Source organism: Pongo pygmaeus, chromosome 4 (assembly GCF_028885625.2).
Source record: "Pongo pygmaeus isolate AG05252 chromosome 4, NHGRI_mPonPyg2-v2.0_pri, whole genome shotgun sequence".
Classification (NCBI taxonomy): Eukaryota; Metazoa; Chordata; class Mammalia; order Primates; family Hominidae; genus Pongo; species Pongo pygmaeus.
This window is the reverse complement of record NC_072377.2, coordinates 62,376,012-62,444,186: the sequence shown is the minus strand read 5'-3', so window position 1 is coordinate 62,444,186 and position 68,175 is coordinate 62,376,012. Positions and strand designations below refer to the sequence as shown.

General features: G+C 42.5%; 1 pseudogene; it reads right to left on the bottom strand.

Annotated features, from left to right (window-relative positions):
* Nucleotides 1-7,791: 7,791 nt before the first annotated feature.
* LOC134739548 (RNA ligase 1-like) lies at nucleotides 7,792-52,479 on the bottom strand (annotated as a pseudogene).
* Between the last annotated feature and the right edge of the window lie 15,696 nt (nucleotides 52,480-68,175).

Sequence of the window (68,175 nt, the reverse complement as noted above, 5' to 3'; positions counted from 1 at the left end):
CACTTTGAGAGGCCGAGGTGGGCAGATCACCTGAGGTCGGGAGTTCGAGACCAGCCTGACTAACATGGAGAAACCCCATCTCTACTAAAAATACAAAATTAGCCAGGCTTGATGGCGCATGTCTGTAATCCCAGTTACTCAGGAGGCTGAGGCAGGAGAATCACTTGACCCCAGGAGGCGGAGGTTGCAGTGAGCCAAGATCACACCATTGCACTCTAGCCTGGGCAACGAGAGTGAAACTCCATCTCAAAAATAAAATAAAATAAGAACAATACTAATAACTATAGCTGGGCATGGTGGCTCACGCCTGTAATCCCAGCATTTTTTGGTAGGTTGAGGCAGGCAGATCGCTTGAGCCCAGGAGTTCAAGACCAGCCTGGGCAACATGGAGTAACCCCATCTCTACAAAAAATACAAAAATTAGCTAGATGTGGTGGTGTGCACCTGTAGTCCCAGCTACTTAGGAGGTTTAGGCAGGAGGATAGCTTGAGCCCGGGAGGCAGAGGTTGCAGTGAGCTGAGATTGCACCAGTGTACTCTAGCCTGGGTGACAGAGTGATACCCTCTCTCAAAAGAAAATTAATAATAATAACGACAACTTTTCAAGAAATAGTACAATAAGATATTAATGGGAACAACAAAATGTTAAAAAGCATAGAGATGAAGTAAATATGTAGAATTTTTTTTAGTTTTCTTTTTGCTTGTTTGTTTGTGTATGCAGGCAGAGTTAAGTTGTTATCAGCTGAAAATAATGGGTGATAAGATAGTATTTGAAAGCCTCATGGTAACTTCTAATAAGAAAACATACAATGGACACACAAAAAATAAAAAGCAAAAAATTATGCCACCCGAGAAAAATCCCCTTTACTAAAAGGAAGACAGGAAGGAGGGAAAGAATTGAAGACCACAAAACAACCAGAAAACAAATAACAAAATGAATGGCAGGAGTAGGTCCTTATTAATAATAACATTGAATGTAAATTGAGTAAACTCTCCAATCAAAAGACACAGAGTGGCTGAATTGATTTAAAAACAAAAAGACCCAATGATCTCTTGCCTATGAAAAATACACTGCACTTATAAAGACACATACAGAATAAAAATAAAGAGATAAAAATATAGTCCAAGCCAATGGAAACCAAAAAAGAGCAAGAGTAGCTATAGTTAGACAAAATAAATTTCAAGACAAAGGCTTTAAGTAGCAACAAAGAAGGTCATTATATAATGATAAAGGGGTCAATTAAGCAAAAGGATAACCATTGTAAATATATATCCACCGAGTACTGGAGCACCAAGATACATAAAGCAAATATTAAATCTAAAGAGAGAGATAGACCCCAATATAATGAAAGCTGGAGACTTTGACACTCCAGTTTCAGCATCGAACAGATCTTCCAGGTAGAAAGCTAACAAAGAAACATTGGACTGAATCTGCACTATTGATCAAATGGATCTACTAGTTATTTACAGAATATTTCATCCGGCGGCTGCAGAACATACTTTCTTTTCCTAAGCACATGGATTATTCTCAAGGATAGGCCATATATTGGGTGACAAAACAAGTCTTAAAACATCCAAGAAAATCAAAATTATATCAAGAATTTTCTTGGACCACAATGGAATAAAACTAGAAATTAATAACAAAGAATTTTGGAAACTGTAAAAACACATGAAAATTAAACGATATGCTCCTAATGATCAGTGGATCAATAAAGAAATTAAGAAGGAAATTGGAAAATTTCTTGAAACAAATGGCAATGGAACCACAACATACCCAAACCTATGGGACATAGTGAAAGCAGTACTAAGAGGGTAGTTTATAGCTTTAAGTGCCTACATCAAAAAAGTAGAAAAATTTCGAGGCTGGGCACAGTGGCTCATGCCTGTAATCCCAGTACTTTGGAAGGCTGAGGTGGGTAGATCACCTGAGGTCAAGGGTTCGAGCCTGGCCAAAATGGCAAAAACCCATCTTTACTGAAAATACAAAAATTATCCGGGTGTGGTGGTGCATGCCTGTAATCCCAGCTACTACTTGGGAGGCTGAGGCAGGAGAATCACTTGAACCTGGGAGGCAGAGGTTGCAGTGAGCCAAGATCGTGCTACTGCACTCCAGCCTGGGCGACAGAGCAAGTGCAGTGGCACAAGACAGATCGTCTCAAAAACAAAGAAAAGGAAAAAGAAAACAAAAAAAAGTAGAAAAACTTCAAATAAACAACTAACAACTTAATGATGCATCTTAAAGAACTAGAAAAGCAAGAGCAAACCAAACCCCAAATCAGTAGAAAAAAGTAATAATAAAGATCAGAGCATAAACAAATAAAATCGAAATGAAGAAAACAACACAAAAGATTAACAAAACAAAAAGTTAGTTTTTTTGGTTGGGACAGAGTTTAGCTCTTGTTGCCCAGGCTGGAGTGCAAAGGCACGATGTTGGCTCACTGCAACCTCTGCCTCCAAGGTTCAAGCGATTCTCCTTCCTCAGCCTCCCGAGTAGCTGGGATTACAGGTGCCTGCCACCATGCTTGGCTAATTTTTTGTATTTTTGGTAGAGACAGGGTTTCACCGTGTTGGCCAGGTTGGTCTCGAACTCCTGGCCTCAGGTAATCCCCCTGCCTCGGCCTCCCAAAGTGCTGGGATTACAGGCATGAGCTACCGTGCCCAGCCAAAAAGTTAGTTTTTAAAAAGGTAAACAAAATTGACAAATATTTAGCCAGACTAAGGAAAAAAGAGAGGGCTGGGTGCGGTGGCTCACGCCGGTAATCCCAACACTTTGGGAGGCTGTGGCGGGTGGATCACGAGGTCAGGAGTTCAAGATCAGCCTAGCCAAGATGGTGAAACCCTGTCTCTACTGAAAATACAAAAAGTAGCCAGGCCTGGTGGCAGGTTCCTGTAATCCCAGCTACTCAGGAGGCTGAGGCAGGAGAATCGCTTGAACCTGGGCAACAGAGGTTGCAGTGAGCCAAGATTGTGTCACTTCACTACAGCCTGGGTGACAGAGTGAGACTCTGTCTCAAAAAAAAAAAAAAAAAAAAAGAAAGAAAGAAAAAAGGAGAGAAAATCTAAATAAAATCAGAGATGAAAAAGGAGACATTCCAACCAATACTGCAGAAATTCAAAGGATCTTTAGAAGCTACTGTGAGCGGCTATATGCTCATGAACTGGAAAACTCAGAAGAAATGGATAAATTCCTAGACACATGCAACCTACTAAGGTTGAACCATAAAGAAATCCAAAACTGGAACAGACCAATAATAACTAATGGGATCAAAGCTGTAATAAAAAGTTTCCCGGGGGGGTAAAAAAAATAAAAAAGCCTGGGACCCAGTGGCTTCACTGCTGAATTTTCCCAAACATTTAAAAAATAACTAATACCAATCCTACTCAAACTATTCCAAAAAATAAAGGAGGAGGGAACACTTTAGAACATACTCTATAAGACCAGTATTACCCTGATAGCTAAAGCAGACAAAGACACATTAAAAAAAAAACTACAGGCCATATTACTGATTAATACTGATGCAGAAATCCTCTACAAAATGCTAGCAAACTGATTTCAACAACACATTAGAAAGATCATTCATCATGACCAAGTGGGATTTATCTTGGGAATGCAAGGGTGGTTCAACATAAGTGGATAAATCAGTGTGATACATCATATCAAAAGAATAAAGGACAAAAACCATATGATCATTTCAATTGGTGCTGAATAAGCATTTGATACATTTCGATATCCCTTAATAACAAAAACCCTGAAAAAACCTGGGTTCAGAAGGAATATACTTCAACATAGTAAAGCCGTAAACAACAGTTCCATAGCTAGTATCATACTGAATTGTGAGGAATTGAAAACCTTTCCTCTGAGATCTGGAACATGACAAGTATTCCCACTTTCAGCACTTTATTACACATAGTACTGGAAGTGTCAGCTGGAGCAATGAGACAGGAGGAAGAAATAAAGGGCATCCAAATTGGAAAGCACTGGGTGCAGTGGCTCACATCTGAAATCTCAGCACTTTGGGAGGCCGAGGTGGGCAGATTACTTGAGTACAGGAGTTCAAGACCAGTCTAAGCAACATTGTGAAACTCCATCTCTACAAAACACACACACACACACACACACACACAATTGGCTGGGTATGCAGGTGCGCCCCTGTAGTCCCAGCTACTCAGGAGGCTGAGATGGGAGGATCACCTGAGCTTGGGAGGTAGAGGCTGCAGTGAGCCATGACCATGTCACTGCAGTGCAGCCTGGGAGACACAGTGAGACACTGTCTCAAAAACAAGGAAACAAAAACAAAAAACAAATTGGAAAGCAAAGAATCAAATTATCCTTGTTTGCAGATATGATCTCATATTTGGAAAAACCTCAAGACTCCACAAAAAATAAAAACGATTAGAACTGATAAACAAATTCACTAAAGTGTAGGATACAAAATCTACATACAAAAATCAGTAGCATTTCTATATGCCAATAGCAAACAATAAAAAAAGAAATCAAGAAAGTAATCCCATTTACAATAGCTACAAATAACATTGAATACATAGGAGTTAATCAGCCAGGCCCGGTGGCTTACACCTGTAATCCCAGCACTTTGGGAGGCTGAGGCAGGCAGATCACCTGAGGTCAGGAGTTGGAGACCAGCCTGGCCAACATGGTGAAACCCCCTCTCTGTTAAAATACAAAAAAATTTACCCAGGCATGTTGGTGTGTGCCTGTGGTCCCAGCTACTCGGGAGGCTGAGGCAGGAGAACTGCTTGAACCCAGGAGGTGGAGGTTGCAGTCAGCCAAGATCAAACCACTGCACTCCAACCTGGGTGACAGAGCGAGACTTTCTCAAAAATAAATAAATAAATAAATAAAAGGAATTAACCAAAACCAAAGAAGTGAAAAATCTCTGCAATGAAAACTATAAAACATTGATGCAAGAAATTGAAGAGGACACACAAAAAAGGAAAGATATTCCATGTTCATGGATTGAAAGTACCAATATTATTATTCCAATATTCTATGTTCATGGATTGGAAGAATCAATATTGTTGCAATCTACAGATTCAATGTAATTCCTATCAAAATACCAGTGACATCCTTCACAGAAATAGAAAAAAAAAACCCTAAAATTTATATGGAACCACATAAAGCCCCAGAATAGCCAAATATACCTTGAGCAAAAAGAACAAAATTGGAAAATCACATTATTGGATGTCAAATCATACTACAGAGCTGTAGTAACCAAAACAGCATGATACTGGCAGAAAAACAAACACATAGATCAGAGGAACAGAATAGAGAATACAGAAATAAATCCATACATCTACAATGAACTTACTTTTGACAAACGTGCCAAGAATACACATTGCAGAAAAATCTTCAATAAATGGTGCTGGGAAAACTGGATATCATATGCAGAAGAATGAAACCTGATCAATGTTTCTCACTTTATACAAAAATGAAGTCAGGCCAGGCGAGGTGGTTCACGCCTGTAATCCCAGCACTTTGGGAGGCCAAGGCAGGTGGATTACCTGAGGTCAGGAGTTCAAGTTCAGGACAAAATGGTGGTGAAACTCCATCTCTACTAAAAATACAAAAAATTAGCTGAGCATGGTGGCGGGCAACTGTAATCCCAGCTACTAGGGAGGCTGAGGCAGGAGAATCGCTTGAACCTGGGAGGCAGAGGTTGTAGTGAGCCGAGATCGCATCATTGCACTCCAGCCTGGGCAACAAGGGCAAAACTCTGTCTCAAAAATAAATAAATAAAAATACAAAAACTAGCCAGGCGTGGTGGCGCATGCCTGTAATCCCAGCTAATGGGAGGCTGAGGCACGAGAATTGCTTGACCCAAGAGGCAGAGGTTGCAGTGACCTGAGATCGTGCCACTGCACTCCAGCCTGGGCAACAGAGCAAGACTCTGTCTCAAAAACAAAAAAAAGTAATAATAATATATAGATATGTAGATTTTTTCTGAGACAGGGTCTCCCTCTGTCACCCAGGGTGAGTGCAGTAGCAAGATCAGGCCTCACTGCAGTCTCGACCTCCCAGACTCAAGTGATCCTCCCACCTCAGCCTCTCAAGTAGCTGGGACTACAGGCATGTGTAACCACACCTGGCTAATTTTTTTTATTTTTAAATTTTTTATAGAGACAGGGTCTTGCTATGTTGCTCAGGCTGGTCTTGAACTCCTGGACTCAAGCAATCCTCCTGCCTCAGCCTTCCGAAGTGCTGGGATTACAGGTCTGAGCCACTGCACCTGGCCAGAAAAAAAAAATTTTTTTTAATTATAAAAGATAAAAATTAGCCATCTCAGAATGATGTGAGCAATTATTATTTTTTTAAAAACACTTTGAGGTATTTATTAGTGGTTATGGCATACAATCTACATGTGACATTTTTAGATAAGATAATTTAATAGACAGTGCCAGATAATGTTATCGGTTTTTATTGAATCTGCCTAAGGTTTTATTATCTGAGAGGCCTCAGGGTTTCTTTTTTCCCCCCAAGAAAATCTTCCTTGTTGGTAAAATAGCTAAAACATTTAAAAGACAAAAATATATATGCTGGCTGAGCAGGGTGGCTCATACTTGTAATCCCAGCACTTTGGGAAGCTGAGGCGGGAGAATCGCTTGAGACCAGGAGTTCAAGACCAGCCTGGGTTAACATAGTGGAACCCATCTCTACAAAAAAAAAAAAAAAAAAAAAAAAAGAAGAAAAGAAAAAAATTAGCTGGGTACATTGGCACATGCCAATAGTCCCAGCTACTTCGGAGGCTGAGGCAGGAAGATAGCTTGAGCCCAAGAGGTTGTATTTATAGGTAAAATAGCACTGCTCAGATCCTATGGCAGCAGTAGGAGAAGAAAGTCAAGCTGTACAGCTGTGGTGGTCCCACCAGTCCTAGCTCACAGGCAAGATGGGACCTAAAAGGGTTGCTCGTCAACAGGAATGGGTGGCTTGGAGACCTGATCCCAGAAGAGGGCAGCCAAGAGCTGCCTTAATCATTGAGGAAAGAATCAGAGGAGCCCTTCAAGGGTGACTTTAAAAGGGGTTCTGGGCCGTGCCGGTGGTTCAAGCCTGTAATCTCAGCACTTTTGGGATCTGCCTCGGGCGGATCACGAGGTCGATAGATCGAGACCATCCTGGCCAATATGGTGAAACCTCGCCTCTACTAAAAATACAAAAATAGCGGGGCCGGGTGGCGCGCCTGTAGTCCCAGCTACTCGCGAGGAGAATCGCTTGAACCGGGGAGGCGGAAGTTGCAGTGAGCCGAGTGCCACTGCACTCCAGCCTGGGTGACACAGTGAGACTCCATCACAAAAAAAAAAAGAAAGAAAGAAAAAAAAGTGTGTGTTTGTATATATAATCAAGGTCCACAAAAGGAACTTTTGCCTATTTAAATATACACAATAGTTATGATACACTTGAAAATACAATAAAGGTATGCTCTAATGATGAGTTTGAGGGCACTTTCAGGACTAGAAGCTGGAAGGAAGCTGTGATATAACATTGTACTATGGCTTAAACCTCCCTTGGAGCATTCTTGGAAGTAAGAGCTAAAGCTTAAATGCTACCCAGGTGTTATCTGAAGTCTCCTACGTATGAGATCTAGACAAGATTGGCTTGAATGCTAGTTACTTACTATGGGAAGTCCAAAGCTCTCCCTAAGATTTCTGTGACTCTCTGGGAGGGAGGAGGTAGATGTTGGGGAAGGTATGACGTTCTCATGGTCACCTTTATATGTATAAACAAAGCATTTAGAACAAATCCTGGCATGTCTTGTAAGTATTAGCTATTTTCACCTCTTCATTCTTCTTCCTCCTCCTCCTTCTCCTTGTGTTTCTCTGCTTCTGGCTTCCACTAAGCAGGGTCAGTTAATAGATTGTCACCTTATTTCTTACACAGGTGTTCCATTCTACACCGTGCGGATCCATTGGTTAATTTCATTACCTGTTTCAATTGATACATACTTATAATACCACTACTCACTCCACTGCTCACCTCCCACCCCACACCCACCTCCACAGATGTTATTATCTGTTAACATGAAGTTTTTTTTTTTTTTTTTAGACGGAGTCTTGCTCTGTCGCTCAGGCTAGAAGTGCAAATAGCACAATCTCTGCTCATTGCAACCTCTGCCTCCCAGATTCAAGCAATTCTTCTGTCTCAGCCTCCTGAGTAGCTGGGACCACAGGTGCACATCACCACAAATTTTTGTATTTTTAGTAGAGACGGGGTTTCACCATATTGATCAGGCTGGTCTCAAACTCCTGACCTCATGTGATCCAACCGCCTCAGCCTCCCAAAGTGCTGAGATTACAGGCATGAGCCACTTTGCCCAGCCAACGTGAGGTATTTTTGCTTTTGTTTTTTGAGACAGGTTCTTGCTCTGTTGCCCAGGCTGGAGTGCAGTGGCAAGATCATGGCTCACTGCAGCCTCAACTTCTTAGGCTCAAGTGATCCTCCCACCTCAGCCTCCCAAGTAGCTGCTACCACAGACACATGCCATCATGCTCAGCTAATGTTTTAACATTTTTTTTTTCTAGAGACAAGATCCCATCATGTTGCCCAAGCTGGTCTTCAACTCCTGGCCTCAAGTGATCCTCCCACCTCAGCCTCCCAAAGTTTGGGGATTTAACAGGTGTGAGCCACTGCACCCAGTACATTTTTGTTTTTTATCAGATTTTGATGAAAATTTGGGGAGTGAAAATGAATGAGGTATGGGTATTCACAGTTCAACAACATGAACCCTTCCACTTGAATACTAGATACTTCTTTTTTTTTTGAGACAGAGTCTTGTCCTGTCACCCAGGCTGGAATGCAGTGGTGCGATCTCAGCTCACTGCAACTTCTGCCTCCCGACTTCAAGCGATTCTCCTGCCTCAGCTTCCCGAGTAGCTGCGACTACAGGTGTGTGCCACCATGCCCAGTTAATTTTTGTATTTTTATTATATAGGGTTTCGCCATGTTGGCCAGGCTGGTCTTGAACTCCTGATCTCAGGTGATCTGCCTGCCTCGGCCTCCCAAAGTTCTGGGATTACAGGCATGAGCCACCGCTCCCAGCCAAATACTAGATACTTCTTAAAAGTTCTTTTCCAAGGAATTTTTCTTTTTCTTTTCTTTTTTTTTGAGACAGAGTCTCGCTCTGTCACCCAGGCTGGAGTGCAGTGGCGCGATCTCACAGGTTCACGCCATTCTCATGCCTCAGCCTCCCGAGTAGTTGGGACTACAGGCACCTGCCACCTCGCCCGGCTAATTTTTTGTATTTTTTAGTAGAGACGGGGTTTCACCGTGTTAGCCAGGATGGTCTCCATCTCCTGACCTCGTGATCCGCCCGCCTCGGCCTCCCAAAGTGCTGGGACTACAGGCGTGAGCCACCGTACCCGGCCCCAAGGAATTTTTCTATTGGCTTCTGACTCATATAGGTATTTAGTAACACCCTGGCTAGATTGTTTCTCTTCTCTCCTGGGTCTTGTATCATTTCAGCACCCTCTCCTTCCTGAACTGCAGCCCCCAAATGCAAATTCATATTCTTTATACAGAACACAGCAGTTCTCGCTGCTGTCTACTTCCAAGCTAAGATGTGGACCCAGTTTTGCATATCCAAACACATCCAAATGTTCAGTAGAACAAAAAGGCTTTTATTTACCAGGCTCTACCCTCCTTTGGTGGACATTATGGTTGAAAATTTCATTTTTATCTCATCTTTGCACAGGCAGACAGAGTGAGAGAAATTTAACAGGGACCTCAGAGAGAAGACAAACTGGGAGGGATGTGGAGCTTCCTAGGGAGGGGATTAACATTTGGAGAGCAAGTATCAGCAGTAACAGCAGTTTTAGGCTGGAGACCAAAAACCTGAAATAATCCAGTTCATGGAAAATGAGGCACACTAAGAATTCAGATCAAGGGAATGGAAGAGTAGACACAAGTTCCTGCAAAATGAGGCTTGTCAACCGACTCCATACAATAACTAGGGTACCTGATAAAGGTCCCCCATATTCTGGGCACTTGTATTGTGCGGTCTGAAGAATGGGCAAGGAAGAAACCCCCAAGCCTGAAAAATCCATGTGAAAAGGGCCGGACGTGGCGGCTGACGCCTGTAATCCCAGCACTTTGGGAGGCTGAGACCGGCAGATCACCTGAGGTCAGGAGTTCGAGACCAGCTTGGCCAACATGGCCAAACCCTGTCTCTACTAAAAATACAAAAATTAGCTGGGCATGGTGGCGCGCGCCTGCAATTCAGCTACTCTCGAGGCTGAGGCAGGAGAATCGCTTGAACCCGGGAGGCAGAGGTTGCAGTGAGCCAAGATCTCACCATTGTGCTCCAGCCTGAGGGACAAGAGTGAAACTCTGTCTCGAAAATAAATAAATAAATAAATAAATAAATAAATAAATAATCCATGTGTAAAGGACTTAAGTAGGCAAGCATTCTAGGGGCTTGATACAGATCTGAAGACATTCTGACACTCATGATATGATTAATAATTGTTTTATTCCTGCGAGAAACAAATGTGATTAAATTAAAACATTTGTTTTGGTTGTTTGGTTGGTTGGTTGTTTCTAGAGACAGGGGTCCTGCTATTTTGCCCAGTCTGGTCTTGAACTCCTGGCCTCCAGTGATCCTCCTGCCTCAGCCTCCCAAAGTGTTGGGATTACAGGAGCGAGCCTTGATATTTGGTAAAGGTAGCATCACAAAACAATAATAAAAGGATGGATTGTTTCTTAGGTGGCATGATAAATCTGGCTTACAGTTTTACAGAGAAAAATCAAGCCTGAGCTCTCTGTTTTTACCATGTGTAAAGGGGACTCAAAATGGATTCTACTATCTACTAAAATAATATTAATAGAAAATGCAGGGGACTATGTTTGTGAATCAGGAGGAAAACTTGAGCAGGATCCAAAATACCAACATGAGATTAAAAAAAAAAAAAAATGAGGGCTGGGCGAGGTGGCTTGTGCCTGTAATCTCAGCACTTTGGGAACTCGAGGTGGGCAGATCACCTGAGGTGAGGAGTTTGAGACCAGTCTGACCAACATGGTGAAACCTGTCTCTACTAAAAATACAAAATTAACCGGGCATGGTGGCGCATGCCTGTAACCCCATCTACTCAGGAGGCTGAGGCAGAAGAATTGCTTGAACCTGGGAAGCAGAGGTTGCAGTGAGCTGAAACTGTGCACTGCACCCCAGCCAGGGTGACAAGAGTAAAACTCTGTCTCAAATAAATAAATAAATAGAAAAAGAAAAAGAAAAAAAAATTGAATGTGACTGCATAAAATTTAAAGATTTGTGTTCAATGAAGTACAAACTTAGGAGACAGGTGACTGAGTTGGAAAAGATAATAGCAATGGCTAAAACCTTCAGGGCATCAAAACTAGAATATAAATAACTCCAGCAAATCAGCAAGAAAATATTGGAAACTCAGTAGAAAAACAGGAAAAAGATATGATTAGGCCATCTGAAGCAAGAGAAGTCCAAAGGGCTAACAAATAATGAAGACATAATCAGCCTCACTAGAAAGCAAATAAAAATTAAAGCAAAGATATTATACCATTTGACACTCATCAGACTGGCAAAAATGATAAAGAATGCTACATCTCAGTTTGGCAAGTATATGGGAAAGTAGGGTAAACTGATTCAGGTATTCTAGAAAGCATTCTGACAGAATTCGGTGAAAAAAGTTAGTATATACTTCTGACTCAATTATCTCTGGATATATTGTGCATATGCCAGGGAAATTCTTGCACAGGTCTGAAGGACAGTCATACAAGGATATTCTTTCCAGTAGTCCCAGCTACTGGAGAGGCTGAGGTGGGAGGGTCCCTTGAACCCAGGAGGTTGAAGCTGCAGTGAGCTGTGATCATGCCACTGCATTCTAGCCTGAGCGTCAGAGCAACAATCTGTCTCAAAAACAAAAACATAATGCTGAAGAGTAAAGAAGTAAGAAATAGAACAAACAAACCCGGGCAACCTAGGGAGACCCCATCTCTATGAAAAACTAAAAAAAATTAGCTGGATGTGGTGGTGCACGCCTGTGGTTCCATCTATTCCAGAGGTTGAGGCAAGAGGATTGCTTGAGCCTGGGAGGTCCAGCCTGAGTGACAGAGACTCTCTCTCAAAAAAAAAGAAAAGACAAAACAAAGCAAACAAAAAAAATACCATATCTCATTTATGTAAATTAAAACACATAGAAATGTGTTTACAACCTATATAAAACCATTAGGCTGGGTGCGGTGGCTCACACCTATAATCCCAGCACTTTGGGAGGCTGAGGCAGGAGGATTGCTTGAGCTCCGATGTTCAAGAACAGCCTGGGCAGCATAGCAAGACCTCATCTCTACAAAAGAAAAAAACACACACACACATTAGAAGCTGGGCATAGTGTCTCACTCCTATAATCCCAGCACTTTGGGAGGCCAAGGCAGGCGGATCACTTGTGCCCAGGAGTTCGAGACTAGTCTGGGCAACATCTCGAAACTTCATTTCTTTTCTAAAAACAAACAACAACAACAGCAAAAGAACATCAGTGTGAGGAGAAAAAAATGGGATTCAGGATTGGGGCATTCTTTATGCAGAACACAGCAATTCTCACTGGTGTCTACATTGAAGGAAACAAAAATAAATTTTAAAAATGAACCAGGCTGGGTACGGTGGCTCACGCCTGTAATCCCAACACTTTGGGAGGCCGAGGTGGGTGGATCACCTGAGGTTAGGAGTTCAAGACCAGCCTTACCAACATGGTAAAACCCCGTCTCTACTAAAAACACAAAATTAGCCAGGTGTGGTGGCACGTGCCTCTAATCCAAGCTACTTGGGAGGCTGAGGCAGGAGAATTGCTTGAACCCCGGAGGTGGAGGTTGCCATGAGCTGAGATTGTACCATTGCACTCCAGCCTGGGCAACAAGAGCAAAACTCTGTCTCAAAAACAAAACAAACAAACAAACCCAGTAGTAGGCATTATGTAGCTGACTTTGTATTAAGCAATGAATTGAGAGATATGATTAACTGAATGCTCTACAACTGACTTTTTTTTTTTTTTTTTTTTTTTGAGACTGAGTCGTGCTCTTGTCCCCCAGGCTGGAATATAGTGGCATGATCTTGGCTCACTGCAACCTCCGCCTCCCGGGTTCAAACAATTCTCCTGCTTCAGCCTCCTAACTAGCTGGGATTACAGGTGTGTGTCATCACACCCAGCTAATTTTTTGTATTTTTTAGTAGAGACAAGGTTTCACCATGATGGCCAGGCTGGTCTCGAACTACTGACCTCAGATGATCTGCTCGTCTTAGCCTCCCGAAGTGTTGGGATTACAGGCGTGAGCCACTGCACCTGGCCCTCTACAACTGACATTTAATATAAAAGGAAAAAAGAGTAAATAAATGATAAAATGTATGCTTATCCACCAGCACTAACCACCTTGAAAATATTATGATAAAAGAAACAGATAGTTGCCACTAAAAGGGCAAAAAAACCTTGAGAATATACTTAAAGTGCCAAGACAGGCATACTAAAAAACAAAACAAAACAAAACAAAAACAAAGAAACAACCCACAAACAAACAAACAAAAAAAAACCCAGAATATACTTAAGGGAAGATTGTATTACTGAGGCCAGGCACAGTGGCGCACACCTGTAGTCTTAGCACTTTGAGAGGCCAAGGCGGGTGGATCACTTGAGGCCAGGAGTTTGAGACCAGCCTAACCAACATGGTCAAACCCTGTCTCTACTAAAAAACACAAAAATTAGCTGGCATGGTGGTACACGCCTGTAGTCCCGGCTACTTGGGAGACTGAGGCACAAGAATCACTTAAACCCGGGAGGCAGAGGTTGCAGTGAGCCTAGATCACGCTGCTGCACTCTAGCATGGGTGACAGAGTGAGACTCCATCTCAAAAAAAAAAAAAGAAAAAAAGAACAGGATTGTATTACTGGAAATTTAAAGATGACATGAGCTAAAGGGTTCTGGAAGGAGAAAAAAGGAAAATAATATATTTTCACATCAAGTTTTAACTAAAACATCATTCCAATGAAAATACTAATATGATTTTTATTTTTTTTTTTTAGGAGTTTGAACAGCATGCTAAACCAATAAGATTTTTCTTAGAAGTAGATGAAACTGATAAAAGTTCACTGGTCACAACTATGAGTGAGAAAAAACAAAAAGTTCACTAGGCTGGGCGTGGTGGCTCACACCTATAACCCTAGCAATTTGGGAAGCTGAGGTGGGAGGATCACTTAAAGCCCAGGAGGTGGAGACCAGCCTGGGTAACATAGTGAGACCTTGTCTCTACAAAAAAACAATTTTAAAAAATTAGCCAGGTGTAGTAGTGCATGCCTTTAGTCCTAGCTCCTCAGGAGCCTGAGGCAGGAGGATCACTTGAGCCTGGGAGATTGAGGCTGCGGTGAGTTAAGATTGTACCACTGCACTCCAGTCTGGGTGACAGAGTGAGAGTTTGTCTTAAAAAATAAAAAAAGTTCACTAAACAGGTTAAGGTATCAAAGAATAGCTTTAAAAACGAGAGTAAAGAGGAGACAGTCGCTGTCAAGATGGTAAATGACATTATGATGCAACAATAATTTAAATAATGGAACAAATAAATAGATTCATGGGACTGAAATAGGAACCTCAGAAATAGAACCTTATTACAAATGATCATTTAATATATAACACAAAGACACTACTAAATAGAAGAAAGGATTGTTTTATGAATGTTGAGACAACTAGTTGACAGTCTGGAGAAAACTACCTAGAACCATACCTTATATATGTACCACAATAAGTCTGAAGAACAGTTTCTTTCTTTTTTTTTTTTAGACAGAGTCTCCTCTGTCGTCCAGGCTGGAGTGCAGTGGCACGATCTCGGCTCACTGCAACCTCCGTCTCCTGGGTTCAAGCAATTCTTCTGCTTCAGTGTCCTGAGTAGCTGGGATTACAGGCGTGTGCCACCATGCCTGGCTAATTTTTGTATTTTTAGTAGAGACGGGGTTTCACCATGTTGGCCAGGCTGGTCTCGAACTCTTGACCTCAGATAATCCACCTGCCTCAGCCTTCCAAAGTGTTAGGATTACAGGCGTGAGCCACTGCGCCCAGCTGAAAAATTTCTTTTTCTTTTTTTTTCAGACAGAGTTTTGCTCTTATTGCCCAGGCTGGAGTGTGGTGATGCAATCTCGGCTCACCACAACCTCCACCTCCTGGGTTCAAGCTATTCTCCTGCCTCAGCCTCCCGAGTAGCTGGGATTATAGCCATTCACTACCACGCCTGGCTGATTTTGTATTTTTAGTAGAGATTTTTGTATTTTTTGTATTCTCCATGTTGGTCAGGCAGGTCTCGAACACCCGACCTCAGGTGATCCACCCGCCTGGGCCTCCCAAAGTGCTGGGATTACAGGCTTGAGCCACCGTGCCTAGCCGCAAAAAATTTCTTTTTTAAATCAGCTTTTCTATGCTTTTTACATGTAATATTTCATTTTATTTTTTATTTTTTCAGACGGAGTCTTGCTCTGTCACCCAGGCTCTGTCACCCAGGCTGGAGTACAGTGGCTTGATCTCGGCTCACTGAAACTTATGCCTCCCAGGTACAAGCAATTCTCCTGCTTCAGCTTCCCAAGTAGCTAGGATTACAGAAGTGCACCAACATGCCCAGCTAATTTTTATATTTTTAGAAGAGATGGAGTTTCGCCATGTTGGTCAGGCTGGTATTGAACTCCTGGCCTCAAGGGATCTGCCCGCCTTGGCCTCCCAAAGTGTTAGGATTACATGCGTGAGCCACCACCCCCGGCCTACATGTAATATTTCATTTAACCTTTATAATAATTCTGAGGTAGATATACTTACTACTGCTATTTTGTAGATGAAATATTGAAGCAGCTGGGCGCAGTAGCTCACGCGTGTAATCCCAGCACTTTGGGAGGCCAAGGTGGGTGGATCACCTGAGGTCAGGAGTTCGAGACCAGCCTGGCCAACATGGCGAACCACATCGCTACTAAAAATTACAAAAATCAGCAGTGCATGCTGGCACGCACCTGTAATCCCAGCTACTTGGGAGGTTAAGGCAAGAGAACTGCTTGAACTCTGGAGGCAGAGGTTGCAGTGAGTCAAGATCGTGCCACTGCACTCCAGCCTGCGCGACAGAGTGAGACTCCGTCTCAAAAAAAAAAAAAAAAAGACCGGGCCCGGTGGCTCATGCCTGTAATCCCAGCACTTTGGGAGGCCAAAGTGGGTGGATCACCTGAGGGCTGGAGTTCAAGACCAGCCTGTCCAACACAGTGAAACCCCGTCTTTACTAAAAATACAAAAAGAAAAAAAAATTAGCTGGGCATGGTGGTGGACGCTTGGAATCCCAGCTACTTGGGAGGCTGAGGCAGGAGAATCGCTTGAACCCGGGAGGCAGAGGTTACAGTGAGCCGAGATCGTGCCATTGCACTCCAGTCTGGGCAACAAGAGTGAAACTCCGTCTCAAAGAAAAAAAAAAAGAGGTGGAGTCTATTTACCCTTCCCTTGAATTGCTCTCAAAAAAAAAAAGGAAAAATAAAGAAATTATTGGTTTGAATGACTAAGTTTTGGAATAATTTGTTACACAGCCATAGATAATGAAAATTCTACTTATTATCCTGTGAGTTAGGAATCATTTTTGTTCCAAGTTTCTAGAGGAGGAACCAAGTTCAGACTGGTTAAGTAACATGCCCAAGGTCATATGACCAGTCAGTAACTGAGCTGGGATTTGAAACCAGGTGTTCTGACTTCAGAATGCCTGCTGTCAATCTCATGCCATTCTGTCTCTGAAAAGGGAACTTAACTCACACCCAAGTGATTCTGCTTCCCACTCAGAACTTATTAGTTTGTAGAGAAGAATTCCAGGCCTCTAAATTCCATACTGCTAGGAGGGTCAAGTTCCCAAATTAAACTTCAGGAACATATAGAAATCTGGAGATTTAATAATGGTCAACAGAATCTAAAAAAGGAGGTATATGGGGGTTGAAGAAGTATTTCAATCTCAGATATAGTTCTACTTTTTAAATATATACAGCTCCTCAACTGGAAAGGACAACTCAGGCATCTCCAGTGTAGAAATATGTCCCTTGTAGAATGATGGGCAAGGCTTTGGTTTATTTTCTGTATTTTCTTCTTTTTTTATAGAGACAAGGTCTCACTATGTTCCCCAGGCTGGAACTCCTGGCCTCAAAAGGGCATCCTGTCTCTGCCTCTCAAAGCATTGGAATTACAGGCATGAGCCACTACACCCAGCTGGTTTATTTTCTGCTGGGGAGTATCACTAGCCAGCCTAAAACATTCCAAAGCATCTTTGTCCCTTTGGTTGGTTGAAATTAAAGCCACTCTGTCCCAGAAGTTTTCTTCCTTCTGTGCCCACCTTGTTCAAGGAATTGGTTTCTGCTTTAAGTCAGGACACTAATAATGACTTTATGGATTGACCTGAGGGGGAATTTCCTGAGGGAGAATTGACCTAGGTAAGATTCTTAGGGCCTCCAAGACCTTCATTTGAATCCACCCTCGAATGCAAGTGATATGATGATATGTTGAGCATTTCCTAGGGCTTTTTCCAAGGGAAAACAGGACCACTTGAGGTCCTCCCAGAAATGGAATTTAGTCCTGAAGACTGATTTTGGCAACCAAAGAAATTTGTATGCCTTTGTTATAACAATTAAAAAGTAACAACTCTGTGGTCTCTCATGAGATCCAAAAGCAATGCTCTTTTAATTTTGTTGCTTTATTCTATTGTTCTTAGGCTTCTGTTGTGCTTAAAATCGTTATCTCTTTGTCTAGGTGCTATGTGGGTTGTATTTATCTGTGCCTTGCACAGAATAGATACCACAGAAATATTTTTTCAAAGGAAAAAGGACAATCAAAAGCACATCACACGCAGTGGCTCACACCTGTAATCCCAGCACTTCAGGAGGCCGAGGCAGGCAGATCACAAGGTCAGGCGATCGAGACCATCCTGGCCAACACAGGGAAACCCCATCTCTACTAAAATATTAAAAAATTAGCTAGGAATGCTGGCACACGCCTGTAGTCTCGGCTACTTGGGAGGCTAAGGCAGGGAAATCCCTTGAACCCGGAAGGCGGAGGTTGCAGTGAGCAGAGATCGCGCTACTACCCTCCAGCCTGGTGACAGAGCAAGACTCCATCTCGAAAAACAAACAAACAAACAAAAAACACAAAAATACATCACAGCTCTATTAGCTCATGGCCTTTATTTCCCATTGTGGCATTTAACTTTGCATCCAGAAGAAGTAACTGTGTGTATAGTTTTAAAATATAGAAAAGTAATAAGTTTAGCCAAGTAGGTATCACTGAAATTGTAAAACTTGAGTATGGCTTTGAAAATTTTCTCTCTTTCTTTAAGGATAGGAAAATCAAAGTGAAAGCATGTGGTTAAAAACTAAACTAAAATAAAAAGAACTGATAAGATTAGTGAAGGGAAAATCACATGTGCTTGAGGATCACAGTAAGGTATTCCCCAAATTAAAGCTAAGGAGAAATGAAATTAGTTACATTCAAAATGTAATGAATGAGGCTGGTCGTGGTGGCTCATGCCTGTAATCCCAGCACTTTGGGAGGCCCAGGCGGGTGGATCGCCTGAGGTCAGGAGTTCGAGGCCAGCCTGGCCAACATGTTGAAACCCCATCTCTACTAAAAATACAAAAATTAGCTGGGCGTGGTGGTAGATGCCTGTGATCCCAGCTACTCGGGAGGCTGAGGCAGGAGAATCGCTTGAACCTGGGAGGTGAGGTTGCAGTGAGCCAAGATCGCACCATTGCACTCCAGCTTGGGTAACAGAGTGAGACTCTGTTTCAAAACAATAAAAGCAGCAACAATAACAAGCAGGCTCACACCTGTAATTTCAGCACTTTGGGTGACTGAGGCAGGTGCATTGCTTGAGTGACGTTGTTTGAGAACAGCCCAGGCAATCTGTGAAATCTTGTCTCTACAAAAAATTACGAAAATCAGCCAGGTGTGGTGGCGTGAGCCTGTAGTCCCAGCTACTCGGGAAGATGAGGTGGGAAGATTGCTTGAGCCCTAGAAGCAGAGGTTGCAGTGCCACTGAACTCCAGCCTGGGCAACAGAGTGAGACTCAGTCTCAAACCAACAGACAAACAATAACAGTAATATCTGCTGGGGCAGTGGCTCACACCTGTAATCCTGGCACTTTAGGAGGTGGAGGCAGGAAGATGGCTTGAGCTCAGGAGTTTGAGACCAGCCTGGGAAACATGGTGAGACCTCTTCTCTACAAAAACAAAAACAAACAAACAAAAAAATTAAAAATAGCCAAGTGTGGTGGCTAAAAAAAAAAGTTTATTTAACAATAGTGTCTGTCACTAGACTTTGGTACAGGAGAGACAATAGGGAGGTCAGTAATATGGTAATCAGATATATGCATTAGCCCATCTAGCTAGTGTCAGAAGGTTCTTAGGTATAGCTAATTGTTGCTGTGTGGAAATGTGGGTCCAGTGCTGTCAAATGCTCTGAAATTTTTTTATATGAAATTTCTTTAAAATTCCTTACACTTAATTATTGATAACTAATATAAATATTTAAAATATCCTGTATAGCAGGTGCAGTGGCTCACACCTGTGATCCCAGCACTTTGGGAGGCCAAGGTGGGCCGATCACCTGAGGTTAGGAGTTTGAGACCAGCCTGACCAACATGGAGAAACCCCATCTCTACTAAAAATACAAAATTAGGCCAGGCGCAGTGGCTCATGCCTGTAATCCCAGCACTTTGGGAGGCTGAGGCAAAGTGATTGAGGTCAAGAGATTGAGACCATCCTGGCCAACATGGTGGCCAACATGGTGAAACCCTATCTCTACTAAAAATACAAAAATGAGCTGGGCGTGGTGGTGCACACCTGTAGTCCCAGCTACTCGGGAGGCTGAGGCAGGAGAATCGCTTGAACTAGGAGGCGGAGGTTGCAGTGAGTCAAGATCACGCCACTGCCCTCCAGCCTGATGACAGAGTGAGATTCTGTCTCAAAAAAAAAAAAAAAAAATTAGCCAGTTGCCTGTAATTCCAGCTACTAGTTGGGAGGCTGAGGCAAGAGAATTGTTTGAACCTGGGGGGCAGAGGTTGCAGAGAGCTGAGATCACGCCATTGCACTCCAGCCTGGGCAAAAAAGAGTGAAACTCCATCTCAAAAAAAAAAAAAAAAAATCCTGTGCAAAGATCAGTAAAATGTTGATAATTATAGAAGTTGGGTGATGGGCACATGGTGGTTCATTTTGTACCCTCCCTCCTTTTCTGTATGTTTGAAATTGTCATAATAAAAAGTTTTTTTTCTTAAATCCAACCTATGCTGGCCAAATTAAATTATAATTTCTGTCTTACTTGCTAAGTGCTAAGAATGCACTTACGCCTGTAATCCCAGCACTTTGGGAGGCTGAGGCAGGCAGATCACAAGATCAAGAAATCGAGACCATCCTGGCCAACATGGTGAAATCTTGTCTCTACTAAAAATACAAAAATTAACTGAGCATGGTGGCGCACACCTGTAGTCCCAGCTACTCAGGAGGCTGAGGCAGGAGAATTGCTTGAACCTGGGAGGTGGGGGTTGCAGTGAGCCGAGATCATGCCACTACACTCTAGCCTGGTGACAAGCAAGACCCCATCTCAAAAAAAAAAAAAAAAGAAAGAAAAGAAAAAAAGAACACAAGCTCTATGAGGGAAGAGATCTCTCCCTAGTGCCTTGAATGGTGCTGGGAACGTAGTAGGCATGCAATTAGTATTTGTGGAAATAATAAATACAGGAAGGAAAATGCATCTTTTTTGAGCACTTAGGCATTGTGTTAGGCACTTAATGCTATTGCTGCATAATTGTGCTGTATATTTTTCTGAAGAAAACTTTAACATATTGATATGGTTGGGCTGTGTCCCCACCCAAATCTCATCTTGAACTCCCATGTGTTGTGGGAGGGACAGGGTGGAGAGCTAATTGAATCATGGGGCAGGTCTTTCCCATACTGTTCTTGTGGTAGTGAGTAAGTCTCACCAGATCTGATGATTATTGTAAGGGGGAGTTTTCCCACAGCTCTCTTTGCCTGCTGCCACCCATGTAAGACGTGACTTGCAATGCCATACTATTCCTTCAATTTTACCCTCTTTGCAAACTTCAAAGCAGGACAAGAGACCATTGTATTTCCAAATGGGTAGATTTCTTTCTTTTCTTTCTTTCTCTCTTTCTTTTTTTTTTTTTTTTTTGAGACAGAGTTTCACTCTGTTACCCAGGCTGGAGTGCAGTGGCACAATCTCAGCTCACTGCAGCCTCTGCCTTCCAGGTTCAAGTGATTCTCCTGCCTCAGCCTCTCAAGTAGCTGGGACTACAGGTGCCCACCACCACGCCAGGCTAATTTTTGTATTTTTAGTAGGGAAGGTGTTTCACCATGTTGGCCAGTCTGGTCTCGAACTCCTGACCTCGTGATCCACCCTCCTCAGCCTCCCAAAGTGCAGGGATTACAGGTGTGAGCCACCACGCCTGGCCCCAAATGGGTAGATTTCTTTTGTTTTTGTTTTTGTTTTTTTTGAGATGAAATCTCGCTCTGTTGCCCAGGCTGGAGTGCAGTGGCACGATCTCGGCTCACTGCAAGCTCCGCCTCCGGGGTTCACGCCATTCTCCTGCCTCAGCCTCCCGAGTAGCTGGGACTACAGGCGCCCACCACCACGCCCGGCTAATTTTTGTATTTTTAGTAGAGACGGGGTTTCACCGTGTTAACCAGGATGGTCTCGATCTCCTGACCTCATGATCCGCCTGCCTCGGCCTCCCAAAGTGCTGGGATTACAGGCTTGAACCACCGCGCCCAGCCACGGGTAGATTTCTTATTTGGAATGCTCCATGTGGTATAAGAAGATGTAATGGATGCTTCTTGCTTCCTAACCCACATGGGTTTCCGTTGATATCTGTTCCTATAAGCTCCAGTGTTTGTTCTAAAATTAGTGGCACTACACTAATTTCCAAAAGCCCAGGTTCATCAGGATGATGCTTTAGTACCAGGGCAATTTCAAATTCATAATGAAATACAGAGGAATGCCAGCAGTACTGTTTGTTGTTTTTTTCTACTGGTACTCAACCAAGAATGTGTCCATTTTCATCAGGTGCTGGATTCCCATTTAATTGTTCTATTTCCTTTGCTGGTATCCAGCACTCTGGAGCCTGTTTGAAGTCCTCCTCAAGGTTCCCAAAAAATCCGTTTGTGTTTTCTTTTGAATGTAGAAAAATTTAAAATCTTTTTTGGCTTGTTTGTTGGGTTTTCTATTTAGTTGAGCCCACAGGTATGGCTAATCTGCTGCTCCCTTTTGGCAGAAGGCTCCTTTTTCACCTCCATCACAAACACACATGGTATTTTTTGCTGCATGGAGCCCAGGCACTTCTTGATGAGCCCAATAAGCAGGGTGAGTGTAGGGTGCACTTTTTTTTTTTTTTTTTTTTTTGAGACAGAGTCTTGCTCTCTCGCCCAGGCTGGAGTGCAGTGGTGTGATCTCGGCTCACTGCAACCTCCACCTCCTGGGCTCAAGTGATTCTCCTGTCTCAGCCTCCCAAGTAGCTGGGATTACAGGTGCATGCCACCATGCCCAGCTAATTTTTGTATTTTTAGTAGAAACGGGGTTTTGCCATGTTGGCCAGGCTGGTCTCAAACTCCTGACCTCAGGTGATCTGCCTGCCTTGGCCTCCCAAAGCATTGGGATTACAGGCATAAGCCATTGCACCCAGCCAAGGGTGCGCTTTTAAATGGCACCTGGTCCAGGCAGGGTGAAAGCCCTGCAGCAGTAACTATGAGCCTCCATCCCCTTTCTGTTTTTTTTTTTTTTTTTTTTTTTTTTTGATCTCACTCTGTCACCCAGGCTGGAGAGTTCAGTGGCACAATTTCCATATGAACTCCCTTTGATCACACCTGAGTTTACGCTACTGAGGTGAGTTGATGTGGGGCCTAGATGGGGGCTGGTCACCAAAAAAAACAAGTGTTTAGAGGGTTGGAAGTTTCAGCCCTATTCACCAACCTTCTGGGAGGGAAAAGGGGATTGAGGATTGAGCTTTATATAAACTCTTGAACAAAAAGATTCAAAGAGCTTCCAAGTTGATGAACACATTGACTTACTGGGAGGGTCATACTCCTGGAGAGGGTTTGGAAGCTCCATACCAACCCCTGCCCAATACCGTGCCCTATGCACCTCTTCCATCTGACTCTTCCTGAGTTGTGTGCTTTATAATAAACCAGTAAAAGTAGGAAAAGTTTTTCTGAGTTCCGTGAGCCATTCTAGCAAATTATTAATATCAGACCTAAAGAAGGGGTCATGGGAACCCCTGAGTTATATCAGCCAGAACTATGGATATGGCATCAGACTTGCAAGTGCAGTCTGAAGTGGGGACAGTCTTGTGGGACTGAACCCTTAAGTCTGAAGCAAGCTAACTCTAGGTAATTTGTGTCTGAATTAATTGAAATGTTTGACATCCAGCTGATGCTGGAGAATTGCTTGGTGTAAAAAAACACCCCAGACACAGAACCTAACATATTCATAGGTTTTGGGGATTAGGATGTGGACATCTTTGCTTCCCTAAATACTAAAGCAGGGGCCAGGCACAGTGGCTCACACCTGTAATCCCAGCACCTTGGGAAGCTTGATTGCTCCCACCTTGATTGCTCTTTAAAAATGTTTTTTGAAATAGTTTAATTTTTAATTAAAAAAAAATTAGCCAGGAGTAGTGATGTGTGCCTGTAGTCCTAGCGACTTGGGAGGCTGATGTGGGAGGATGGCTTGAGTCCGGGAGTTTGAGGTTGCAGTGAGCCATGATCATGATGCTACACTCCAGCCTTGGTGACAGAGACCCAGTCTCAAAAGAAAGAAAGAAAGACAGACAGACAAAGAAAGAAAGAAAGAAAGAAAGAAAGAGAGAAAGAAAGAAAGAAAGAAAGAAAGAAAGAAAGAAAGAAAGAAAGAAGGAAGGAAGGAAGGAAGGAAGGAAGGAAGGAAGGAAGGAAGGAAGGAAGGAAAGAAAGAAAGAAAGAAAGAAAGAAAGAAAGAAAGAAAGAGAAGAAAAAGAAAACAAACCAAGTTGGTACCATGATGACTCCATATCTGAGCAGTACACTAACTACAGAAAGGATCTGTACAGTGCAGATAGGCATGCCTGCCTTTCATAGATGAGTGTATCCTTCTTTAATAGCTAGGTACACTGTCTTTTTATAACTTGATGACAATAGATATTAAAACCATTGAGGGAGCTCTATGAACCTGTCCTGGTTCTGAGGGCTGCCTAATTTAATAAAAAACAAATTAAAAAATAATAAAACCATCTAATTTTGTTTGTTCTAATTCCACATTTAGTTAACTTCTGATTTTACCCAAGTACATATTTTTTCAAGATACAGAATACTCTAACTAGACAATATTAATGACTTCTCCATTTGGCAGTTACATTTCTTTCTTTTTTTAAATTTTTTTATTTTTTGAGATGGAGTCTCATTCTGTCGCCCAGGCTGGAGTGCAGTGGTGCAATCTTGGCTCACTGCAACCTCCTTCTCCTGGGTTCAAGCGATTCTCCTGCCTCAGCCTCCTGAGTAGCTGGGACTACAGGTGCCTGCCACCACACCCAGATAATTTCTGTATTTTCAGTAGAGACAGGGTTTCACCATGTTGGCCAGGCTGGTCTCAAACTCTTGACCTCAGGTGATCTGCCTGCCTTGGCCTCCCAAAGTGCTGGGATTACAGGTGTGATTCACCATGCTCTGCCTATTTGGCAGTTATATTTCTCATTGTAAATTAACACCTTGGATACTGGTTTTAATATCTATTGTTATCAAGTTATAAAAAGACAGTACACCTATCTATGAAAGAAAGATACAATCATCTGTGAAAGACAGGCGTGCCTATCTGCACTGTACAGATCCTTTCTGTGGCTAGTGTACATTTCATGGACACTTTTGTACATTTCATGGACAATGAAGAAAGGTGGAGTTTTTGGACCTAAAGACTCAACTCTGGATTGTGGTGAATATAGCAAAGTTCTGCAATTTTGTGTGTCCTTTCCTCAGGTAGCATCTCTCTGTCTCACTGCACATTTCTTTTTGTTTTGTTTTTTGAGACAGGGTCTTGCTCTGTTGCCCAGGCAGGAGTGCAGTGGCATGATCATAGCTCACTGCAGCCTCTAACGCCTGGGCTCAAGGGATCCTCCCACCTCGGCCTCCTGAGTAGCTGGGACTACAGGCACACATCAACACCCAGCTAATTAAAAAAAAAAATTTTTTTTAGAGACAGGGTCTCACTATGTCAGTCTCAAACTCCTGGCCTCATGCAATTCTCCCTCCTCAGCCTCCCAAAGTGTTAGGATTACAGCGTCAGACTGCACCCAGTCCCACTGAAAATTTCTTATAAACGTGGCAAAGATCTTTCATGCATCATAAATGTGAGTTAAATGAGTTAAGACCTTTATACAAAGATGACGTCAAAGGCAAAGAGGAGCCTCCTGCCCATCACAATATCAGGGCAAGAACAAAGGCTTTGAAGGCCAAGAAAGCCACACTACAAGGCAGCCACAGCCTCCTGAGGAAGGCCCATGAGTCACCCTCCAGGGGAGTAGCACACTGAGACTCCAAAGGGCCCTAGAAAATGTGTTTTCAGGAGGAACAAGTGAAACCACAGTGCCATCATTAAGTTCCCCTTGACCTCAAAGAAGGTGGAGAAAACAACACACTGGTTTTTACTATAGATGCCAAGGCCAACAAGCCTCAGATCAGGCAGTCTTTGAGAAAAACTCTATGATATTGACATGGTGCGTACCCTGATAAAGCCTAATGGAGGCAAGAAGGCATATACTGGACTGGCCCCTGAGTACTGGGACTCGTTACTGCCAACAAAATTGGGACCATCTAAAACTGAATTCAGGCCAGGCGCGGTGGCTCACGTCTGTAATCCCAACACTTCGTGGGGCCAAAGCGGGTAGATTGCTTGAGTCCAAGAGTTCAAGACCGGCCTGAGCAACATGGTGAAACTCCATCTCTACAAAAAATGCAATAATTATCTGGACATGGTGGCATGCACCTGTAGTCAGGAGGCTGAGGCAGGAGGTTCCCATGAGCCCAGGAGGCAGAGGTTGCAGTGAGCCGATTTTGCATCACTACACTCCAGCCTGAATGATAGAGTGAGACCTCATCACAAAAACAAACAAACAGGAAAAAAAAAAACCCAAAAAATCTTGGTAGCCTGAGTGTGACATGACTGTACAGCGCCACGAGACTGGAAGGAGCTATACAGACAGGAACAAGGGCTGACTCCACTGTAGCCTGTGTGCAGAGATGGTCAATGACCAGAGGACCCTACCCCATCCCTTCTCCTCTGACTCTGTGAGTTTCCTTTGATGGCACATCCCTAGGTGGGGCCTAAACAATGACTGAGGTTCTTTTTTTTTGGAGACTTTTTTTTTTTTTCTGTTGCCCAGGCTGGAGTGCAATGGCACGATCTCGGCTCACTGCAACCTCTGCCTCCTGGGTTCAAGCAATTCTTGTGCTTCAGCCTCCCAAGTAGCTGGGACTACTATAGGCATGCATCACCAAAGCCTGGCTACTAATTTTTGTATTTTTAGTAGAGACGGGGTTTCGCCATGTTAGCCAGGCTGGTCTCAAACACCTGGCCTCAGGTGATCCACCTGCCTTGGCCTCCCAAAGTGCTGGGATTACAAGGCATAAGCCACTGCACCCAGCCTGAGGTTCATTTTCTATCAATGCAGGAGGATAGGACTTGAAGAAGAAATTAAATTTATTTATAGGAAATCATAGATTGTGACATATCTTTAGGCGCGACTTTATGGACTGTTACACAAAGGCATCTAACACCTCCATTATCAGGCCTGTGTCCTACCTTACACCTTCTCCACTACAGTCCACCCACAGCCCAACTGGACTTAGTCACTCTGCATTCTTTCATGACAGAGCTCCCAGGGGCAGAACGTAATCTATTCCTGTCCATACCCTCGCATTCCTCTCAGGGCTTGCTTCCTCTTCCCTCCTTGGGAATGCCCTTCTGCACTCTCATTTCTGCCAGTCAAAATTGAATCACCTTTTTTAGAAACCCAATTCAAAGCCCCTTCTGTGGGCTGAATTGTATTCCCTTCAACACAATTCATGTGTTGAAGTTCTAAACCCCAGTACCTCAGAATGCGACTCTATGTGGAGATAGATAGGAAATTGAAAGTGGTAATTATGTTAAAATGAGGTCATGAGGGTGGGTCCTAATCCAATATGACTGGTGTCTTTAGAAGAAGAGGAGATCTGGACACAGACAGGTACAGAAAGAAGACCATGGAAAGACCCCGGGAGAAGATGGCCATCTACAGTCCAGGAGAGAGGCCTCAGAAGAAACAGATCCTGCCAACATCTTGATCTCAGGCATGGCCTCAAGAATTCTGTTGTTTAAATGGCCCAGTCTATGGTACTTTGTTGTGGGGACCCTAGCAGTTAGGACCTTCTTCACTTCTGTTCTTCAGACGCACTTTGCCTTGCCTGTTCTGTTGCTCTTTGTGCAGTGGCCTTGCACGACACTTAGTTGTAAACACAGTCATCCCTTTGGATCTGTGGGCAATTGGTTCTCGAAACCCCCATTGATACCCAAACCCTCAGCTGGCCCTTGGTATCCTTGGGTTCTGATCTGTGGACAGGAGCACCCACTGCTAGCTTCCTTTCAGCTTAGGGATGAGCCTCATCTATGACCTTTGCTTCTGCCATAGTCTCAGGATAATTCAAGATCGGCTGAGAAAATGACTGATACCTTGACTGAAATGATGAAACGTGCTGCGGCTTAGGAGATGCAGTGGTATAACTTTTCTTAGAGTTTGGAAACAAAATGAGTTACAATTAACTTGTTTCTGTGGTGGACTGTGTCACGCACCACCTAGATCCCCTAGTAGGAATGAAAGACTTATTCCCCTACCTCCCAGGAATGCTGCAGGAAGACAGCAGTCAGCTGTCTTTGGTGATCCCCTGGACTTGAAGAACATTGTCTGATTGATCTAAGATCACCTGTCCTTTCAGGGCTGGCCTGTGGGAGTATAAAGGCTTGGCATTGTATCCCCAACTCTGAGCAATTCTGAAGAGCCATCAACCTGAAGGACAACCCTTTGGGGTCCTGAAGTCTTTGCTGGGTCAGCATGGGAGCTGGACTTCCTAGTCCTGCTTCCTCCCCTCCTTCCTCATGTGTTGATCCTAAGAGCACTGCCTAATAAAGGCCTTGTGTGTTAACTTCTGTCAGAGCCCATTTCTGGGAAACCCAACCCAGAAAGGGTTTCATGTCAATTAATTAGTATTTTCTTGTAAATTTATGGCTGTTCATACAGACAACAGAAGGTATGTGTCATATCCATGTTAATTATGTTTATTTTGTAATATAAATTCCATGAAGGAATAAAGGGAAGAAAAAATGATTGCGCAGGGTGGTAAAATAGGTAGTAATTACTGAATTGTAAAAGAACATAAATTAATGTTATTAATTTAAAATGAAGTTTATTACTATTTCAGCTACATTAAATAACCTGGTGAGCTAGGCGTGGTGGCACACGCCTATAGTTCCAGCTACTCGGGAGGCTGAGGTGGGAGGATCACTTAAGCCCAGAAGGTTGAGGCCAGTATGGGCAACATAGCAAGACCCTGTCTCAGTAAGTAAGTAAGTAAGTAAGTAAATAAATAAATACATACATACATAATTTGGTGTGCTAGCCATTATTTCAATAAATTTACTTTGTGCCAGCAAAGATTTGAAGACTGGTCTCGCTTTCGTGCTGTTTGCTCTCACCTCAATTTTCTTTCTTTTTTTAATTTTTTTTTGAGGCGGAGTCTCACCCTGTCACCCAGGCTGGAGTGCAATGGCATGATCTTGGCTTACTGCAACCTCCTCCTCCCGGGTTCAAGAGATTCTCCTGCTTCAGCCTCCCGAGTAGCTATGATTACAGGTGTACGCCACCATGCCCGGCTAATTTGTTGTATCTTTAGTAGAGATGGAGTTTCACCATGTTGGCCAAGCTGGTCTTGAACTCCTGACCTCGTGATCTGCCTACCTTGGCCTCCCGAAAATGCTGGGACTACAGGCATGAGCCACCGTGCCTGGCCCTCACCTCAGTTTTCTTCAGCAGCTCTTTGCCATGAAGGTTTGGGTTTCTGTTTGTTACTAGAAGCATCCAGACCAAACATCTTCCATGAAGGAGAAACAAAAAAGCTGAAGCGAACCCCTAAATGTGCTCGATAAAAATAAGAGAGTGAGGCACATCTGTGTCAAGCAGGTGGACAACCAAGATACTGGCTGACACTTTCATTTTGTTTGCTTTTGACTGTGAGCAGTAACATTCAAGAGAACTGGAAGGTGGCCCCTTAGGCTGCCAGCAAGCAGGGAAGTTTTGCAGGTCAGGACGGGAGGCTGCAGAGGTACAGAAGAGGAGTGGAGAGGACAAGAAAGGTAAGTGTGGTTCATTGAAAAGTCAAGAGCACAGATCCTGGATCAGATGCTTGGGTTCAAAATCCTTGCTTGATTTCTAGCTGTGTGTCCTTGAAAAAGTTCACTTAACTATTCTGAACTTCAGTTTTCTCAAGCATAAAATACGATTAATGATAATTCTTACCCCATAGATTTGTCATGGTGATATTACATGTTAAGCATCTGGAACAATGCCTAACAAAACAATTGCTTAATAAATGTTAGGCCTGATCCTCTACACTAGGAATTGAAGGTTGGGCTTTGTGCCCACAAACCACCCCTACCCTCAATGCCAGGAATGGCCACAGTGCATTGGAAGCAGCATTAGCAAGAGCAAAGAAGATAGTCTATCTTTTATTATATTATTTAAGTCAATGGACATTAGTTAGCATCCAGTAAAAAGGTATCTTATAGGGACACAAAGATGATTCAGAGATCTACGCCCCAGGAGCCTATTGTCAGATACAGACTACATGGTCATCTGGCTCCTGTTGAATGGAGACCCACCTTTTGGGAGTCACAGTGAAGTGTCAGGGTGACACTTCAGTGGCCAATGGTCACCTTTGCAGAAAGCCCTCACTGCCTGCAGCCTCTGGCACAGGGCAAAGAGCACAAGTTTTAGAGTAAGATCGGCCTGACTTTGAATCCTGGTCTGCTCTGGACAAGTCACTGAGTCCTGCTGAGCCTCTACTACCCTCATCTCTAAAACAGAATGATACTTACCTTATAAGGTTGCTGTAACAATTGAGATGAGGCGGACTAAAATGCTTAGCACAAAGACTCAGCGTTAATTCACTGGACAAATGTTTATTGGCTACCCACTATGTTTCAGGTACTGTGCCAGGTGGTAGGAAAAACCTGGTTTCTAGTGTCCCTGGAAAGAAAAAATGTTCAGAAATATGGAACTATATAAGATCTAGTAAGGTGGGTCAGTAGGGTGACTACTTTACAATAATTTATTGTACATTTCAAAATAGCTGGGAGAGAAAAAGTAAAATGGTTCTAGCCTAGGCAGAATGTGGTGGCACATGACTGTAGTTCTAGCTACTCAGGAGGCTGAGGCAGGAGGATTGTTTGAGCCCAGGTTACAGTGAGCTATGACTGCACCACTGCATTCTAGTCTGAGTGACAGAGCAAGATCCTGTCTCCAAATAAATAAGTAAATAAAATGGTTCCAGCATAAAGACAAATATTTAAGGTAACGGATGTTCCAAGTACACTGCTTTGATATTTACAAACTATATGACTGTATGAAATTATCACATGTACTTTGAAACTATGTATTTGTATTATGCATCAATTAAAAAAAGAAAATAAAGTAGGAAAAAACAAAAAGAGGAAACTATGTCCAGAAAGTCTTCTTCATAATATTTTTGAGTGCTAGCTGTTGTAAAACACTTGACATATCAGGTTGAATGCTTTATACAGGTTAACTCATTTCATCCTCGTGTGATGGTTTAGACACTATTATCCTCTATGCCTCCACTTTACAGGGGGAGTAGGCAGACAGGAACTGAGATGGGTAGGCAGTGTTAAGATCACAAGGAACCTCATAACACAGGTCATGCAAAAACCGTGAAGCCTGTCCTGGATAGCTTGTGTTTGCCCCTCCCAGTCCACTCTCCACCCTGCTCTGCCCTGCTCAAGGCCCCAGGAGGCAGGCCTGTAAGGACTATATCAAAGGCTGCTGCGCCTTGCCTTCCACTGAGGTTCACCCACTGATTATCTCTGCAGAGGTAAGAGGGAGGAACATGAGGTCAGGGTATTGATTCCCCTGACTCCCTCTCTGTCAGGTTCCCTGGAGCTGGCTGTGTCCCAACTGAAAGCCACTTCCCTTCTACAGGAGGCCAAGTCCACATGACTCTTCCCTCTGGGTTTTAGTTAATTCTCCCTCCCTTCAAATCTTTACACTTGGGGGAGCTAAAAGCCAGGCTGCTACCAGCAGTGGATCACTGTAGCATCCCTGTGGGATCCCTACAGCTACAACATTAAATAGTACCTTTGTGAAAAAACCCATACACTTTTTCTTTTTATTTATTTATTTTATTATTATTGTTTTAAAGATGAGGATCTCCCTATGTTGCCCAGAGTCATCTCAAACTCCTGGACTCAAGTAATCGACCTGCCTCAGCCTCCCAAAGTGCTGGCACTACAGGTATGAGCCACCACGCATGGCCTCTAAACACATACACTTTTTAATCCATTTCCACCGCCATTTCTCCCGCCCAAGCTGTCCTTGGACTAGATGACGGGATAACATTCCAATTTGTTTTTCTGCATCCACTTTTTTTGAGGGGGAAGAGGGTGGATGGAAGGACATAACATTAAAATGGTTTTATTCTTCTCTAATTATTGCTTTGTTGTTGTCGGTTGTGGGTGATGGCGGTGGGGGTGAAACTTGCTTTTTTTTCCCTCAATATCTTGGGTAGATTTCACAGCTCTACCTTCAGTAATTAAAATTCAGTTAGCATTAATCCCAAATTTTATTTATCTGTTTTAACAATTTATTTAAAATTCTTTTTATAATGAAAAAATTCAAATATACACATGCCAAAGTAGAAACACAATAATATAATAACTTTCTCCCTACACCTAATTACCCTGCTTTGATAATTGTTAAAGTTTTTGTTTTTTTTTTTTTTTTTGAGATGGAGTCTCCTCTGTTGCCCCAGCTGGAGTGCAATGGCATGATCTTGGCTCACTGCAACCTCTGCCTCCCAGGTTCAAGCAATTCTCCTGTCTCAGCCTCCCCAGTAGCTGGAACTACAGGCACACACCACCATGCCTGGCTAATTTTTGTATTTTTAGTAGAGATGGGGTTTCACCACACTGGTCAGGCTTGTCTTTAACTCCTGGCCTCAGGTGATCCACCCACCTTGGCCACCTAAAGTGCTGGTATTACAGGCATGAGCCACCACACCCTGCCAATTGCTAACTTTTTTTTTTTTTTCAGACAGGGTCTTGCTCTGTTGCCAAGGCTGGAATGCAGTGGCATGATCACAGCTCACTGCAGCCTTGAGCTGCTGGGCTCAAGCAATCTTCCCACCTTGGCCTCCTAAAGTACTAGGTTTACAGGCATGAACCACTGCACCCAGACAGTTGTTGACATTTTGCCAGCTATTCTACCTTTTTCCTTTTCTCTAAATTATTTTAAACCAAATCTCAAATGTCATGTCATTTTACCTGTAAATTCTTCAGTGTGTATATAACTAACATATAAAGTCAGTGTTTTTTTTAAAAAAACAAATTCCAGTGCCATTACCACACCTAAGAGAACAATTATTATTATTATTATTGTTATTTTTGAGACAGAGTCTCGTTCTGTCACCCAGGCTGGAGTGTAGTGGTGCAATCTCGGCTCACTGCAACCTCCGCCTCCCAGGTTCAAGCAATTCTCCTGCCTCAGCCTCCTGAGTAGCTGGGATTACAGGTGTCTGCCACTGTGCCCAGCTAATTTTTGTACTTTTAGTAGAGACAGGGTTTCACCATGTTGGTCAGGCTGGTCTCAAACTCCTAACCTCAGGTGATCCATCTGCCTCGGCCTCCCAAAGTGCTGGGATTACAGGCGTGAGTCACCACACCTGGCCCAATTATTTCTTTTCTTTTTTTCTTTCTTTTTTTTTTTTTTTAATTTGAGACAGAATCTCCCTCTGTCGCCAGGCTAAAGTGCAGTGGTGCGATCGTGGCTCACTGCAACCTCCACCTCCTGGGTTCAAGCGATTCTCCTGCCTCAGCCTCCCGAGTAGCTGGGATTACAGGCACGTGCCACCATGCCCGGCTAATTTTTTCTTTCCAGGGACACTAGAAACCAGGTTTTTCCTACCATCTGGCACAGTATCTGAAACATAGTGGCTAGTCAAAAAATATTTGTCCAGTGAATTAATGCTGAGTCTTTGTGCTAAGCATTTTAGTCTGCCTCATCTCAATTGTTATTATTATTGTTTTTGAGATGGAGTCTCGTTCTGTCACCAAGGCTGGAGTGTAGTGGCACAATCTCTGCTCACTGCAACCTCCGCCTCCTGGGTTCAAGTGATTCTCCTGTCTCAGCCTCCTGAGTAGCTGGGATTACGGGTGCCCACCACTGCGCCCAGCTAATTTTTGTGCTTTTAGTAGAAACAGGGTTTCACCATGTTGGCCAGGCTGGTCTTGAACTCCTGACCTCAGCTGATCCACCTGTCTCAGCCTTTCAAAGTGCTGGGATTACAGGCGTGAGACACCGCACCAGCCCGTTATTTCTTTTTCTTTCTTTTCTTTTCTTTTTTTTCTTTTTTCTTTCTTTTTTTTTTTTTTTTTTTTTTTGAGATGGAATCTCTTTCTGTCGCCAGGCATGAGCCACTGCTCCCAGCCCCAATTCTTTTTCTTTCTTTCTTTCTTTCTTTCTTTCTTTCTTTCTTTCTTTCTTTCTTTCTCTCTCTCTCTCTTTCCTTCCTTCCTTCCTTCCCTCCTTCCTTCTCTCTCTCTCTCTGTCTCTCTCTTTTTCTTTTTTTTTTTGACAGAGTCTTGCTCTGTTGCCCAGGCTGGAGTGCAATGGCGTGATCTCGGCTCACCACAACCTCTGCCTCCTGGGTTCAAGTGATTCTCCTGTCTCAGCCTCTCGAGTAGCTGGGATTACAGGCATGCGCCACCACGCCCGGCTAATTTTGTATTTTTAGTAGAGACTGGGTTTCTCCATGTTGATCAGGCTGGTCTCGAACTCCTGATCTCAGGTGACCCACCCGTCTTGGCCTCCCAAAGTGCTGGGATTACAGGTATGAGCCACCACGCTTGGCCCCCAATTATTTCTTAATATCACCTTATACCCAACAGATGTTCACATTTGCCTGATTGTGTCAAAATGTCTTTTGCAGTTTGTTTACATCAGGATCCAAATAATGTCCAATCCCTTCCTTTTTAAACATTCTTCTTCTGGCTAGGTGCAGTGGCATATTCCTGTAATCCCAGCACTTTGGGAAGGCAAAGCTAGAGGATCACTTGAAGCCAAGAATTTGAGACTAGCCCAGATGACATAGCAAGACCCCATCTCTTACAAAAAAATTATTTTTATTCTCCACCCACCAAACTGGATAGATCTTAGCTATGTTGTGCAGGATGGTCTCGAACTTCTGGGCTCAAACCTCCAGCCTCAGCCTCCCAAGTAGAAGGGACTACAAGTGCATGCTAGAGTGCCCCGCTCTAAAATTCTTCTTCTTCTTTTTTTTTTTTTTTTTTTGAGATGGAGTCTTGCTCTGTCACCCAGGCTGAAGTGCAGTGGTGCGATCTTGGCTCCCTGCAACCTCTGCCTCCCAGGTTCAAGCAATTCTTCTGCCTCAGCCTCCTGAGTAGCTGGGATTACAGGTGCCCGCCACCACACCCAGCTAATTTTTGTATTTTTAGTGGAGATGGGATTTCACCATATTGGCCAGGCTGGTCTCAAACTTCTGACCTTGTGATCCACCTGCCTCAGCCTCCCAAAGTAATCCCAGCCTGGGATTACAGGCGTGGGCCACTGCACCTGGCCTAAAATTCTTAATCTCAGTTAGTTTTTGCAGAAACCAGTTCATTCATCCCATTTAATATCTTGTATTCTGGATTTGGCTGATTGTATCCTTGCGGCATTGTTTAACATGTTCGTCTGGCTCCCATATTTCCTATAAACTGGTAGTTAGATTTATTATCTTGATTAGATTCAAGATGCATCTTTTGGCATAGACGGGGCTATATACTTCCTCTCTTTTATCCACTCTTGATAACCTTCAATCTATTCCTATAACAGCCTGCTAATTAAAAAAAAAAAAATCCCTGTATGTAGATGCTGGGCACAGTGGAGTGCACCTGTAGTCTCAGCTATTAGGGAGGCTGAGACCAGATGATCTTTGAGGTCAGGAGTTCAAGGCTAGAGTGCACTGTGATTATGCCTCTGGATAGCCACTGCACTCTAGCCTGAGTAACATTGTGAGACCCTGTCTCATTAAAGGAAAAGCAACCTGTATACAAGTCTGGTAGTATCACCACTACTTTATCCATCATACTTAAAAGCCCTTAAATGTGTCCTGTGGCTCTCAATCTAAAGATCAAAATCCTTAGCACAGTTTACTATGCTAAAGACAGGAAGCTGTCTTTCCATTTTCATCTTGTACTACATCAGCCCTGTCCACTCACACTGGCCTTCTCTCCATCCCTCTCACTCAGCATGCTCCTTCTTCATACAAAGCTCTAGCACTTGCTAGTCTCTTTGATTGGAACACTCCTCCTTCCTCTCTTTGCCAAATTAACTGCTACTTATCTTGCAGAATTCAGATCACCTTAGTTCTTCACGGAAGCCTTCCCTGACTGTGCAGGTAAATCTCCCAGTCAGGCCGGGCATGGTGGCTCACGCCTGTAATCCCAGCACTTTGGGAAACCAAGGCGGGTGGATCACCTGAGGTCAGGAGTTTGAGACCAGCCTGGCCAACATGGTAAAATCCCATCTCTATAAAAATACAAAATTAGCCAGGCGTGGTGGCACGTGCCTGTAGTTCCAGCTACTCAGGAGGCTAAGGCACGAGAATCGCTTGAATCGGGGAGGCAGAGGTTGCAGTGAGCCGAGACTGTGCCACTGCACTCTAGCCTGGGCAACAAGAGCAAAACTCTACCTCAAAAAAATAATAATAAAAGATAAATAAAAAATAAATCTTTCAGTCAGGATGCTTTTCTCTTTCAACTGCAAGTGACAATAAAATAAATAAATAAATAAACAAACAAACAAACCAATCAATCAGCCAAAGTGGCTTAAGCAGAAAGAGGGGAATTAACTGGTTCATATAACCAAAATGTTTATTGGTTGCTGATATGAACCTGGGTGCATGTATTTAGTTAATATCTGCAGGGATCTGTATTTCTTGCCTCTCTTCCTCTCTGTTAGCTTCATCCTCAGGTATACTCTCCTTGTCATGGCCACCAGCAGCTCCAAGTGCATTCTATTAGCTTAGCTGCTCAATTGAAGAAGAACGTCTCATTCTTAATGGTTCCAGGAAAATCTCTGCATCTTTCTCATTGGCCTGGCTTGAGTCACATGAAACTTTCTTGAACCAATCACTATGGTCCTAGGGAAGTAGTACTTTCATTACCCAGGACTAAGTCATGTGACCCTCAATGAAGTCAGTGGGGAGAGGCTGTGATTAGTGAATGGGGCAATGTTAGCTCTACCTGAACTGCATTGTCAGAGATGGGGAAGGGGTGGTTCCCAAAGGAAAACTGAAGTTTCGTTTTTGAGACAGAGTCTTGCTTTGTTGCCCGGGCTGGAGTGCAGTGGTGCAATCTTGGCTCCTGCGACCTTGAACTCTTGGGCTCAAGCAGTCCTCCCACCTCAGCCTCCCGAGTAGCTAGGACCACAGGTGCATGCTACCATACCTGGCTAGTTTATAATTTTTTTTTTTTTTTAGAGGTGGGGACTCACTATGTTTCTCAGGCTGGTCTTGAACTCCTGGGCTCAAGCAATCCTCCCACCTTGGCCTCCCAAAGTGTTGGAATTACAGATATGAGCCACCATACCTGGCCAGAAGTGAAGTTTTTAGAAGAAGAAATGTTGGATAGGTATATTCTTTTTCTCCTCCTCCTCCTTCTTCTTTCTTCTTCTTTTTTTTTGTTAAGAGACAGGTCCTTATTCTTTCCCCCAGGCTGGAGTGAGATGTTGCAATCGTATCTCACTATGCCTTGCACTCCTAGGCTCCAGTGATTCTCCCACCTCAGCATCCCAAGTAACTAGAATTACTGGAGACAGGGTCCCACTGTATTGCCCAGGCTGTTTTCAAATTCCTGACCTCAAGAGATCCTCCCACCTTGGCCTCCTAAAGTGCTGGGTTTATAGGTGTAAGCCACTGTACCTGGCCCCATACTAATACACTCTTATAGCACTATGTACTTTTCCTTCAGGGTACAAGTCACAGCTGCAATATTACACTTATTTGCTTGATGATTTGATTGATGCTTATCTCTTCCATGAGGCTGTAAGCTCCACGAGGAGAGGCATGTTTTTGTTTTACCTTATTATTGTATTCCCAGTGGATGCTTGCCTCCAGTGGGTGCACAATAAACATCTGTTAGCTAAATGAATTAACTGTGTTTTGGATATCTTGCAGGTGTTACGCCATGATGATTTTGGAATTAGACACATTTGAATTTCAATATTGACTCAGTGTTGGTTCTGTCACTAATTTGCTGTTAGACCAGTTAATAACTTGGTCCAAGAGCTACTTTCCATATTTGTGAAGTTGGAAGAATACATAGTTCATTGGACTGTTTTGAGGATTTGAGTAGATAATGAATGCAAAACATCTGGCATATTATAAGAATTCAATAACCAACTGAGATTACTCTTTTACTCTACCTATTACCAGGAAAACTGGTTATCCGTCTTCCCATGACAGAATTGCTTTATAATTTACACCCCCACCCAGACACTCCTTCAACTGTAACTAGGGCATATATCCATATTTTCCATTCTATAGGGCTCCACCCTCTTACCTGTTCCCGGGGAAAACTCAGGCTGGACAATACACCTCATGGATCACCTTTCAGGTGACTCTGTGTGTGTGTGTGTGTGTGTGAGAGAGAGAGAGAGAGAGAGAAAAAAAAAAAAACAAGGCAAACCCAATAAGTAACATGGAACAGGTGGGGCCAGGTGTGGCTCTTGCCTCTTCCCAGTCACTCATTGTTTTGTATCTTCTCAGCAGTCAAGCTAATTAACACAATGGCCTTCCACTCCAATCTCCACTTCTATTTGCATCCCTGCCCTTGTTTCTTCACGGCCTCATCCAACTGAGGGGCTTCCTTCCATACCCAAACTATCCGTTCTACCATCATAAGTAGGGAAATGGATGTGTTCCAGACTAACCTGGGCTGTAAGCACCACAGATACATCATACAATAGCCAGTGAATGGAAAGAAACAACAGGCTGAGTGATCCAGAAAGGAAGTGCACCTCCACTGATGCCCTGGCTACCTGTCAGCATTCTACTGCAAGGTTATGGAGTCAGACCTGTCGTCGCTCCAAGTGTTTAGGGATCAGTAATTAAAAGAGTACACACCTGAATAGGAAGGGAACAAATTCCATGAAAAAGTTGGATGTGGGTGTTGAAATTGAACAGGAGAAGACACTTTGCAGGGCTGGTATTGTATAAGGAGAAACCTGTGCTGACAGGAAAGGAATTGAAATAGTGGACCACAGGAAAGAAAAACAATTGCTAAGACTCAGTTTTGGCTTTGAAGGAGTTTACATCTAATCAAAAGGACAGACATGAAAACTAATCAAAAATAAAAAGGAAAATAATACAAATTATAATAAAAGTCTGTATAAGGTCTTAATGTGGGAGAACAACCTCTGCTTGGAGGAGTTAGAAAAAAAAGAGTTGGGCCGGGCGCGGTGGCTCACACCTGTAATCCCAGCACTTTGCGAGGCCGAGGCGGGCAGATCACAAGGTCAGGAGATCGAGACCATCCTGGCTAACACGGTGAAACCCCGTCTCTACTAAAAAATATAAAAAATTAGCCGGGCGTGGTAGCAGGCGCCTGTAGTCCCAGCTACTCTGGAGGCTGAGGCAGGAGAACGGCGTGAACCCGGGAGGCGGAGCTTGCAGTGAGCCGAAATTGCGCCACTGCACTCCAGCCTGGGTGACAGAGGAAGACTCCGACTCAAAAAAAAGAGTTTATTAAAGGTTTGAAAGGTAAAAAGAAATTTGGGATAAACTTGACGCAAGATGATGTTTCTTGCATGCTTGGGGGGTAAGGGTGATCCGAGTAGAAACAAAACATAAGTAAATATATGGAGGCATAAAGAAGCATTATGGGTTAAGTGAGGGGTAGGTACTTTAGATATAGCTAAAAATTAAGCTACGTTTGAAGGAATAGTATGCATGTAGGTTGGATAAGGGACAAAAGTACAGGACCAGGTTGTATGGGGCATTGATGTGGCAGCAGGACATTGAGGCTAGGAATTTGGGCTTTGGAGAAATACCACCCTGGCTTTGAAACTTAGATGCAGTGTCAGTACAACACATTGTCACTCCTTTCCCACATCTCAGGAGGTGACTCTTTGTAGAGGAAGCTGTTGGAGACCTGAAATTCACAAAACAGGTGTTTTTTCCCTAGACAAACCTCGTATACCCGCCTGTTACTTGGTCTCCAATCACCAGTTCAAAGACTCAAAGCCAGTGAGGTCAGCTCTGATATGGTGTCTTTAAGATGTAAAGCCAGTAGCCAGGCATGGTGGCTCATACCTGTAATGCCAGCACTTTGGCAGGCTGAGGTCGGCTGATTGCTTGAGCCCAGGAGTCTGAGATTAGCCTGGGAAATACAATGAAACTCTATTTCTACAAAAAATACAAAACTTGGCCTAGAGTAGTGGCATGTGCCTGTAGTCCCAGCTACTCTGGAGGCTGAGGTGGAAGGATCGCTTGGGCCCAGAAGGTCAAGGTTACAGTGAACTGTGATCACAACACTGTACACCAGCCTAGGTAACAGAGCCAGATGGTATCTCAAAAAAAAAAAAAGAAAAAAGAAAAAAGAAAAAAAAAGACATAAAGCCAGTTGACCCTGCATTATAGATTTACCTTTTCAAGACTTCATTTCTTAATGTCAGAGATACAAAAAATTTAGAAATTAGAGGGCTGGGTTGCAATAAAAAGTGGAAAGCAGGGTTGGGACAGACCATCCAGTGCTTTTGTCTTTATTAGAGTCCCTCTAAGCTTTACTTTGATAAACACTTGCTTTGCAAATCCCTTTGTTCTTCCACAAAACTTTGGCTCATAGAACCGCTTAAATTCTGCATTTAGTGGAGAAAGGCGCTTCTGGAATGCTTTTAACTTTACAACTCATGTTGACCTGACACTAGACCTCAGATCTTCATTGCATTTTCCTTGAACAGGACCTTTGAACACACTGCCTGAAACAGACATTTGGGCACTGAGTAGTCAGTGATTAGTTAATGTTTCACCAAAATTGCCAAATACTTACACATACCTAAGATACCTGTTTCATTTTTCATTTTACTTCTTTCTTATTCTTGTTTTTAAAACAACTTTTCTTCGTGAAAACATGAAAGTAAGTGGCTGAGATTATGGCCCATCATCTCTATAGCAAATAATCTTAAGAACAAGGACGTTAGGATAATAACTACAGAGTGATAATCTAACTCAATAAATTTAATGCTGATAAAATACTATTGCCTGGGCCAGGTGTGGTGGCTCATGCCTGTAATTCCAACACTTTGAGAGGCCAACGTGGGAGGAATGCTTGAGCCCAACAGTTTGAGACCAGCCTGGGCAACATAGCAAGACTGCTTCATTTTATTTAATTTTTTAATTTTTTATTTTCATAGCTTACTGGGGGAACAGGTGGTGTTTGGTTACATGAGTAAGATCTTTAGTGATTTGTGAGATTTTGGAGCACCCATCACCTGAGCAGTATACACTGCACCCTATTTGTAGTCTTTCATCCTTCACCCCCTTCCCACCCTTTCCCTCTGAGTCCCGAAAGTCCATTGTGTCATTGTTATGTCTTTGTATCCTCGTAGCTTAGCTCCTGCTTATGAAAACATAACAACGTTTGGTTTTCAGTTCCTGAGTTACTTCACTTAGAATAATAGTCTCCAGTCTCATCCAGGTCACTGTGAATGACATTAATTCATTCCTTTTTGTGGCCAAGTAGTATTCCATCATATATATATATATCACAGTTTCTTCTCTTTTCTTTCCTTTTCCTTTTTTTTTTTTTTTTTTGAGACGGAGTCTCATTCATTTGATTGTGGCCATTCTTGTAAGAGTAAGGTGGTATCGCATTGTGGTTTCAATTTGCATTTCCCTGATCATACATTTTTTCATGTTTTTTGGCCACTTGTATATCTTTTGAGAATTGTCTACTCATGTCCTTAGACCACTTTTTGATGGTTTGTTATTGTTGTTGTTGTTGTTTTTGAGACGGAGTTTAGCTCTTGTTGCCCAGGCTGGAGTGCAATGGTATGATCTTGGCTCACCGCAACCTCTGCCTTCCAGGTTCAAGGGATTCTCCTGCCTCAGCCTCCCGAGTAGCTGGGATTACAGGCACCCACCACCATGCCTGGCTAATTTTGTATTTTTAGTAGAGATGGGTTTTCTCCATGTTGGTCAGGCTGGTCTCAAACTCCCGACCTCAGGTGATCCGTCTGCATTGGCCTCCCAAAGTGCTGGGATTACAGGTGTGAGCCACCACACCCAGCCAAGATAGTTTGTTTTTTTCTTGTTGATTTGTTTGAGTTCATTGTAGATTCTAGATATTAGTCCTTTGTCAGATGTATAGATTGTAAAGATATTTTCCTACTCTGTAGGCTGTCTGTTTACTCTGCTGATTGTTCCTTTTGCCATGCAAAAGCTCTTTAGTTTAATTAAGTCTCAGCAATTTATCTTTGCTTTTATTTTATTTGCTTTTGTGTTGTTGGTCATGAAATCCTTGCCTAAGACAATGTCTAGAAGGGTTTTTCCAACATTATGTTCTAGAATTTTGATAGTTTCAGGTCTTAGATTTAAGTTCTTAATCCATCTTGAGTTGATTTTTGTGTAAGGTGAGAGATGAGGATCCAGTTTCATTCTCCTACATGTAGCTAGCCAATTATTCCAGCACCATTTGTTGAAAAGGGTGTCGTTTCCCCACTCTATGTTTTTTGGCTTTGTCAAGGATCAGTTGGCTGTAAGTATTTGGGTTTACTTCTGGGTTCTCTGTTATGTTCCATCGATCTATGTGCCTATTTTTATACCAGTAACATGCTGTTTTGGTGACTATGGCCTTATAGTATAGTTTGAAATTAGGCAACGTGATGCTTCCAGATTTGTTCTTTTTGCTTAGTGTTGCTTTGGCTATGTGGGCTTTTTTTTGGTTCCATATGATTTTTAGAATTGTTTTTTCTAATTCTGTGAAGAACGATGATGGTATTTTGATGGGATTGCATTGAATTTGTAGATTGCTTTTGGCAGTATGGTCATTTTCACAATATTGATTCTACCCATCCATGAGCATGGGATGTGTTTCCATTTGTTTGTGTCATCTATGATTTCTTTCAGCAGTGTTTTGTAGTTTTCCTTGTAGAGGTCTTTCACCTTCTTGATTAGGTATATTCCTAAGTATTTTATTTTATTTTTGCAGCTATTTTAAAAGGGGTTGAGTTTTTGATTTGATTCTCAGCTTGGTCGCTGTTGATGTATAGAAGAGCTACTGATTAGTGTACATTAATTTTGTATCCAGAAACTTCGCTGAATTCTTTTTTTTTTTTTTTTATTGAGATGGAATCTCTCTTTGTCACTAGGCTGGAGTGCAGTGGCACGATATCCTCTGACTGCAACCTCTGCCTCCTGAGTTCAAGCGATTCTCCTGCCTCGGCCTCCTGAGTAGCTGGGATTACAGGCATGTGCCACCATGCCCAGCTAATTTTTGTATTTTTAGTAGAGATGGGGTTTTGCCATGTTGGCCAGGATGGTCTCCATCTCTTGATCTCGTGATCCACCCACCTCAGCCTCCCAAAGTGCTGGGATTACAGGAGTGAGCCACCGCTCCCAGTCTGCTGAATTCTTTTATCAGTTCTAGGAGCTTTCTGGAGGAGTCTTTAGGGTTTTCTAGGTAAACAATCATATCATCAGTAAACAGTAACGGTTTGACTTCCTCTTTACCAATTTGGATGCCCTTTATTTCTTTCTCTTGTCTGATTGCTCTGGTTAGGACTTCCAGTACTATACTGAAGAGGAATAGTGAGAATGGGCATTCTTGTCTTGTTACAGTTCTCAGAGGGAATGCTTTCAACTTTTCCCCATGAGGTATTATGTTAGCTGTGGGTTTGCCATAGATGGCTTTTATTATATTGAGGTATGTCCCTTGTATGCTGATTTTACTGAAAGTTTTAATCATAAAGGGATGCTGGATTTTGTCAAATGCTTTTTCTGCATCCATTGAGATGATCATGTGAATTTGGCTTTTAATTCTGTTTATGTGATGTATCACATTTATTGACTTGCATATGTTAAACCATCCCTGCATCCCTCATATAAAACCCACTTGATCATGGTGAATTATCCTTTTGATATGTTGTTGGATTCGGTTAGCTAGTATTTTGTTAAGGATTTTACCATCTGTGTTCATCAGGGATATTGGTCCGTAGTTTTCTTTTTGGGTTATGTCCTTTCCTGGTTTTGGTATTAGGGTGATACTGGCTTCATAGAATGATTCAGGGAAGGTTCCCTTTTTTTTTTTTTTTTTAATCTTGTGGAATAGCGTCAATAGGATTGGTACCAATTCTTCTTTGAAAGTCTCATAGAATTCTGCTGTAAATCCATCTGATCCCGGACTTTTTCGTGTTGGTAATTTTTTTTTTCTTTTTTTTTGAGAGGGAGTCTCTCTCTGTCGCCCTGGCTGGAGTGCAGTGACATTATCTCAGCTCACTGCAGCCTCTGCCTCCTGGGTTCAAGCAATTCTTCCACCTCAGCACGTGCCTCCATGCCTGGCTAATTTTTGTATTTTTAGTAGAGACACCATGTTGGCTAGGATGGTCTTGAACTCCTGACCTCGGGTGATCCACCTGCCTCAGCCTCCCAAAATGCTGGGATTATAGACATGAGCCATCATGCCTGGCCTGTTGGTGACTTTTTTTTTTTTTTTGAGTCGGAGTCTTGCTCTTGTTGCCCTGGCTGGAGTGCAATGGTGTGATCTCAGCTCCCCACAACCTCTGCCTCCCGGGTTCAAGTGATTCTTTTGCCTCAGCCTCCCAAGTAGCTGGGATTACAGGCATGCACCACGACGCCTGGCTAATTTTGTATTTTTAGTAGAGATGAGTTTTCTCCATGTTGGTCAGGCTGGTCTCGAACTCCTGACCTCAGGTGATCTGCCCGCCTTGGCCTCCCAAAGTGCTGGGATTACAGGCACGAACCATTGCGCTGGGCTGGTAATTTTTAAATTACCATTTCAACCTCGCTGCTTATTATTGGTCTGTTCAGGGTATCTAATTCTTCCTGATTTAAGCTAGGAGGGTTGTATCTTTCCAAGAATTCATTCATCTCTTCTAGGTTTTCTAGTTTATGTGCATAAAGATGTTCACAGTAGCCTTGAATTATCTTTTGTATTTCTGTGGTGTCAATTTTAATATCTCCTGTTTCTTTTCTTATTGAGCTTATTTGGATTTTCTCTCTTTTTTTCTTGGTTGATCTTGCTAATGATCTATCAATTTTATTTACCTTTTCAAAGAACCAGCTTTTTGCTTTATTTATCTTTTGTATTTATTGTTGTTGTTTCAATTTCATTTAGTTCTGCTCTGATTTTGGTTATTTCCTTTCTTCTGCTGGGTTTGGGTTTGGTTTGTTCTTGTTTCTCTAGGTCTTTGAGGTGTGACCTTAGATTGTCTGTTTGTGTTCTTTCAGACTTTTTGATGTAGGCATTTAGGGCTATGAACTTTCTTCTTAGCACTGCCTTTGCTGTGTTCCAGAGGTTTTGATAGGTTGTGTCACTATTGTTGTTCAGTTCGAAGAATTTTTAAATTTTCATCTTTATTTCATTTTTGACCCAACGATCATTCAGGAGCAGGTTATTTAATTTCCATGTATTTGCATGGTTTTGGAGGTTCCTTTTGGAGTTGATTTCCAGTTTTATTCCACTGTGGTCTCAGAGAGTGTTTGATGTAATTACAGTTTTTAAAAATTTATTGAGACTCGTTTTGTGGCCTATCATATGTTCTATCTTGGAGAAAGTTCCATGCGCTATTGAATAGAATGTATATTCTGTGGTTGTTGGATGGAATGTTCTGTATATATCTGTTAAGTCCATCTGTTCTAGGGTATAGTTTAAATCTATTGTTTCTTTGTTGACTTTCTGTCTTGATGACCTATCTAGTGCTGTCAGTGGAGTATTGAAGTTCCCCACTATTATTATTGTCAGAAATATATTTTGTTGCTGCAGAAGGAATAGCACTCAAATATAAATTTTCTCAGGAAGGCAATTTTACTTCTATAGAAGGGTGTGTCTCAAGGATGGAGCAATGGCGAGAGCACACCTGAACAATGGAGGGGAAGGGGTTCTTATCCTTCATGGAGGTATTCCCTACTGCTGTGTCAGTCCCCTACTGGCTAGTGTTGAACCACACAGTCTAAGCTAATTCCGATTGACTATTTTAAAGAGAGCAAAGTTATGAGCCAGAGTGGTGGGGTGAGTAGTTTCGTCAGGAAAGACAGTTACACAGCAGGTGACTAAAGGTGACTCAGGGCAGAGCAGGTGACCAGGGGTGACTCAGGATGGAGCAGGTGACCAGGGGAACAGATGTGAACTACTGATTGGAACTGGCGGGAAGGTTGTTTACTGAAACTAGGGGCAAGGAGAAGAAGAGAATGAGGAAGTTAAACTTTAAAATGGAGGACAAAAAACTGAACATACTGACATACCGACTCTTTGAAGAGAAACTTAGAACTCACTGTATTTAACATTATGTTGCTGTCTATCTCATTTCTTAGATTTATTAGTAATTGTTTTATAAATTTGGGAGCTCCAGTGTTAGGTGCATATATGTTTAGGATTATGATATTTTCTTGTTAGACAAGGCCTTTTATCATTATATAATGTCCCTCTTTGTCTTTTTTAACTGCTGTTGCTTTAAAGTTTGTTTTGTCTGACATAAGAATAGCTATTCCTGCTTGCTTTTTGTGTCCATTTGCATGAAATATCTTTTCCACCCCTTTACCTTAAGTTTGTGTGAGTCCTTATACTCATATAAGATAGTTGGTTGGTGAATTCTTATTCATTCTGCAATTCTTTAAGTGGAGCATTTAGACCACTTACATTCAATGTTAGTATTGAGATGTGAGGTACCATTCCATTCATCGTGCTGTTTGTTGCCTGTATACCTTGATTTTTTTTATTTAATTGTATTTTTGTTTTATAGGTCCTGTGTGATTTATGTTCAAAAGAGGTTCTGTTTTGATGTGTTTCCAGGATTTGTTTCAAGATTTAGAGCTCCTTTTAACAGTTCTTGTACTGATGGGTTGGTAGTGGTAAATTCTCTCAGCATATGTTTGTCTGAAAAAGACTGTATCTTTTCTTCATATATGAAGCTTAATTTTGCTGGATACAAATTCTTAGCTGATAATCGTTTTGTTTGAGGAGGCCAAAGATATGGCCTCAATCCCTTCTAGCTTGTAGGTTTTCTGCTGAGAAATCTGCTGTTAATCTGATAGATTTTCCTTTATAGGTTACCTGGTGCTTTTGTCTCTCAGCTGTTAAGATTCTTGCTTTCATCTTAACTTTAGATAACCTGATGACAATGTGTCTAGACGATGATCTTTTTGTGATGAATTTTCCAGGTGTTTTTGTGCTTCTTGCATTTGGATGTCTAGGTCTTTAGCAAGGTTGGGGAAGTTTTCCTCAATTATTCCCCCAAATATGTTTTCCAAACTTTTAAATTTCTCTCCTTTCTCAAGAACAGCAATTATTCTTATATTTGGTCATTTAACATAATCCCAGACTTCTTGGAGGCTTTGTTTATATTTTCTTATTCTTTTTTCTTTGTCTTTATTGGATTGGGTTAATTCAAAGACCTTGTCTTTGAGTTCTGAATTTCTTTTTTCTGCTTGTTCAATTCTATTGCTGAGACTTTCCAGGGCATTTTGCATTTCTATAAGTGTGTCCATTGTTTCCAAAAGTTTTGATTGTTTTTTATTTATGCTATCTATTTCCTTGAATATTTCTCTCTTCACTTCTTGTATCATATTTTGGATTTGCTTACATTGGGCTTCACCTTTCTCTGCTGCCTCCATGATTAGCTTAACAACTAACCTCCTGAATTCTTTTTCGGGTAAATCTGGATTTCTTCTTGGTTTGGGTCCATTGCTGGTGAGCTAGTATGATTTTTTTGGGGGGTGTTAAACAACCTTGTTTTGTCATATTACCAGAGTTGGTTTTCTGGTTCCTTCTCATTTTGGTAGGTTCTGTCAGAGGGAAGGTCTAGGGCTGCAGGCTGTTGTTCAGATTCTTTTGTCCCATGGGGTGTTCCCTTGATGTAGTACTCTCCCCCTTTTCCTATGTATGTGGCTTCCTGAGAGCTGAGCTGTAGTGATTATTATAACTCTCTTCTGGATCTAGCGACCCAGCAAGTCTACCAGGCTCTGGGCCGGTACTGGGGGCTGTCTGCACAGAGTTCTGTGATGTGAACCGTCTGTGGGTCTCTCAGCTGTGGATATCAGCACCTGTTCTAGTGGAGGTGGCAGAGGGGCGAAATGGACTCTATGAGGGTTCTTAGCTTTGATGGTTTAATGCCCTACTTTTATGCTGGTTGCCTCCTGCCAGGAGGTGGCGCTTTCCAGAGAGCATCAGCTGTGGTAGTGTGGAGAAGAACAGGCAGTGGGGTGGGGCCTTAGAACTCCCAAGAATATATGCCCTTTGTCTTCAGTTACCAGGGTGGGTAGGGAAGGACCACCAGATGGGGCAGGGCTAGGCGTGTCTGAGCTCAGACTCTCCTTGGGCGGGTCTTGCTGTGGCTGCTGTAGGGGATGGGGCTGAGGTTCCCAGGTCAATGGAGTTGTGTACCCAGGAGGATTATGGCTGCCTCTTTTGTGTCATGCAGGTTGTCAGAGAAGTTGGGGAAAGCTGGCAGTCACAGGCCTCACCCAACTCCCACGCAATCCAAAGGGCTGGTCTCACTCACACTGTGCACCCCTACAACAGCACCTAGTCTGTTTCCAGGCAGTGGGAGAGCAGAGCTAAAAACTTGCCCCAGGCTACCCGCCTCCTAGCTGTGAAAGCAAATATGCCTTTCCTTCTACCCCAGCCTGTGGAGTCTGCACACTAGATTCACACCCTCCCCTGAGTTCTGGCCAGGAGGCTTCTCTATCAGTTCAAATTGTTACAGAGTTCAGCTAGAGATTTCCTTCTCCCTGTGGCCTTGGCTCAGCACCTCTGGCCGCTCTCCTGGAGGACCCCTGTGAGGACAGGCAAAAACAGGTTGCTAGGGGACCCAGTGAGCTCCCAGGGGTTTTCCTGCTGCTTCCCCTACCCCTGTATTTTGCTCAGCTCTCTAAATTGACTCAGTTCCAGATAGAGTCGAAATCTTCTCCCATAATCTAGGCCTTCAGTTTCCCCAGTGGGTGTGTTCGGGGCGGACCATCTCCCTTTCCTGCTTCCACAGTTTTGGCACTCACAGTATTTGGGGTGTCTCCCGGGTCCTGCAGGAGCAATCTGCTTCCTTCAGGAGGTCTGTGGGTCCTCTCCTGAGAGGACCTGATTTATTCCTGCCGTTGTTCTGGGGCAAAAATTCACAATGTCAGCTTCCATATGCTCCCTCTACTTTAAAAAAACAGAAAAAAATACACCCGATACACTGTCCATACTCAGTTTTCACTGATTATCGCAATGTTATCCTTTGTAGCAACATTATCCCGCCAGAACCAAGATTCTATTTTGTCCCTTTAGTCTCCTTTACTCTAGAACACTTACTCAGCCTTTCACTGAAACTAAGACATATTAATTTTTATTAATCAGGAAACATAAGGCCAGGTGCGGTGGCTCACCCCTAATCCCAGCACATTGGGAGGCTGAGGTGGGCAGATCACTTGAGGTCAGGAGTTTGAGACCAGCCTGGCCAACATGGCAAAACCCTGTTTCTACTAAAAAATACAAAAAATTAGCTGGGCCTGGTGGCATGTGCCTATAGTCTCAGCTGCTCAGGAGGCTGAAGAGGGAGAATCGCTTGAGCCCAGGAGGCAGAGGTTACAGTGAGCTGAGATGGTGCCACTGCACTCCAGCCTGGGCAATAGAGCAAGACTCCGTCTCAATTTAAAAAAGAAAGAAAGAAAAACAAATACATAAATACAAGTAATGAGACATATGCTAGGGGGTGAATATTTTAAATATCATTTCATTTTATAACAGGAGGTCTTGGCAATAGTTCACGTGTGAAAAAATGAGAACCATTCTTTTTTCTTTTTTTTTGAGATGGAGTCTTCCTCTTATCACCCAGGCTAGAGTGCAGTAGCATGATCTCAGCTCACTGCAACCTCCGCCTCCCGGGTTCAAGCGATTCTCGTGCCTCAGCCTCCCGAGTAGGTGGGATTACAGGCATGTGCCACAATGCCCAACTAATTTTTGTGTTTTTAGTAGAGACGAGGTTTCTCCATATTGGCCAGGCTGGTCCTGGTCCTGAACTCCTGACCTCAGGTGATCCACCCACATCGGCCTCCCAAATTGCTGGGATTACAGGCATGAGCCACTATGCCTGGCCGATAACAATTCTTTTTTTTTTTTTTTTGAGACAGAGTTATTCTCTTGTTGCCCGGGCTGGAGTGCAATGGCGCAGTCTCGGCTCACTGCAACCTCCGCCTCCCGGGTTCAAGCGATTCTCCTGCCTCAGCCTCCTGAGTAGCTGGGATTACAGGCAACCTGGCTAACTTTTTTTTTTTTTTTTGAGACGGAGTCTCACTCTGTCGTCAGGCTGCAGTGCAGTGGCATGATCTCGCTGGGCATGTTGGCTCATGCCTGTAATCCCAGCATTTTACATAGACCTTTCCCAACTTTGGCACTGAAAGTCCACCCAGAAACCCTCTATTTCTGGGCAAAATGGGAGAGTTAATTACACTATAATCAGTAGACCATTAGTGACATGAATGTGAGGCCCCTAGAATGGTGAAGTTAGAGACAGAGAGACAGAGACATCTGTGTAAAGGTGATCATTGAAACTTTGGGAGGCATTGTCACAACTCAGGGACAAAAAGCCAGGGGAGAAGGCCTCAAAGGATTAACTAGAAGCTGAGAACCAAAGTATCTCTTTTTGGGCAAGCAATTTTCCTAGCCTAACGATAATAAAGCAAGGATTAACTTACCTACAATGCCTTTTAAGGTTTTTTTTTTTTTTTGAGACGGAGTCTAACTCTGTTGCCCAGGCTGGAGTGCAGTAGCACAATCTCGGCTCACTGCAACCTCTGCCTCCCGGGTTCCAGGGATTCTCCTGCCTCAGCCTCCCAAGTAGCTGAGATTACAGGTGTGCGCCACCATGTCCAGGTAATTTTTGTATTTTTAGTAGAGATGGAGTTTCACCATGTTGGCTAGGCTGGTCTCAAACTCCTGAACTTAAGTGATCCACCCACCTTGGACTCCCAAAGTGCTGGGATTACAAGAGTGAGCCACCGCCCCCTGCCTTAAATTATTCTTTATACCACTGTGAGCTGTTCATAAACTTACTGTCTTAGGAACAGAAATGAAATAAAATTCCTTATCCATCTAGGTCGTTGTTATCATTCCTTCAATCTGTGATTTCTTTACTAGACTCATTATTAATTTGAGAGATTTAATTTCTTTTTTAGTGTTACTCATTTTTTTTTTTTTCTGAGGTGGAGTCCTGCTCTGTCACCCAGGCTCCATGATCTCAGCTCATTGCAACCTCCGCCTCCCAGGTTCAAGTGATTCTCCTGCCTCAGCCTCCCGAGTAGCTGGGATTACAGGTGCCTATCGCCATGCCTGGCTAATTTTTGTATTTTTAAATAGAGATGGGGTTTCACCATGTTGGCCAGGCTGGTCTCAAACTCCTGACCTCAGGTGACCCACCCACCTTGGCCTCCCAAAGTACTGGGATTACAGGCGTGAGGCACTGCGCCTGATCTCATTTTTTTTCATTTAATTCTTTACGACCATTTCCACAGCTGCTTGTGATTATTACCTTTCCATTCTGAATTATTTCCCAGTATAGCCTTTTCTGCAATACGCTCCATTTTCTGCATCATGAGTTTCAGCAGAATGGATCTTTGGATAGATAAAATAGGAATAAATTTAAAAGTTTGTTCAGCTATGGAACTTGTAAAAATCATAGAAACTGTGCTTCTTCTATATTATTTCCCCAAAATAAGGAATATACTTAGACTTCAGTTGATGTATAGCTTCATTGTATTAATAAGTTACACACAGTTTTTTTCATCTAATTGTTGGTCCTTGTTTTGTCAAAAATGTTTTAACTTATTAAGTCAAGCATAAGTAATTAGTTTGGCTCAAGGTCTTAATTACAGGTCTTACAGGGACCCAAAGGTCATTTTTACTGCACTCCCATCCAGGGCTATTCCTGCTTTTGCTTCTATACTTAGCTTTCCTGATGACAGCAGATGCTAAACTTGACACATCCATATACAGGCATACCTCAGAGATATTGCGAGTTTGGTTCCAGACCATTGCAATAAAGCCAATATTGCAATAAAGCGAGTAACACAAATTTTCTGGTTTTCCAGTGCATATAAAAGTTATGTTTGCACTATACTGTAGTCTATTAAATGTGCAAATTATTATGTTAAAAAAATACAGTTTAATTTAAAAATACTTTGTTACTTAAAAATGCTAATGATCATCTGAGCCTCCAACAAGTCATAATCTTTTTGCTCGTGGAGGGTCTTATCTCAGTGTTGATGGTTGTTGACTGATAAGGTTGGTGGTTGCTAAACGTCAGAATAGCTGTAGTAATTTTTTTTTTTTTTTGAGACAGAGTCTCACTCTGTTGCCCAAGCTGGAATACAGCAGTGCAGTCATAGTTTATTACAATCTCGAACTCCTGGCCTCAAATGATCCTCCCTCCTTGACCTTCAAAAGTGCTGGGATTACAAGTGTGAGCTACTGTACCCAGCTGCAATTTTTTAAAATAAGACAACAATGAAGTTTGCCACATTGATTGACTCTTTCGTAAAAGATTTCTCTGTAGCATACAATGCTGTTTGATAGCATTTTACCCACAGTAAATCTTTCAAAATTGGAGTTTGTCCTTTCAAACTCTGCTGTTGCTTTATCAACTACGTTTATGTAATATTCTAAATCTTTTGTTGTCGTTTCAACAACGTTCATGGCATCATCACTGGGAGTGGATTTCATCTCAAGAAACCACTTTTTTTTGCTCATTCATAAGAAGCAACTCCTCATCTGTTCAAGTTCTATCATGAGATTACAGTAATTCAGTCACATCTTCAGGATCAATTTCTAATTCTAATTCCCTTGCTATCTCCAGCACATCTGCAGTTACTTCCTCTGCTGCAGTTTTAAACCTTTCAAAATCATCCATGAGGATTGGAATCAACTCCTTCCGAATGCCTGTTAATGTTGATATTTTGACCTTTTCCCATGAATAATGAAGGTCTTTTTTTATTTTTACTTTTTTTTTTTAACCTTATTTACACTGAAGGACTAAAATGTTCCTAATGGCATCTAGAGTAGTGAATCCTTTCCAGAAGATTTTCAATTTACTTTGCCCAGATCCATCAGAATCATCACTCTGTGGCAACTATAGCATTATGAAATGTACTTTATTTATTTTTTTGAGATGGGGTCTCACTCTGTCACCCAGGTTGGAGGGCAGTGGTGCAATCTCAGCTCACTGCAGTCTCCACCTCCCATGCTCAAGCGGTCCTCCTGCCTCAGCCTCCCGAGTGTCTGGGACCACAGGCGCATGCCACCATGCTCAGATAATTTTTTGTATTTTTGGTTGAGATGGGGTTTTACCATGTTGCTCAGGCTGGGAAATGTACTTTTTTTTTTTTTTTTGAGACAGAGTCTCGCACTGTCACCCAGGCTGGATTGCAGAGGCACAATCTTGCCTCCACCTCCGAGGTTCAAGCAATTCTCCTGCCTCTGCCTCCCGAGTAGCTGGAACTACAGGCATGTGCCACCACGCCCGCCTAATTTTTGTATTTTTAGTTGAGAAGGGGTTTCACCATATTGGCCAGGCTGGTCTCGAACTCCTGACCTTGTGATCCACCCACCTCAGCCTCCTAGAGTGCTGGAATTACAGGCGTGAGCCACCATGCCTGGCCTGGAAATGTACTTCTTAAGAATAAGGCTTGAAAGTCAAAATTACTCCTGATCCAGAATGAATGTTGTGTTGGCAGGCATTAAAACAACATTAATCTCCTGTACATCATGAAGGAAGTAACGTATACGATGGTCCATTTCCAAGACAAAGTGCCTTGAATAGGCTTGGGTCTGCAAACTACAGAAAGACAATATACTAGGCCCCTGCTTTAATAGCCAGTACCTACTTGTTGGGGCCCCACTTAGTTGCCCTCATCAGAACCAAAGAAGTTTAATCTAGAATAAAAGTTTACTAGACTGCAAAATAGCTCACTTTATCTATTCCTATCAGCTCACCTGACTACCTAGGTCATAAGTCAAATACTTGAAAAGCCCCTGAACTGACTATGATTGCAATGCATCGTAGGCTGCAACAAAATGCTGTGAGACAACCCTAAATAAGACACCTAAAAGCCCCTACCTAACAACCAATAGGCGACGTCTGGAAAGATTGTGACCCCATAGTACTCAGCCTATGAGGAACTGGGTGAGGGATCTGTGTACTAGGGGATAAATGGCTTGTTGTAACCATGGTGCGTGTGTCTGCCCATCAGACACCTGATCTTGCAAGACTGTCATTAAAAGTCTTGCTCCCACTATTCCCTGTGTCTCTGAGTCCATTCTTTGGGTTTGGACAGGTAAGTTTGTTTCTCACAATCTTCATCAGAGCTCTTGGGTGACCGGGTACATTGTCAATGAGCAGTAATATTTTGAAATGAATCATTTTTTCTAAGCAATAGGTCTCAACAGTGGGCTTAAAATATTCAATGAACAATCCTGTAAACAGGTGTGCTATCATTCAGGCTCTTTTGTTTCATTTACAGAGCACAGGCAGAGTAGATTTATCATAGTTCTTAAGGACTCCAGGATTTTTGGAATGGTAAATGTGCACCAGCTTCAACTTCAAGTCATCAGCTGCATAAGCCCCTAACAAGAAAGTCAGCATGTCCTTTGAAACTTTGAAGCCAGGCGTTGACTTCTCCTGCCTAGCTATGAAAGTCCTAGATGGCATCTTCTTCCGATAGAAGGCTGTTTCATCTACACTGAAAATGTGTTGTTTATAATAGCCAACTTCATCAATGGTCTTAGCTAGATCTTCAGAATAACTTGCAGCTTCTACATCAGCACTTGTTGCTTCACTTTGCCTTTGATGTTATAAAGATGGCTTCTTTCCTTAAATCTTTGCTAGCATCAAACTTTCTTCTGCAGCTTCCTCACTTCTCTCAGCCTTCATAGAATTGAAGAGTTAGGGTCTTGCTCTGGATTAGATTTGGTTTACAGGAATGTTGTGGCTGGTTTGATGTTTAATCTACTAAAACTTTCTCCAAATCAGCACTATATCTGTTTTACTTTCTTATCACTCGTTTGTTCACTGGAGTAGCACTTTTAATTTTTTTCAAGCACTTTTCAAAAAAAAAAAGGACTTTTCCTTTGCATTCACAACTTCGCTGTTTGGCACAAGAGGCCTGGCTTTTTTTTTGTTTATATTCCAAGTTTGTATATTTTATTATTAAAAAAAATTTTTTTAATTATACTTTAAGTTCTGGGATACATGTGCAGAGTGTGCAGGTTCGTTACATAGGTATACACGTGCCATGGTGGTTTGCTGCACCCATTAACCTGTCATCTACATTAGGTATTTCTCCTAATGCTATTCCTCCCCTAGCCCCCTCACCCCTTGACAGGCCCCAGTGTGTGATGTTCCCCTCCCTGTGTCCACATGTTCTCATTGTTCAATTCCCACTTATGAGTGAGAAGATGCGGTGTTTGGTTTTCTGTTCCTGTGTTAGTTTGCTGAGAATGATGGTTTCCAGCTTCATCCATGTCCCTGCAAAGGACATGAACTCATCCTTTTTTATGGCTTCATAGTATTCCATGGTGTATACGTGCCACATTTTCTTTACCCAGTCTATCATTGATGGGCATTTGTGTTGGTTGCAAGTCTTTGCTCTTGTGAATAGTGCTTCAATAAACATACATGTGCATGTGTCTTTACAGTAGAATGATTTATAATCCTTTGGGTGTATACCCAGTAATGGGATTGCTGGGTCAAATGCTATTTCTGGTTCTAGATCCTTGAGGAATCACCACACTGTCTTCCACAATGGTTGAACTAATTTACACTCCCACAAACAGTGTAAAAGAGTTCCTATTTCTCCACATCCTCTCCAGTACCTGTTGTTTCCTGACTTATTAATGATCGCCATTCTAACTGGTGTGAGATGGTATCTCATTGTCGTTTTGATCTGCATTTCTCTAATGACCAGTGATGATGACTTTTTTTCATATGTTAATTGGAGAGGCCTAGCTTTTGGCCTACCTTGGGTTTTTTGTTTTTTCTTTTCTTTTTCTTTTTTTAAAACAAAAACAAACACAGTTTCACTCTGTCACCCATGCTGGAGTACAATGGTGTGATCTCAGCTCACTGCAACCTCCACCTCCTGGGTTCAGGCAATTCTTGTGCCTCAGCCTCCTGAGTAGCTGGGATTACAGGCATGTGCCACCACACCCGGCTAATTTTTGTATTATTAGTAGAGACGGGGTTTTGCAGTGTTAGCCAGGCTGGTCTCGAACTCCTGACCTCAGGTGATCAACCTGCCTTGGCCTCCCAAGGTGCTGGTATTACAGGTGTGAGCCACCACACCCAGCCCTGCCTTGGGTTTAGATGTGCCTTCTTCACGAAGCTTTATCATTTCTAGTTTTTGTTTTAATGTGAGATGTGTTATTCCTCCTTTCACTTGAACACGTGGAGGCCATGGTGGGGTTACTAATTGGCCTAATTTTAATATTGTGTCTCAGAGAATAGGGAGGCTGAGGAGAGGGAAAGAGACAAGGGGAACAGCCGAGTCAGAGGAGCAGTCAGAGGATACACAACATTTATCAAGTTCACTGACTTATATGAGCATGGTTCATAGCAGCCCAAAACAGTTACAATGGTAACATCAAAGATCACTGATCACAGATCACCATAACAGGCACAATAATAATAAAAAAGTTTGAAATCTTGTGAGAATTACCAAAATGTGGATGCAGTGACACCAAGTGAGCACATGCTGTTAAAAATGGTGCCAGTGGACTTGGTCAATCCAGGGTTGCCACAAACCTTCAATTTGTAAAAACTACAGTATCTATAATTAAAGCATTGCAAAAGAAAATTCACAAAGTGCAATAAAATGAGGTACACCTGTAATACTGTGATGCCTTATGTTTCCGCAGCAGTTTTTCATACTTATTTGATTCCTACGGCTGTGAAGTGGATAGTTCAAGTTCTGCTATCATTCTCATTTCAAAAAATGAGGTATCTGAGATGCAAAGTGAGTTGACCAATGTCACAAGATGAATCAATGGAGGTGCTAGCAGAGGAGGCAGAGACAGAATCTCTGACTCCTAAGCTGATAGTCTTACAACATCAGATGCCACTTGATGCTCATATAATGTCACCCAAAGGTATAAAGCATACCTGAAATTTGAATATGTGACCTTGCTAGCCACATTGGCCCCATTTTTTGCCCATCATTTTGTTGAATTCTAGCCCATAGTTAAAAATTTAAACCCACAGGGCCGAGCACGGTGGCTCACATCTGTAACCCCAGCACTTTGGGAGGTCGAGGCAGGTGGATCACTTGAGGTCAGGAGTTTGAGACTAGCCTGGTCAACATGGTGAAACCCCATCTCTACTAAAAATGACAAAAAATTAGCTGGGTGTGGTTGCAGATGCCTATAATTCCAGCTACTCAGGAGGCAGGAGAATCACTTGAACCCCGGAGGCAGAGGCTGCAGTGAGCCAAGATTGTGACACTGCACTCCAGCCTGGGTGACAGAGCGAGACTCCGTCTCAAAAAAAAAAAAAAATTTAAACCCACGGGATAGAAACTGACTTATTAGATGTGGAATATAGTGAGAAGAATTTGAGAGAATGAATTTCTTTTGCTCCCTCTCCCCCATGCCAACCACCTGTGTATGCTCAAGTCCCCGAAGTGTCTCAGCGGGCTCTGTATACAACTGTGGCAGATTGTATTTTCAAAAGACGGCCACAACAATATCTCCAAGCCCACATGCTCTTCTTATGATGTGCTGTGCCTTTGACTCTTCTCTTATAGAGAGGTGGTATCTATGATCCCTTCCCTTGAATGTGACTGGGTGACACTATGTGACTTCTGAGAATAGACCACAGAAAGTGGTGATGAACTCTGCCTGATTCCCTTGGGGCACTTACTTTTGGAACCTGGCCAACATACTGTGAGGATGCCCAAGCAGCCACATGGAGGGTCCATGTAAAGGTATTCCTGTCAATAACTCCAATTAGGTGCTCAGCCAACAGTCAACATTAATGACCAGACATCTAATAAGTGAGTCTTCAGATGACTGCAGTCCCCAGTCTAGATGGACTATCTTGACTCCCTCCTGTCCTGGGCAAACCAAGACAGTCAATTATCCTACCCTAGGTGTTGAGTCACATTATCTCCTCTGCCCCTGCCACACTAGCTTTGGAGTCTTCCTAGCTGAGCCCCAGACCTCATGGAACAGAGACAATTGCTCAAGCTGTGCCCTTTCAAGATTGTTGACCAACAGGATCTGTGAGCATAATATCCTGGTTGCTGTTTTATGCCACTGAACTTGGGATGGTTCAGCAAAAGATAATTGGAACAACTTCTGAGGATTTAGGATCCTCCACCTTTACATGATCCAAAGCTCCAAGCAAAATATCTCCTTCAAAGTGAAACAATTCAAGCACAGCCCAAACCTAGACAAAGGATTTCAGGGGATGGAAATTTCCTCCCCAGCCTAGCAATCCGACACCTAACTTCTATAGTGGAAGATTTAGTCTACAGTCCAGTCTAAGCCTGGGGATGTTACTAGTTAAGCTATTGTCTGTCTTTTTATGCACCTGGATGAGTAATTGGAATATATGATCTCTAATAGCACATACAACCCTAGAATTACAGGATTTACATGTTGTATTAGTTCATTCTCACACTGCTGTAAAGAACTACCTGAGACTGGGTAATTCATGAAGAAAAGAGGTTTAATTGACTCACAGTTCCACAGGCTTAACAAGAAACATGACTGGGAGGCCTCAGGAAGCTTATAATCATGGAGGAAGGTGAAGGGGAAGCAAGAACCTTCTTCACCTGGTGGCAGAAGAGAGAGAGATGGGGTGGGGGAGCGCCACACTTCTAAACCATCAGATCTCATGAGAACTCACTCACTATCACGAGAATGGCATGGGGGAAATCCGCCCCCATGAGGCAATCACCTCCCACCTCCCACCTCCCCTGACATGTGAGGATTACAATTCGACATGAGATTTGCGTGGGCACACAGAGCCAAACCATATCACATGTTAATGTAAATGAATTGATCATTTAGTTTAGTGGAAGCAGTTTTTCATACAGGACCTGGAAGGGCGAATATGAGAACCATGTGTTCCTGAAAATAAGTGATGAGCTTGGTCCGCCCATTGTTTTTTTCTCTCCTGTATCATCAGCCTGAGACTGAGGTGCTTTCCACTGCTCAAGGCAGGTGCCTCTGGCCACATTTAAACACATTAAGTCTGTCCAGCACTGCTAGCTCTCTACTGCTTTTCACAACCAAGCTAATTCATTTTTTATTTTGAACCTTCAAAATTAAAATATAAACAAGGAACAAAAAAATATACAAACCATAAAAGTGACGTTTACTGGATTATCACAAAATACATTCCTTGATCACCTTTCAAGGCAACAAAGTAAATATTGCTAACACACCAGAAACCCCTCTCATGCCCACTCCCAATCATTGCATCCTCCCTTACCCCAAAGGCAACCTCTTGGCTTTAACACCAGAGTTTAGCTATGCTTGTTCAAACTTTATGTAAGTGGAATCATGTAGTATATAGTTAGCATGTGGCTTCTCTTGTTCATCGTTGTGCTTCTCAGATTCATACATGTTGCACCACGTAGCTATTTCTTTCTGTATAGTATTCCACTATATGTATATACTACAACTTACTTATGTATTCCATTGTTGATGGGCATTTTTGTTAGTCTCAGTTTTTGGATATAACAAATGTATTGCAATAAACATTTTGGTACATGTCTGTTGGTCTGTTAGATATATATCTAAGATTGGAATTACTGTATCATAGGATATGTGCATATTCACATATTTAGCTTTAGTAGGGAATATCAAATAGTTTCCTTTTTTTTTTTTTAGAGACATAGTCTCGCTCTGTCTCTCAAGCAGTAGTGCAGTGGCTCGATCATGGCTCACTGCAGCCTCGAACTCCTGGGCTCAAGTGATTCTTCTACCCCAGCCTCCCTAGTAGCTGGGACCACAGGCACCCACCACTGTGCCTGGTTAATTAAAAAACTTTTTTTTTTTTGTAGAGACAGGGTCTCACTGTATTACCCAGGCTGCTCTGGAACACCTGAGCTCAAGCAATTCTCCTGCCTCAGCCTCCCAAGTAGCTGGGACTATGGGAGTGTGCCACCGTACCTGGCTAATTTTTTGTATTTTTAGTACAGACAGGGTTTCACCGTGTTAGCCAAGATGGTATCGATCCCCTGACCTCGTGATCTGCTCGCCTTGGCCTTGCAAAGTATTGGGATTACAGGCGTGAACCACCACGCCCAGCTGAGATTTTTTTTAATGAGGACTTCCAGGTTTCAGTTTCATATATAATGAGCCTAGAAGTTGCCACTCCATCCTAACAAGTGAAAAGCTGAATAGACTGAAAAATCAGCAACACTTCTTGGATCTACAAGAGAGTTGGGAACACAGGGAAAACTGCTTCCCCCAAGATTGTAGAGACAGACAGGGTATCCCAGGGAATCATGATTTACCAGAGCAGAGACTCATGAATGGAAATTACTGCCAGGAACCAGTAGGAGTCAGAATTTACCACAGCAGAGACTCATGAATGGAAATCACCGCCAGCCAGGGTAGGAAAACTTGAGCTGAAATTGACAGATTGCTAAAGGCTCAGTACAGACAAGTCTGACAGTTTAAAAAACCCAGGGGAACCTACTCATAAGCCGTTCCCCCAACTTTTGTGAGTTTTACCTCCAGGGGCTTGACCAGCTTCTCACAGTAAGTATCAGAGAAAAATCTTCTCATGCTTCTGGCAGGAGGAGGGGGAAACGAGGCATTTTGAAATATGCCAGAGCACCCTGTTCTTCTTAATAAGTAGAAACTAGTTAACCAGATCCTAACCTGCTGGGGCATTATCAGAGCCTAACTGGCTGAGGAAAAGGGAAATACCTAATTCCAGCCCACTGTAGAGAATGCTTCCCCTCCTCTCCGCACCTTCCTACCACACCACTAAAGGCCTATTTACAGGAGTTCCTTTTACTCAGTACACCATTTCTGGCTATCAATGCGAAATTACAAGGCATACTAAAAGGCAAAAACACAAATTGAAGAGACAGAGCAAGGATCAGAGCCAGACGTGACAGGGATATTGGAATTATCAGACCAGGAATTTAAAACAACTATGGGCCATCCATTTCTCCATCAGCCAGGAAGGGCATTGGTGTTGAGACTGACATACCTATTAAGGACAGTAACTACCAGGGCTTCCAGTGCTTTAACAGAACCTCAATTGCTTGGCCTTCTGACCAAGTGTCTGTGATTTCATATTGTTGGAGCATTTGTTGGAGCACTTTATAAGTCTGCTGTGGCTGAACCAAGAAAGAAAGCATCTGTAGATTTCTAAAAAAATTGTAATCCCACGAAAAGTTTTGTGGAGATGAGGAAAGTGCGAAGCGATTTCAGAATATAAAGAATTTCTTTGTGTTGTATTACCTAGAAGTTTGTCATTGACCTGTGTTCCTGAACTATGAAACATGAATATGTGGGCTGAGAAATAGTTTCCTTTGATAAATAAACAATTATCAAATACTTTGGACAGTTAAAAAAATAAAACAACTATGATGAATATGAGAAGGACTCCAATGGATAAAGTATGTAACATGCAAAACCAGGTTGTTGGCTGGGCACAGTGGCTCACGCCTGTAGGGAGACTCAGGCGGATGGATCACCTGAGGTCAGGTGTTTGAGACCAGCCTGGTCAACCTGGTGAAACCCTGTCTCTACTAAAAATACAAAAAATTAGCTGGGTGTGGTGGCGTGCACCTGTAATCCCAGCTACTCAGAGGCTGAGGCAGGAAAATTGCTTGAACCCAGGAGGCAGAGGTTGTGGTGAGCTGAGACTGAGCCACTGCACTCCAGCCTTGGCGACAGTGAGACTCCATTTCAAAAAACAGACAAACAACAACAACAACAAAAAACCCAAACCAGGTGGGCAATGCAAGCAGAGATGGAAATCCTAAGAAAGAGTAGAGAATCTCTGAGTTTGGGGATATTCCAATAGAAACCTCCAAAACTGAAAAGCAAACAGCATACAGACTGAAGAAAGAAAAAAAAAGAACAGAATATCCAAGAACTTGGCGACAACTACAAAAAATGTAAATATGCGTAATGGGAACACCAAAAGAAGAAGAAAAAGAGAAGGGATAAGAAGACATATTTGAAACAATAATGACTGAGAATTTTCCCAAAGTGATGTCAGACACCAAACCACAGATCCAGGAAGCTCCGAGAACATGCAGGAGGATAAATGCCAAAAACAAAACCAAATTCCACAAAACTACACCTAAGCATATAATTTTTAAATTACAGAAAATCAAGCCAGGCATGGTGGCTCACACCTGTAATCCTAGCACTTTAGGAAGCCAAGGCAGGAGGATCGCCTTAGCTAGGGAGTTCAAGATCAGCCAGGGCAGCATAGTGAGACCTCGTCCCTAAAAAAAAGGAAAAAAAGACGAAAAAAAAAGAAAGAAAATCAAAGATAAAGAAAAAGTCCTGGAAGAAGCCATAGGAAAAAGCACCTTAGCTACAGAGGAGCAAAGATAAGAATTACATCCAATTTTTCCTCAGAAATCATGCAAGCAAGAAGAGAATGGAGTGAAATATTTAAAGTGTCGAGTGAAAAAAGGCTATCATCATAGAATTATGTACCCTGAAAAATTATTTTTCCAAAGTGAAGGATAAATAAAGACTTTCTCAGACAAACAGAAATTGAGGGAATTTGTTATCAGTAAACTTGCCTTGCACAAAATATTAAAGTAAGATCTTTAGAGAGAAGGAAAATAATGTAGGTCAGATACTTGGATCTGTATAAAGAAAGGAAGAACATTTAAGAAGGAGTAAGTGAAGATAAAAACTTTCTCTTACTTGACCTAACAGATATCCGTTTGTTAAAAACAATAACAATAATGTATTCAGTTATATATGCATCTATATTTCTGTATGCTTACATGTAAATGAAACGAATGGCAGCAATGGTACAAGGAACAGGAGGGAGAAATTATTAGTATTATTATATTATTTGAGACAGAGCCTTGCTCTGCCCCCAGGCTGGTGTGTGGTGGCACAATCTCGGCTCACTGCAACCTCCACCTCCTGGGTTCAAGCAATTCTCCTGCCTCAGCCTCCCAAGTAGCTGGGATTACAGGTGCACGCCACCATGCCCAGCTAATTTTTGTATTTTTTAGTAGAGACGGGGTTTCATCATGTTGGCCAGGCTGGCCTTGAACTCCCGACTTTGTGATCTGCCTGCCTTGGCCTCCCAAAATGCTGGGATTACAGACATGAGCCTAGTATTTTGTTATTATAAAGTATTTTGTTATTATAATAGTATTATAATAATAACAATAACAATAGTAAAACAAAATAGGCCTAGTATTTTGTTATTACAAAGTATTCATACTATCAGTGAAGTGGTATAGTGTTATTTGAAAGTGGACTGGATTAGTTGTAAATGTATTTTGCAAAGTCTAGGGCAATGACTAAAAACTTAAAAAAAAGAAGTATAATTGATATTCTAAAAGAGAACACGGAATCATATGAAATGCTCAATTAAACCCACAAAACACAGTAAAAGATGTAAGACAAAAACAGGAACAAAGAACAAGGGCTACAAATAAAAAGTAGTAATATATATGGTAGATATTAATCCAACTATGTCAACAATCACTTTGAACATCAATGGTCAGAATGCACCCATTAAAAGACAGAGATTGACAGAATGGATCAAAAAACAAGACACAACTATATATAGCCTATAAGAAACCCACTTTAATTCCAATTAAATCAGAACAACAACAAAAGAAATCCACTTTAAATATAAAGATGCACATAGATTACAAATAAATGGATGAGCTGGGTTTGGTGACTCATGCCTACAGTACCAGCTGCTTGGGAGGCTGGCAGGAGGGTCATTTGAGCCCAGGAGTTTGAGTCCAGCCTGGGCAACATAGCAAGACCTTGTCTCTTAAAAACAAAAAGTAGGCCGGGCGCGATGGCTCACGCCTGTAATCCCAGCACTTTAGGAGGCTGAGGCAGGTGGATCACCTGAGGTCAGGAGTTCGAGACCAGCCTGGCCAACATGGTGAAACCCTGTCTCTACTAAAAATACAAAAATTAGCCAGACGTGGTGGCGGACGCTTGTGACCCCAGCTACTCAGGAGGCTGAGGCAAGAGACTTGCTTGAACCTCGGAGGCGGAGGTCACAGTGAGCCGAGATCGTGCCACTGCACTTCAGCCTGGGGGACAGAGCGAGACTCTGTCAAAAAAAAAAAAAAGTAAATTTATGTAGAAAAATATACTATGCTAACCATAATCAAAAGAAAGCAGGAGTAACTACAGCTAACCCCTAAAAAACATGGGCTTGAATGGTGGGTCCACTTAGACACAGCTTTTCTTTTGCCTTGGCCACCCACAAGACAGCAAGACCAACCCCTCCTCTTCCTCCTTCTCCTCAGCCTACTTACCATGAAGATGATGAAGATGAAGAACTTTATGATGATCCACTCCACTTAATGAATAGTAAATATATTTTCTCTTACTTATGATTTTCTTTTTTTCCCTTTTATTTATTTATTTATTGTATTGATAGGTTTTTGGCAAACAGGTGGTATTTGGTTACATGAATAAGTTCTTCAGTGGTGAGTTATGATTTTCTTAATAACATTTTTTTCTCTAGCTTACTTTATTGAAATAAAACAGTATGTAATACATGTAACACCAAAGATGTGTTAATCAACTATGTTATCTGTAAGGCTTCTGGTCAATAGCAGACTATTAGTAGTTAAGTTTTTGGGGAGTCAAAAGTTACACACAGTTTGCTAGGCACAGTGGAGTATACCTATAATCCCAGCAACTCAGGGCCTGAGGTGGGAGAAGCACTTGAGGCCAGGAGACCAGCCTGGGTAATATAACAAGACTCTGTTTCTAAAAAATAAAATAAAAACAAAATGTAAAATAAATAAAATATAAGTTTTATATGGATTTTCAACTATGCAAGGGGTCAGAGTTCTTAACCCCTATTGGTTCAACCCCTATGTTGTTCACTGTATATTAATTTCAGACAAAACAGACTTCAAACAAGGAGAGTTATCAAGAATAAAGAGGGACATCATATAATAATAAAGCAGTCAATAATCAAAGAAGACAACAATTCTTAACATGTAGCATCTAATAACAGAGTGTCAATATATGTGAGATAAACAGAATTGCAAAGAGAAAGCAATGAATCCCACCATCAGTGGAGATTTCAACACTCCTCTATCAGAAATGGACAGATCCAGTAGGCAGAAAATCATTATGGACATAATTGAACTCAAAAACACTACCAAGGCTGGGCACAGTGGCTCACTCCTGTAATCCCAGCACTTTGGGAGGCCGAGGTGGGTGGATCACTTGAGGTCAGGAGTTCGTGACCAGCCTGGCCAACATGGTGAAACCCTGCCCCTACTAAAAATACAAAAATTAGCTGGTGGCGTGTGCCTGTAATCCTAGCTACTCGGGAGGAGTTCTCAACAGGAGAACCCGGGAGGCAGAGGTTGCGGTAAGCCGAGATCGCGCCACTGGCCACTGCACTCCAGCCTGGGAGACAGAGAGAGACTCTGTTTCAAAAACAAAACAAAACAAAACAAAACACAAAAAAGCAAAAAAAGAAACCAAACAAACAACTCCCAAAAAACACTACCGCCGGGCGCGGTGGCTCACGCCTGTAATCCCAGCACTTTGGGAGGCCGAGGCGGGCGGATCACGAGGTCAGGAGATCGAGACCATCCTGGCTAACACGGTGAAACCCCGTCTCTACTAAAAATACAAAAAATTAGCCGGGCGAGGTGGCGGGCGCCTGTAGTCCCAGCTACTCGGGAGGCTGAGGCAGGAGAATGGCATGAACCCCGGGGGATGGAGCCTGCAGTGAGCCGAGATCGCGCCACCGCACTCCAGCCTGGGCAACAGCGAGACTCCGTCTCAAAAAAAAAAAAAAACAAAAAAAAACACTACCAAGCAACTGGATAAAATTAACATCTATAGACAACTTCATCCAGTAACAGCAGAATACACACTCTTTTCAAGCTCTCATAGAACATTCACTAAGACCACATTCTGGGCCATAAAATACACCTTAACACATTTAAAAGAATACAAATCATACAATTTCTGATTTCAGGTCACAGTAGAATTGAATAAGAAATCAACAACAGAAAGGTAACTGGAGAAATCCCAAAATCTGTGGAGATTAAACAACAGACTTCTAAATAATAAATGGGTCAAAGACTAAATGAAAAAATATTTTGAACTGAATGAAAATGAAAATACCATTTATCAAAATTGGTAAGATGCAGCGAAAGCAGTGCTTAGAGGGAAATGTATAGCATTGAATGTCTATATTAGACAAGAAGAGAGATCTAAAATCAATAACCTAAGTTTTCACCTTAGGAAACTAGAAAAATAGAGTAAATTAAATCCAAAAGTAAACAAAAGAAAGGAAAAAATAAGAATTAAAGCCAAAATCAATAAAATTGAAAAATTGTACAGCTTTTTTTTTGTTGTTTTTTGTTTTTTTTTTGAGACAGAGTCCTGGCTGGAGTGCAGTGGCATGATCTCGACTCACTGCAACCTCTGCCTCCTGGGCTCAAGTGATTCTTGTGCCTCAGCCTCCCGAGTAGCTGGGATTATGGGTGTGGGCCACCACACCCAGCTAATTTTTTGTATTTTTAGTAGAGACAGGTTTTGCCATATTGGCCAGGCTGGTCTCGAACTCTTGGCCTCAAGTGATCCACCCTACTTGGCCTCCTGAAGTGCTGGGATTACAGGCCTGAGCAACCATGCCCAGCCAAGAATTGACATCCTTTTAAACATTGAGTCTTCCAGACAAAGAACATGTTATATCCCCCTATTTATTTAGGTTGTCTTTAATTTATTTCAATAATATATACTTATTGGATTTATTGCCATATATTTGATGTTTTTGAAATTATCAAAATGGTGTCTTTTTAAATGCTTATTTTCTATTTGTTGCTGGTATAAAGAACTAAAATTGACTTTGCAATCCATCAAGTTTAAATAACTCATTAAATCTAATGATTTATCCATAGCTTATTTTGGATTTTTAGGTTTAAAAGCATATTACCTGAAGTTAATGACACTTTCATTGTTTTGTTTCCAATCTTTAATCAATTTTTGATTTTTTGCTTTATTGCACTGGCTAGTACCATATTGAATGAAAGCAGATATCCTTTTATTATTCAAGAGAAATCTCAACATTTCACTGTTAAGTATATGGTTACTGTAGATTTTTGTAGGTGCTATTTACCATATTATGTAAGTTTTCTATTATCCCTAGCTTTTAAAGAGTTTTATCATGTAGTGTACACATTTGTAATCAGATGCTCTACTCGTCGTCAATTATTTTAATTTATTTTAAAAATAGTAATGCTTTTTGCTCGTTTGTTTGTTTTTAGGCAGGGTCTCACTGTATCATCCAGGTTGATATGCAGTGGCACAATCTCGGCTGTCTGCTGCCTTGACCTCCTGGGCTTGAGTGAGCCCCCTGCCTTGATCTCCTCAGTAGGTGAGACTGCAGGTGGGTTACCATAGGCAGCTCATTTTTTTTTTTTTTTTTTGAGACAAAATCTTGCTCTGTCACCCAGGCTGGAGTTCAGTGGTACCATCTTGGCTCACTACAACCTCCACCTCCCAGGTTCAAGTGAGTCTCTTATGCTTCAGCCTCCCAAGTAGCTGGGGTACAGGGGCGCACCACCTGTACATTTTGTATTTTTAGTAGAGACAGGGTTTCACTATGTTAGCCAGTCTCATCTCGAACTTCTGGACTCAAGGGATCTGCCCTTCTCTGCCTCCCAAAGTGCTAGGATTATAGATGTGAACCACTGTGCCCAGCCTTTATTTATTTATTTATTTATTATTTTTTTGAGATGGAGTTTCACTCTTTTTGCCCAGGCTGGAGTGCAATGGCGGGATCTCGACTCACTGAAAACTCCACCTCCCGGGTTCAAGCGATTCTCCTGCCTCAGCCTCCCAAGTAGCTGGGATTACAGGTGCCCGCCACCACACCTGGCTAATTTTTGTATTTTTAGTAGAGATGGGGTTTCACCATGTTGGCCAGGCTGGTCTTGAACTCCTGACCTCCAGTAATCCACCTGCCTCGGCCTCCCAAAGTGCTGGGATTGTAGGCATGAGCCACCGTGCTCGGCCCGGTATTTTATTTTTTATAGAAAGGATGTCTTGCTGTGTTGTCCCACGCTGTTCTCAAACTCCTGGCCTCAAACAATCCTTTTGCCTCAGCTTCCCAAATTGCTGGGGTTAGAGGCGTGAGACACCATGCTCAGCTTATGTAATACTTTTTTTTTTTAATTAGAATTTTACATAGACAATGGTAGCCACAAGTAGTTCTTGGGCATGGGCACACCCTCCTCAGTTTGTCATCCTCAGTGTTGGTCTCGGGAGCTCTGTCCAACGCTCTCTTGAAGTTCAGGCGGGAGGTGTACTGAGACAGGTGCAAGGCCAGTGGTGCAGGGTGTGTGGAGGGGGCACGATTGGCACGGCCCCAGGC